At 40.3% G+C, this 51,399-nt stretch overlaps 2 protein-coding genes across 5 annotated transcripts; both read left to right on the top strand.

Moving 5' to 3' along the window:
• The first annotated feature begins 950 nt into the window (after positions 1-950).
• Positions 951-5,369, top strand: RIPPLY2 (ripply transcriptional repressor 2). Its single transcript, XM_009564835.2, has 3 exons — positions 951-1,731; positions 1,817-1,881; positions 4,683-5,369. Exons 1-3 carry the CDS (start codon positions 1,366-1,368, stop codon positions 4,846-4,848), a joined length of 597 nt encoding a protein of 198 aa, XP_009563130.2. The 5' UTR covers positions 951-1,365; the 3' UTR covers positions 4,849-5,369.
• An 885-nt stretch (positions 5,370-6,254) lies between these two features.
• Positions 6,255-47,579, top strand: LOC104062684 (cytochrome b5 reductase 4). Of its 4 annotated transcripts, none has more exons than XM_054062387.1 (16): positions 6,255-6,515; positions 9,090-9,243; positions 12,046-12,146; positions 14,634-14,718; positions 18,313-18,354; positions 23,566-23,620; positions 25,752-25,809; positions 25,927-26,020; positions 26,613-26,645; positions 27,208-27,330; positions 34,846-34,986; positions 36,158-36,310; positions 36,935-37,085; positions 40,901-40,987; positions 42,341-42,505; positions 43,417-47,577. In XM_054062387.1, the coding sequence occupies exons 2-16, from the start codon at positions 9,117-9,119 to the stop codon at positions 43,469-43,471; spliced, it is 1,470 nt and encodes a 489-aa protein (XP_053918362.1). In that variant the 5' UTR covers positions 6,255-6,515; positions 9,090-9,116; the 3' UTR covers positions 43,472-47,577. The 4 variants fall into 4 exon arrangements, with proteins under 4 accessions (XP_053918362.1, XP_053918358.1, XP_053918360.1 ...); XM_054062383.1 differs by lacking the exon at positions 6,255-6,515 and adding an exon at positions 6,769-7,068 and having other exon boundaries at positions 43,417-47,576; XM_054062385.1 differs by lacking the exons at positions 6,255-6,515; positions 40,901-40,987 and adding an exon at positions 6,769-7,068 and having other exon boundaries at positions 43,417-47,579.
• Positions 47,580-51,399: the final 3,820 nt, after the last annotated feature.

Consider the following 51,399-nt stretch of genomic DNA (forward strand, 5'->3'; position numbering starts at 1 on the left):
CAAGAAACCTTCTACCTGCAGCTGTCCTTGGGCAGTGCCATGTCAGACATACTCCTTATGGCTTTGCTCAAAAAGCCAAAAGTATTATTCCAAAGGGTACAGTGCCTCAGTCTTTGTGGTGCCTTCAGGCTTATTCAGCCTGGAGAAGAGAAGGCTCAGAGGAGATCTCATAGTGGCCTTCCAGTACCTGAAGGGGGCCTACAGGAAAGCTGGGAGAGGGGCTATTCATAAAGGCTTGTGGTGACAGGACATGGGGGAATGGGTATAAACTGCAGAGGGGCATAATTAGGCTTGATATAAGGAGGAATTTCTTCACCATGAGAGTGGTGAGGCACTGGTACAGGTTGACAAGGGAAGCTGTGGCTGCCCCATCCCTGGAGGTGTTCAAGGCCAGGTTGGATGGGGCCTTGGGAAGGCTGATCTAGTGGGATGTCCCTGCCCATGGCAGGAGGGTTGGAACTGGATGATCTTTAAGGTCGCTTCCAACCCAAACTATTCTATGATTCTATGATGTCTTTAGCAGGCCAATAAATAACCTGGTTGGAAGCCTTCCTTCAGCATCTAGGGCAGCTCCATCCCACCAGCCCTCCTAGCCTCTCCAGGGGTGATACTGTTTCATAGGTCTTTATATGTGGTCACTCTGCGGTTTTGCTCCCCCTCACATACATCAGTGACAGCAAAGTCAGAAAGAAAAGGAGGAGAAAAAAAAAAAAAAAGAAAGAAAACCAGAAATAAATATAAGCTCCTTTGGTACTGCGGAACGTGGAAACAGCACGAGTTTGGCGTATAACCTTGCACATGTAGCAACAGCGTGTGATGCTGGCAGCGGGATGAAGTATCAAGACCACATCGAAAAGAATCAAGGAAGGTACGTTTCCTCGGTAAAAATACCCTGTTAAAAAATAAAAAAGCCACTCTGCTAAGGAAGGAAGCGATGTTATCTCAGGGAGCGTGCTACGAGCATACTGGGGGGGTGATGCGCTAGCAATAAGGACCCCTCTAAGGAGCGTCATTTTCTCCACTACCCTTGGGGCAAAATTCCTTTGTCTGTGCCCGGCATCCTGCGTGGGAGCTCGGGAAGCGTAGTTTGGAGGGAGGAGGAGGGAGGCAAGGGCTTGCGGGGCATACACAAACACGTTTTTAACAACAAAAGAGAGCGTCCCGAGCACGTCCCCGGCCCCGCTCCGCTCCCACCGGGGCTCCCACCCCCCCGGCATCAGCCATGTGTCTGCTCGAGTGCGATTAACACCGACTCGCCAAATCCCCCTCCCCCATTTGGGGCCATTTGGGGCTCGCACGCGCCCGCGCCCCGTGTTGACACCGCGGCGCCTTCGCGCGGAGCCTTTTTGTTGGTGGCTCTGGCAAATGAGCCGGGGGAGGTGGACTATAAAACCCTCCGGGGCGGGCAGGACCCGGCGAGCGGCGAGGATGGAGGGAGGAGGGATGGGGTGCGGCTGCCTCCGCCCGCCCTCGGCGGCGCTGCCCCCGCAGGGATGCTCGACCCTCTCCGCCTCCTCCCGGTGCGGGGATGCTCTCACGGCGCTGCCCCCGCAGAGATGTTCGACCCTCTCCTCCTCCTCCCGGTGCGGGGATGCTCTCACGGCGCTGCCCCCGCAGGGATGCTCGACCCTCTCCGCCTCCTCCCGGTGCGGGGATGCTCTCACGGCTCTGCCCTTCTGGAGGCCCTGGGTGGGCGAGGAGGGCAGGCGGAGCGGCCCCAGCCGCAACGCGGTGAGTGGGGCGGGTGCGGGGGCTGCTCGGGGTGGGCGCTCCGGGAGCGGCGCCCGTGGGCTCATCTCTGCTCTCTCCTCCCCAGCCTCGCAGCCCCTGCGCGCTGGCGGGAGCCTCCCGAAAGCTGGAGCAGTACACGCACCCCGTCAGGTAAGTGGCTGTCCCGGGATGCTCCCGGGTCCCACGGCGGGGGATGGATGGATGGATGGATGGATGGATGGATGGATGGATGGATGCTCCCGGTTCCTGCGGTGAGGGGTGTTCCCATGCTCCCAGTTCCAGCGTGAGGGAGAGAGGGCTGTTCCCGTGGGATGGATGGATGGATGGATGGATGGATGGATGGATGGATGCTCTCAGTTCCCATGGGATGGATGCTCCTGGTTCTCACGGGATGGATGGATGGATGGATGGATGTTCCCACGGGATGGATGCTCCTGGTTCTCGTGGGATGGATGGATGGATGGATGGATGGATGGATGCTCCCAGTTCCCGCAGGATGGATGGATGGATGCTCCCAGTTCCCGCAGGATGGATGGATGGATGGGTGTTCCCATGGGATGGATGCTCCCGGTTCCTGCAGGAGAAATGGATGGATGCTTCCCTTTCCTGTGGGATGGATGGATGAATGGATGGATGGATGGATGCTCGGATGCTCCCAGTTCCCACGGGGTGGATGCTCCTGGTTCCTGCAGGAGGGATGGATGGATGCTCCTGGTTCCCGCGGGAGGGGGGGGAGGAGGGATTGAGGAAGGGAGGGAGGGATGTTCCTGAAGGATGGATGGATGGATGAATGTTCCCGCGGGATGGATGGATGTTCCTGTGGGATGGATGCTCCCAGTTCCCATGGGAGGGAGGGAGGGATGTTCCTGAAGGATGGATGGATGCTCCCAGTTCCCACGGGATGGATGGATGTTCCTGTGGGATGGATGCTCCCAGTTCCCATGGGAGGGAGGGAGGGGTGTTCCTGAAGGATGGATGGATGGATGGATGGATGGATGCTCCCCGTTCCCGCGGGATGGATGGATGGATGGATGGATGCTTCCAGTTCCCATGGGATGGATGCTTCCGGTGCCCACAGGAGGGAGGGAGGGATAGATGGATGGATGGATGCTCCCGGTTCCAGCGGGGGCAGGAGGGAATGATTCCAGTTCCCATAGGGGGGAAGATGCTCCTGGTTCCCATGGGGCACATCTCCGGGCAGCCATCCTGCTTCGCACGCGGCCCGTGGCACAGTCACCAGAAGGGCCCCCGCTTGGCAGTGCAGTGCCAGGCTGGCCAAGCACTGGGCTTCCCCACCCCATTTGATCCCGCCTGTATAATTTATGTGAATATTATAGGGCCTTCGGTGTGATTTAGTCGTCTAAGCACTTTTGAAACCACAGGTCCTTCGGCAAATGCTTGCCAGCACTTTGGATTTACCAGATCTTTAAGATGAACTGTTGATGTGCTTCTGCAGTGTGGGACTATAGACATGTTACACAGTGGTTGTGGGTTTCTTTATTTGTGGTGGCAGGGCTGGCTGAAGCACCTGGCTACTCATTCCTGTGCCCAAGATTAAACAAGAGGGCAGAGGTAGCTCCTAGGCTGTCTGCCCGTGCAAACCTCCGGTGTCTTTCTGGTGCAAGGAAGGCAATGCAGGTATGGGAAAGAGTGGCAGGAGATGAGGTTATGGACTGACTAAGCCAGCATTGGCTGAGAAAAATACTTGTGTAACTCCTGCTTTAATGATGAAGGCCACGACAGCATCTGTAGTGTCAGTTCTGAAGAGGAAATAAAATACATACAGTTGAATGTGTAGGAGAGTCTGTATTCAGAAGTACTAGTAGGTGTTGCAAGGTGTTTAAGGTGAATGCACAGATAGTTCTTCCAGATAAGATACAGCTTTATCTCAAATCCAGGCTCTGATTTTTCAAATAATGATGCACCAGACTTATCTAAACAATTGTACAGACTCTGACTTCACTGTGACTGCTCCTCTACTTCGGTGTAAGTGAATGCTGCAGGGAGCACAGGGAATACAGAGATGTTACAAAGCAAGTGTCAGTTGCTCTGTGCTGCAAAGGCAGTTGGGTCCTGTTAAACAGTAGCCTAGAAAGCACTTTTTGTAATTGCTAGAAAACCTCTAGTTCTGTTTCTTAATATATTTCTATCATAAGCAATCTGTAATCTGCATTTAATTATATTGCATGTGCTAGTCTCGTAGCTCTTGGGACTTCTATTGTCTATTTTTTCGAGCTACTTCCAAGCTGTAAGCAAAAGAGGATGCTAACTGAAAAGGAACTGTGGAGTATATTAATTCACTCTCCAACAGTCCCTGCAAAATCAAAATATAACCAGCAATTTTTGCTAATTTCTGGATACCACACAGACTACTTTACCCAGGGGGCATCTTCTGTAAGGAGTTTGTTGGATGGTTCTTCTTGAAAAGAAAGGAGTTTCAGGTGAACATCTGGGGCTGATTCCCTTAGGCCTTTAACATTCCTTTGATTTGAAGATTTGTCTGAGAGCATTGTAAAAATGACTGAGGTGGGGGACCTTCAGTAACAAAAATGACTGATTTAATCCAGATACATAAGGGATCCTGTTTCACATCCATTATATTCCATAGCAACAGTTCCATTGAAGGCAGTACTGTTTGAATCAGATCCCCAGGTTATACTGTTAATGAGGTACTGGAGTGGCAAGTTTCAGGTGCAGTGGATCTTGGGCTTTAGAGAAGTTTTACTACAAAACTAGCAATTTTAAGTGCATTTTTATCTCTACGGGTGAAAATACAGTATCCAGAGAGTATTTTTCTATTTAAATATAGAAAGCATTTAATTAAGCATGTGAGGATAAATTCTGTAGGATGCTTGTCTTAACAGAATTTCACTGCTGTTTCTTGTCTGACAGCCTCCCAGCAGACAATGCAATAAATAACAATAAGCAAACCTACTGTGTACTTGTTTCAGACTATTTTGGCCCAAATCAAGGTGCTACGATTACTTATATCAGGAAGCTGAAGCACTTCTGAAAAACTTTCCAGTTCAAGCTACAATTTCCTTTTATGAAGATTCAGATAGTGAAGATGATGAAGATGAACTGGAACAAGACTCAAGAACAGAATCAGATTGCTGATTGCAGGAAAGGCCAATGTGACTTCAAAGATTTAATTGAAACTTAATATAAAAATGTATTATAGTATTTTTAAAGATAATTTATTTGTATGTAAGTTATTCTTAATAAAATTGAAATGTTTTGTAATTTTATCTACCTGAGCCTTTTCCCTTTGTTCTGCTCCTGTTCTGTTTTGGGCAGGGAAGGTGTATTTTTTATCTAAGGTCCTATATTTTGTAGACCAAAACTCGGACATCACTCGTAGGAGCAGAGAATGGATGCCTTGCTTTGAAAGGCTCAATGGTTATGTGATTTCCTCAAAGTCTGAGGATACAAGGAATGTTTTTCCACTGTGATTTAGGAGGCTCCATGTGGAAACGTATTAAAGGACCATATTAGATTAAGTATTCTAATGTTGCGCCTGCTGTTACAACAGCGTTTCAGACATAGAAAAGAGAAGCTATTTTCCAGATGGACACGAGGGTCCAAATCCCACTCTAATTACGATGATTCAATTTAGTTTTTGCTCTTAAGGAAAGGGTTTGCCTTCAGTCACTCACACTGTCTCATGTATGTGAGCTGTATTGTTACACATAAATGCAGTACGAGACTATCAGTTTTGTTTGTAAAGAAACGAGAAAGGCCTGCTCTGAGTTGTTTCAACTATGAGTTTGTTTTCGCTCATCAAGTCTAGTACCCATCACCATGCAGGCCCCTAAAAGGATTATTCAGCCTAGAGAAGAGAAGGATCCAAGCAGACCTATAGCAGCCTTCCAGCACTTAAGGGGGGGCTACAGGAACGCTAGAACCATAGAATCATAGGATAGTTAGGGTTGGCAGGGACCTTAAAGATCATCTAGTTTCAACCCCCCTGCCATGGGCAGGGACATCCCACCAGATCAGGCTGGCCAAGGCCCCATCCAACCTGATCCCTCCAGGGATGGGGCAGCCACAGCTTCCCTGGGCAACCTGTGCCCGTGCCTCACCACCCTCATGGTGAAGAAATTCCTCCTTATGTCCAGTCTAAATCTGCCTCTCTCCAGTTTATACCCATTGCCCCTCATCCTATCACTACAAGCCTTTATCAATAGCCCTTCTCCAGCTCTCCTGTAGCTCCTTTCAGGTACTGCGATAGGACCGGGGGTCATTTTATGATGAAAGAGGGGAGACTTAGATTAGATTTTGGGAAGTCAATTGTGCGGGATGCCCAAAGAAGTTGTGGATGGCCTATCTTTGGAGGTGTTGAAGGCAAGGTTGGATGAGGCTTGAACCAGTCTGAAGTGGGAGGTGTCCCTGCCCATGGCAGGGGGGGTTGGAACTGAATGATCTTTAAGGTCCCTTCCAACCCAAACCATTCCATGACGCTGTAAGATCAAGAATTTCAATTGAGATGCCAGTGCCACTGCCAGGTGCAGCTCGTGTGCATCCCCCAGCCTCTCCGTGCCCGAGCGCTGGGCTGGCCGCTGCTGCCGGCTGCGTGGAACAGCGTGGGAACTGCATCCCTGGAATCCGCTCCCAGGGGGCCCTGGCGCAGCTCGGCAGGAAGGAGCGGCCCCTCCTCGCCCTTCTGCCTTCAGACCACGGGCAGCACCGACTGGTGCCGCTGGGACACCCTCCGGGCTCCGACACAGCACCGGGAGAACCGGGCGTGAAAGCATCCTCAGCGCAGCGGGAGAGCGGCTCCCACGGTGAGACAAAAAGGCGAACGTAGGACAAAAAGGCGAATACGAGACAAAAAGGCGAACGCGAGCGGCAGCCCTCCCTCCTCGCCACCCGCCGCGGCTGCCCTGGGGCTGAGGGAGCCGCCACCGTCCCGCGAGACCGTGCCGCGGGCCGCGGGGACGGGCGCTTCCCCCCCCCGATACCCCCCCGGGCCCCACGCGGCCGCTCCTGCGCCCTGACCCGGCTGGGGCCGCGCTCCGCCCGCTGCCGCGCCTGCGCCCTGCGCCGAGCCGCGCGGCCCGCCCTGCACCGGGGAAACCGGGGCCGGGGCGCCCTGCACCGGGGCGCTGAGCCTGCTTTGGGCCGAGGTGCCCTGCGCCCAAGGTGTGATCCCGCCCTGCACCGGAGCGCCTTGCACCGCGGTGCCCTGAACCCGAGCTCTGATCGCGCCCTACACCCGGAGCGCCGATCCCGCCCGCCGCGGGGTCCCGATCCCGCAGGATGCTGAACGTGCCGCCGCCGCAGCCCTTCCCCGCGCCCGGCTCCCAGCAGCGAGCGGCTGCCGGCGGCCGCAGCAAGGTAGGGGCGGCTCGGGGGCCGCCGAGGGGAGGTGGCAGCGCTGTGACAGCGCCTCGGGAACGCTCGGCACCGCTCCTTCGGGAAGGCGGAGGCGGCAGCTTCCTGCTGCTCCTGCCCGGCTGTCCCGGGTTCCTCCGGTGCGCACGGCTGGCGCTTCCCGTGCCGGGGGTTCCTCTCTGGAGCGGTTTGGGGAGCGCCTGGTGCCTGCAGAACTCGCTTGGGAGTCAGACTGAAGTGTCGTCGAGGTCTGTGGGTCTGTGTGCTCTGTGGTTTTGCTGCAGTTGTGCAACAGTGTGGTTCTTCAACCCTGTGCCCTGCTGTTGTGCTGTTAAAAAGGAAGTGCTGGAGACCCCGGGGATCTTGCTCTGTCTTTCAGGGCAGACCGTGGCGTGTATATCCCTGGTGAGATGGCCTCAAGTTCTCCAGGGGAGGTTTAGAATCATAGAATTATAGAATATCATCATTCTCATGAGGGTTAACAAGGCCAAGTGTAAGGTCCTGCACCTGGGTCGGGGCAATCCCTGTTTTCAGTACACAATGGGGGATGAATTGCTTGAGAGCAGCCCTGCAGAGAAGGACTTGGGGGTGCTGGTCAATGAGAAGTTCAACATGAGCCGGCAACGTGCGCTCGCAGCCCAGAAGGCCAACCGTGTCCTGGGCTGCATCAAAAGAAATGTGGCCAGCAGGGCAAGGGAAGGGATTGTAGCCCTCTATTCCTCTCTTGTGAGACCTCGTCTGGAATACTGTGTCCAGTTCTGGAATACTCGATGTGAGAGGGGTATGGAGCTGTTGGAACAGGTCCAGAGGAGGGCTACAAAGAAGATTGGAGGGCTGGAGCATCTTCTCTAGAAGGACAGGCTGAAAGAGTTGGGCCTGTTCAGCCTGGAGAAGGCTCAGAGGAGACATTATAATGACCTTCCAGTACCTGAAGGGGGCCTACAGGAAAGCTGGAGAGGGGCTATTCATAAAGGCTTGTGGGGATAGGACCAGGGGGAATGGGTATAGACTGGAGAGGAGCAGATTTAGACTGGACATTGGAAAGAATTTCTTTACCATGAGAGTGGTGAGACAGTGGCACAGGTTGCCCAGGGAAGTTGTGGCTGCCCCATCCCTGGAAGTGTTCAGAGCCAGGTTGGATGGGGCCCTGGGCAGCCTGATCTAGTGGGATGTCCCTGCCCATGTCAGGGCGGTTGGAACTAGCTGATCTTTAAGGTCCTTTTCAACCCAAACTATTCATAGAATCATAGAATAGTTTGGGTTGGAAGGGACCTTAAAGATCAGCTAGTTGCGACCCCTGTGTGATGGGCAGGAACATGTCCCACTAAATCAGGTTGCCCAAGCCTCCATCCAACCTGGCCTTTGGATTGGATGTTAGGAAAGATTTCTTTACTGAAAGAGTGGTGAAGCATTGCACAGGCTGTCCAGGGAAGGGGTGGAGTCACCATCCCAGGAGGTGTTCAAAAAGTAGGTAGATGTGGTGCTTTGGGACATGGTTTGCTAGATATGTTGGTATTGTCTTGATGGTTGGACTTCATTTTAGATATCTTTTCCAACTTTAACAGTTCTGTGATTCTGTTATAGAAAACTTCAGTCCCAGCTTTCTCTAGGTGAAACTTTCAGTTGCTCTAGGGCGTGCAGAAAGTCTTTATAAATGCTGTGAAAGTATCCTCTCTGGCTGTGATTTTCAAATCTTCTTTGTTGCTTCTAGGCTTCTAGGCTCTGTCTTAAGTGATGCTGATAAATTATTTTTTTGACCATCACAGGAGGGCTTGGTGTGTGCAGTTTGCTTTGGGAAGAGTTGTCTAAATGTTTATTGATGCTTGAGAATTCCCATGTCTGGATTACTAGATAGGATGCTTCCTTAAGCACCCTTACTGCTGAGTAGGGCTCCCAAATACCAGTGAAGAATATGGGTTGTGTTATTTTATGTTTTGTCCAAGTCCTCCTAGGGAGCTTAGAAAAGTATATTGAATGGCTCTTTCTTTGTTTTTAATGATGTTTGTGCATTTGTTATTTTTCAGGTACCTCTAAAACCAGGAAGGAGTCTTATGGATTGGATTCGACTAACTAAAAGTGGGAAGGACTTGACTGGTTTAAAAGGAAAGTTAATTGAAGTGACTGAAGATGAGCTTGCTAAGCACAACAAAAAGGAGGACTGCTGGATATGTATAAGAGGTTGGGTGCTGTGATATTTCTTATACATTTCTTGGCTAGCTTATCTCTTCTGTACTTGAAGAAACAAAACCCAGACAACAAAAACAAAAGCCACAGCCCCAAACAAGCTATGCCCCTTCTATGTTTAGGCCAGGTGTAATATTGACCTAATTGTACACAACTTTGTTTAAGTTAGAGATTTTGTGTCACTGAGATGTTCTTTGCTTTCAAGATTTTCTTAAGTCTTCCAAGCAGGCATATTTTGTGCATATGAAAATAATGAAACACAAGATTGTAGGTGGTACTTCCGATAACAAGGGCTCAGCTCAAATAAGGCATTGAAAATGTTGACATGTACATAGACCACTCAGTCTTGGAGAGTTTATCCTTAGCAGTTGACTGCGTTTAGTGATTGTCTTTAAGCACCCAAAGACATATAAATATTAAAAACGTTACTTAAACCTGTAGAACGGTCTTTGGGAAATAAGTGTACAAGCCCACATATTACTTCATAAAACTTTATAAGGCAAATAACAGTTACCACACAAAGCAATTGTAATCTCTGTCTAGCATAACAGATACCTGTGGTAACTAAGCTATACTATTGATGTTATTATTTTAATGAAAATTTTGCTCAAAATTTGGAAGTTGTAAATCAACAATGTGTGGAAGGTGGTTTTGAGCAATAGCAGTGGCTAAAAAATATATTTTCAGTGCTAAAAATGAAGTTCCTAGTTGTCTTACAGAAAGGATTAAAATATTTGCTCTCCAGTTTAATCATTTAGAGTCTAAAACACATTAATATTGCCTTAAATTTGTTGTGAGATGGCAGCACTTGTATGAAGAGAGATTAAGAAGATTAGAGTAACTAATGTGATGCTTCTCTACAAGAATGGTGCGTTTAGTGGTAACTGTGATCTGGTAAGGAACAGCATTGGTATTTGACATAATGTCATCTCTGGCTCCAGCAAAAAAAAAGTTATGAATTTCTCTATGAAGGCAGCTGGGTTTTTATTGAGTGTTAAAGGGATGAGAGTGAAAGGGGTAAAATGTCGTTCCATACTGGCTTTTGAACAAAATAATAGAATTATTAATGCTCTGTGGCTGCTCTTGCATCTGTTAGCAAACCTATAGTGGGAGGAGAGTTAAAGAAAGCTTATTTACTGTGGACGACTGTTCTTTTTTTTCTCTCTCTCAAAAGGGGACAGATTTATTACTGCAGACAGAGTCACTGCTTGAAAGTGCTTGTGTTTTGTTTTTAATTTCTTTTTCATTCTAGACTGCATCTCTAAGATTGTTTTTTACAAGAACTCCGTCATGCTCCTTCTGTCTCTTTAATTTTTTCCATGTCTGCCTTTTCTTTGTTTTGGAACTACTAATGAAAAAAACAGCATAATTGAGAATCCTGATAGGTCTGTAGAGCTGATACGTGGACAGGTAGTAAAACACCACCAGTGTGGAAAAGCTAAATGAGATCTCTGCATTGATGGCTAGACTATATCTCTGTAAGAAGACCAGAAATTGATGGGAGGAATGTGGAGGAGAAGATCAGGAGCTGACTTTGTTCAAGAATGCAGTATGATGATCATCAAAAAAAGCTGTTGTACAGGCCAAAAATTTACATAAGAAGTGGGGTGTCATGGGGGTTAAAAAAAAAAAGTGTGAAGAGTATATAAATGAGATTTCTTTTGCTTCTGCAAGTTTGTTGGGAAATTGGAGGTTAGGCTGATATTTACATTGTGTTGCATGCAGTAATCGGTGCTGCACACAAGATGGCATAGTGAATATGTCCATGAGGAGATCAGGGCAGTAAAATATGCAAAAATCCTTCCTTTTTTTGTCCGGGGTAGTTCTTCTTACTAACTGGGATTGTCCCAAGTATGTCTCCTTCCTGTCCAGTGCTGAATGCCTAACACTCCTTCTGAAGTAATTAATGTATGCTTCTTAATGCGTTAAAAGCTTCTTATGAAAGCGCTGGCACAGTTCCACTTCTGGTAGCTTCCTGTTTTGTTATTGTTATACATCTTTAAATATTCTGCTAGGTATGCCTGTAATAGTCCTGTTAGCAGCAATGTGTCTGTAGTTAAATCTGTTCGTACTGCATTCTACAGGCTCTAATTACTCTGGTTGCATAGCAACAATAATTAGACTTCATCATTTTGGACCTATAAAGAAGCATCATTTTATCTCCCTGGAAGTACTAAGAATAGTACTCATGTAGAAAGAATGCTGAGCCCTTTAACTGGGACAAATTTGACACCAGAGTTGTAAGCTGTTAATGAGCATAGGCTATGTTTAGGTTTTTTGTCTGGCTTACTAGAAAGAATGGAAGTTTTCTTGCTGATGGTAGCAGTTTTTCTGTGTACGTTCCAGTAGGCATTTTTTTCCATAGGTTATGGGTGGTAGGGAAACAACTATGACAGCATTTTAGGAGTAACTTAATTGGAAGGGAGAATGAAAACAATTCTGTGTGGGAACTGGCTTAATTTTCTGTCTCTGTGTAAATCAGCTTCTGGTTATTTTGTAATAAGTTAGGATACAACATGTTCAACTTAAGGGTTTATTTTGTTACGATCTTAACCCTGCAAGTTTCTTCAGACCTTCACCGGGGCAAGTGGTATGGCATTGTAGGATTGGCCCCTTGTCTTGTGCTCTATATAATTGTTTCTGGTTTTGGAAAGTCATACTGTTTGTTCCGACCATGTGTACTGTTTGCCATTACAGTGTTTAGTGTGCACTAACCTTTCCACTGGTTTCGGAGGTAGGGGTGGTTTTAGTGATTGTAAAAATGCTGCTCATGTTTCTTTATTTCATTTTCTGCAGGATTTGTGTATAATGTCACACCATACATGGAATATCATCCCGGTGGTGAGGATGAGCTAATGAAAGCAGCAGGAACTGATGGTACAGATCTCTTTGATCAGGTGAGAACAGCTGGCAGAGAATAACGCTTGCTCACTGAAAGGTATTTTGAAAAATGTCTGCTGGTTATTCTTAGGGCATTCCAGTTGAAAGGGTGATTTGAACATTTTCAGGTCCAAGGAATGGCAATGGGTTACTTCTCAGAATGGTATTTATGTGTGCTCAGAGATGCTTGTCATTTAAACTTTGTGCAAAAGGACAATAATGAAAATGTCACTTTTTGTTGTTGGAATGATGATTCAATTTGACCATTTTATTAAATTACCTTTTTTAATAGAAATAGCAATAAAGCTGGCAACAATTTGAGATACCACCTTCTTAAGAAATTACTACAAGTACTTGCTGTCATTTGAGAGGTGTTTTTTTCTTGGAACTTCCACTTTTTGAAAAATAGTTGTAATATTCTTTTGGCAGTTAACTTGACTGCTGCATTATCAGTGAACAAAGTACTGAGAAAAAATGCTGGTGCTGCTGTTAACTGATTGTGAACAAATCACAAGATGACAGTTGGTCACTTCTTTGTCTACCATTTCTTTAGATGGTTTGAAAAGACTTGGAAAATAAAGGGTCTGCAGAATGCGTGAGCTTTCTGTAAGGAATCGCTTGCAAACCCAGTGCTGTAAAAGATGATTTACAGAGTTGGTGTTTTTTAGAGTCTCCTTGGCTTGCAGCGTTTCTCTGAGACACTGGGAAAGAGCAGAAAGGAAATCTTTATCTCTTTACAGTTCATGCTTCACAAGATGTGATGATATTTTAGCTTTGTTGTTTATCATTGGTTAATCCTTTCACAAATGAAGTATTGAATTTGGGCATAATTCTCTGGTTTTGAGAAATTTGGAGTTTATCTTCTAAAAGTTCATCCAGCATCAAGTTGTGACCTGGAATACTGTAGCTGTATCACTATGAAGTATTGTATTATGTACTTGGAAAAGGGAGTCTTGACATCAGGAATATTTAGAGATGCCCCTGAAGTTGTTACTAAGTTCAGATACATACTTGCTACATTTTGTTTGTTTGTTTGTTTGTTTCCTCATGGGAGTGGAAAGCGGTGTTCAGATCCTTAAAATACATTCACATTTTTCTTTCTGACTGATGTTGGAATGAGTCCCGAGGAGGACTGCGAGGACGATAAGAGGGCTGGGGCACCTCCCATACAAGGACAGGCTGAGAGAGTTGGGGCTGTTCAGCCTGGAGAAGAGAAGGCTACGAGGAGACCTTATAATGACCTTCCAGTACCTGAAAGGGGCTACAGAAAGGCTGGGGAGGGACTGTTTGCAAAGCTTTGTGGTGACAGGAGTAGGGGCAGTGGGGACAGATTTAGACTAGATGTAAGCAGGAATTTCTTCACTATGGGAGTGGTAAGACACGGGCACAGGTTGCCCAGGGAAGTTGTGGCTGCCCCATCTCTGGAGGTGTTCAAGACTGGTCACCTTGGGCAGACTGGTCTGGTGGGACATGTTGGAAAGGGATGTCCCACATGTCTGGTGGGACAGGGGGGTTGGAAAGGGATGATCTTTAAGGTCCCTTCCAGCCCAAATTATTCTATGATTCTATTATGTCTTTCCTGTTCTGGAGGCATTTTTGTTGTTATTGTCTCTACTTTAGCATCCTGTGTCTGTCAGCTGCTGATCCCTTTAAGAGTCTGGCAGGTTGCTGGTGTTTCTCAAATTTCTGGAAAAAAATGTCATTCAAAATCCTTAATATCTTTCTGTTAACTGTATGTGAGGAAACTACAACTTGGGGATGAGATTCTTGATTTCATCTCCTTTGCTTGTCCAGTTTAAAGTTCTTTTTTTTTTTTTTAATTTCTACATATTATTCAAATTTGTCATGCAGCACTTCATTTCCTTTTATCCTCTTGTGATGTTACCCTGGATGCCCTGTCAGAATTGGCTTTTCTGCCACCCGTTTCCCCTGCAAGTTCTCCAGTTCTGGTCTGTAAAGCTACTGCTTTTTCTTCACTTTATTTGGCTTTCTGAAACAGGTAGTTTCCAAATAATTCAGTGATAATAAGACCGAAACAAACTGAAATACGCCAGCTTGGTAGGAAGTGTTTGTGTGTCTTAGCTACTGTTCATCTGTTGTTTCCTTCATTGTTTTTCCCCTCACTTGTATCTAAACAACACTAATTACATTTCTTGTAAAGGCAATGTCTTTATTCTGTTAATTGCATAGCACATGTCATAAAAATGCTCTTCTGAAATATTTTCTGTAGCTCAAGTCAATGATATTCAGATATTGCAAAACATATAAAGAATAAATTGAATGATTGTTATTATTTCATGGTCTTATTTTTTTATGCAATTATATGAGATCTGTAATAGCAGTGGAAAGAAGTTCTGAGCATTGGAATAATGAATGTTTATGTTTAAAAAATCTACTAAATGAATTACATTAGCTGCTGTACAAAAATGTACTTTTCTATTTCAGTGCATAGAATGATAAAGTAAGAATAAAAAATGTTGTGAAAACTGATTTTGTTAATTTAGGTTCATCGCTGGGTCAATTATGAATCGATGCTGAAGGAATGTCTTGTTGGGAGAATGGCTGTCAAGCCTATTGCTGCTCCAAAAGGTGAGGGTTTTACGAATGAAATAATTTCTATTATGCTTTATTCTGTACTTGTCTGAAAATAATGAGCAATCCAATATCATCATATTTATGAGCAGAGTCTCTGTTCTTGCATATAGATAAAGGCTGTTCTGTATAGTCAGTCTTTTTACAGCAGATACCTGTATATGAAACTATTTTACACATGAAAACTTCTGTAGTAATGTACTGCTACATTTCTTATTTTATTTTTAGTCATCAGAAAACAGGCATTTGTGTGTACTATGTGTATGTATATAGAAATAAACAATTTTTTTCCCCCAAGATCCCTCTGTCTTCTTTGATCCCAGGGGACAAACTGTCACAGGCAGTGCTCTCATCTTGAAATAAAACTCAGTATTCTCAGTCTGGTAATTTCAGCACCAACCAGTAGTTTGGCCAGTTGTGTATGTATTGAGATATTTCAATACACTTTATGGATAATTATCCTTCCAGAACACTTTGTTAAGCCCTTCAGTTTGAATTTATGTGGAGAAAATTTTGCTTACACGACAGATTCCTTTGAGCCAGGACAGCAAGAGGTGTAGTAATCTTCAGTATTTGTTTCGGTTTGTAGGCGACAGCAAAAATTTCCTTACCTAGGAAGCAGTCACTGTAACTGAATATTGACCCTTAGGAAAACCACAGCAAAAATATGAAAGAATTTGATGGTTCCGGTTATTTTTCTCAAATTCTGTGGCATCCTTTAGTTCACAAATTCAGTCATCACTTGTAGCTCTTCAGCTTCTTACAAGGTGAACTGAATACTGTCTTAGCACTTAGATCACATCGCCTAACAGTTACACTGAGTTTGGTCTATACATGAAGGGGAATAGTATTTTACGCCTCCACGTTGCTAGGTAGCCAATTCCAGTGCAGAGCTTTTAAGGTAAATGTTCCGAAGTATGAAGAAACCTTGACAGCATAACTGCTTCATGGAATTGAGGTCTTATGGAGAAGTTACTGCTACCTTGTCAGCTGAGTTAGACATTTGAACGTAAATTTGACTTTTGCCGATTTCATTAAAGTAACTTTTCTGCAACTGGAAGGAATTCTTGTGACAGCCAGTCAGTAAAAAATAAATGTGTCTTTGCCCCGCTGTCTATGACAATCCATTTTCTGCTGTTCACTTTTTCTGCTTTCTTCCATAATAGAACTCTTCTATCCATTCGGCTGTATTAAAATTTGCAGAATAAAGGTTGCCAGCTGTATAAAACCAGTTTTGTCGCCTGTGTATCTTTTAGCCCTTTTGGACTTGAAAAAAATGTAGTTTCATTAATTAGGAGTCAGACTGATTAGACTAAATTTGCTGAATTTCTTCACTGTAAAATTCTCAATGTTTACTTTGATTCCTGGTAGGTTATGTATCCTCCTCCTCTGAATTATCAAAAACGTGATTGACCAACTTCGCTGCCAGCCAGCAATAATTCTAGTCTTGCATCCTTCTAGAGGGCCATATTCAGCAAAGTTTGCATTTGAAAATAGGATAAAATATTAAGGTGCATGGTTTTGAATATAGGATTAAATGGGCCCATAAATGTAAAGACAGGACTTCAAATTATGGAATACATTGATTGTGTATTGTGGCAGAGAGTGTGTGTTTGGCAGTAGGACAAGCATCAATACATGCTGTTTGATGCAGTCTCCATACAGTGCAAGAAAGGGAGGTGTAGGTTTGTTGTGACATTGCTCTAAAATTTGTGGTTGGTTGGCTTTTTTGTTTCCTGTGTTCTAGTGGTTTTTTGGAAGATGGTACAATTATTTGCCCACTGAAGTGTTTAAAGAAGCTGAAGCTTGTCCTTGCATACTCTAGGGCTTTTTTAAGAAAGAAGAGTCTTTTGAAGAAGCTGGTGATAGTTAACGTTTTGTCAGCTTGTCTTTTGGGAATGCTGTTTGCTGATATGGTAGTGACTAAAAGGAAATTCTGATGTGTCCCTTCTGTGGCGATGCTGTGGACCTGTGCACTGAAATGTGTCACGTTTGTACTTGCTGAGAAGGCCAGTGCAGTAACTACAGCAGTACCCAAGCGTGTAAGAAATGATTTCAGTATTTCTCTCAGCAAACTTGTACAGCCCTAAACTGCTTGCATTCCCTTCAGGGTACTTGGCTGAAAACAGTAGCATTGACATTAGTATGTTGTCTGCTATCTTTTAACACCGCTAGTGTTTCTTATAGACATATTAGTTTATGTCCCAACGTTACTTCAGTGGTAACGTAACTTGTAAGTTAGAATGCGTGGTATATAATTCAGTGAGATTAGAAGGAGAGCTCTAGTGTTACTCAAGCAAGAGAGATAGGGCTGTGTCTTGGAAAGGTTTTAAACTGTCCTTAATATTGCATCCTCAATTTCAGTGCAGTGTGTTAAAATGTAGTGGAATGAGAGCAGACTTTTTAACACAAACAGTTGCCTTTAATCAGAGATGAGTTTATGTGAATGAGTTGTGTAGCAGAACACACACATAAATACAGCCTCAACCAAAAATTTTCGGTGAACTGTCCCGTTCATGTTGTGGAGTGTTTGTTTTTACCTTATAGTGGCAAGACATGAAAGCCTCTGGGGAAGGCATTCCATGGTCAGCTCTGAAGTCATTTTGCAGTGCTGTATGCTTGGTGCTTTGTTCCAGGAGCCATTCCTTCCCTTCTCTCATAATGGCATTTTTCCTCTAACACTGGCTGCTATGGGAGGGAACATTGGAAAGGATTCAGAGTAACAGGGGTGAAACTTTAATATTTTGGTTTTCATGAAAAGGAGCGAGAAGAACACATTGGTTCCTTCATCTTCCCCAAACCTGGCTCCCATAAAAGACAGTGTAGTTAAAATGGGCCTTCATATTGAGACATTGAGATATGTGTGTAGAGAAGGCAGAAGGAGGTTTGGGTATGTCCAAAGGACTAGTTTCCCCACAGGTTTACATGCAGAAGGATGCATGGCTCAGGAGGCAGAGTGATTTTCCCATCAAGTCGAACACCACATATATGAATTAACACTATGTGATACACTAGCTTGGTCTTTATCTTGCTTTTTTTTTTGCTGGTGTTTGTTTGTTTGCAGTAGTTGTAGTATACAGTAGATTTAATGACAAATTTGAATAATAACTTGAATAAAAACCATTTTACAGAAGGAGCTTATAGAAAGATTTTCATTTTCCTGTTTTTCTGGGTTTAGATTGCCAAGCACTGAGTTTGTCAGATTTAGTATCTACCATGTGTTGTCATGAGACAAGTGTCATGGAAGGTCTGACAGATTTAGCAAGCTTCTTGACTATGAAGTTTACAATTTTGCAAGATAATCTGTGATGCTTGTTTTGAAGTCCTAGAGTTCTTACATTTCTTGTCCTTTAGTGCTGTACAACTTTTGGCACTTTTAACATAGTGTTCTTTTAGTTATAAATACACTTTTGGAGTGGTAATCAGTGCATTAATTTGTGACTTCTTGATAACTGAAGTATCCTGGTCAATCTGTTAATGTTTTAGAAGGTTTATTTGGAGATCCTTGCTTTGGCTTAATTCTTTATATGTGCAAGTTCTGTGCTGTGACTTCTTACTGTCATGCTCGTTATTTTTTCTTAATGCTTGTAGAGATTTCTTCTACTCTATCTGAAGAAAAGAAACAGCTTAATGGTAAGTATTCACCTGGAGTGAGGTGGGGAGTAAATCTTAAAATGTATTTAAATGTAATCAAATGAGCAGTGTTATCCAGATTTCTGTCTGTCTTATATATATCAGTCTGATGTTGAGGCTTTAGTGATCTATGGAAATTACAGGCAGCAAAATCCAAATCAGCTACTGTGAATTCAGTGTTTAAAAGTACTATAAGACTGCAGTAGAGTAGTATAGATAAGGAAGGCGTGAGATGGACAAGTTTCCTGCTGGAGTCAGACAAGATAGGTCGCAAATTACTGTGAGCTATGAAATAAGCCACTACAAAACTGTGAGGCTTTTTGACCCTCTTTTTGATCCCCTGTCAGAAAAGCTAGGTTGCCATGGAGCTGGAGTAGCAGAGATAAGATGAGATCCTGGGGAACACTTTAAGTAAGTCTCTACTAAAAGCTGGAAGGTCATCTCTGAGAAGCGAATTGAAATGGAGATCGATTAGCTGATCACAGCAAGACTGAGCTATTTTGGATGTAACTGTGAGAATGACTGGGCTGACAGTTGGTGTAGCTCTACGAGAAGCAAGTGCAGTCCTGTGAATATATTAGGAGGTTGACAGTAGTCCTTGTAGAGATAGGGAAGCATTCAGACCTTCACTGAGCCCTTCCTTGAGTGTAGCTTTGGTTGCCAGTGATCATTTGATTTTGATACTTTTAGGGAAATTACTTACAGAGTGATCAGTCGTATTAGTATAAGGCTTCCTAAATGAGGTGGCTTATGAAGTCCCATCACATGAGGTATGATGGGGGTGTGTTGGTAGAGGAAATAAGATGAACACCTGTGAAGGGAAATAATACAATTTGAAATCAAGGCTGACTTACTGGCATGAAAGAGGACAGGTGCAAACTGGTCATGTGAAAGTCTAGGCTGAAACTTTGGAAAATAAGTCTGGAACATTCAAATTTTGGAGTGGCAGGAGGAGTAGAAACCTAGATGTGTCTTAAGATGAAGCCAGAAAAGTTCTCAGGGTGATGTCTCAGCAAGTCCAGGCACAATGGAGGGGAATAAGACTTGTTCATGCTTACTCTGGTGAATTTGAGTTCCCCTTTGTTTTCTTTTTTTCTCATATTGTGTCCCTTGCCCTCTCTTTGTGTTCTTTGAGTGTTGTATTTTACTTCTAAGAGGCAGTTTACCTTGAAGCTTTGCCACAAGCATTGAGCTACACAAAAAGTTAAACATCATATAGAAGTAAGCAAGACTGGCTTGCTTTGTTCCTGTTTTGCTCTATAATAGCCTTATAAGATATTAAGCAAAACTTTGACAGGATCTGCTGCCTGACTTTCCTTTTTTTTTCCTCCATCAGTGAACAAGTTGCTGAAATATGTTAATCTTCCTTTGAAGGACTGGGGGAATTAGAAAACAAACTCTGCTTCACTCTATCAGAGTGATACCACTAGCAGTTAGTAGTCATTACATACATGATAAATATCTTGTATTCAGGTAGAAGACTAGTTTTACCATTTATTTCAATGTTCTTCTCCTCTTGGTTATTTTGGTTCATGAATTCCTTACTTTTTTTGCTCATCTACCTGTCCTGAGCTTTCCTATACATCTTTCATATTCACAGTGGATCCAGGTAAAGAGAAAGTGATATTTCTTCTCTCTTCCGTCTTGCTTCGTCTTCTGTGCCTAGCAATGACTTTTCTTGTCCAGCTTGTGTGACTTGCCATAGAATCACTAGGTTGGAAAAGACCTCTTACATCATCGAGTCCAACCATTCCTATGAGAATAATTCCTATGTCATGAGACATAGTAAATTATTCTGATGGTAATTTCTAATAAAATTGCTAGAACACTGAGGCTTACTTATTGTATGCGGTTAACCTGCTTGGCAAGACTTTTTCCAAAACAGAAGAGGTCGGTTCCTGAAGTTGCCTTCCATGAGGTTTTTCATATACAGTTGTTGCATCTTGGTGCTTAACCTTAGCTCTTGTAAATTTAAGTTGCAGTGAGTTTAGAAATATACATTGCTGTCCAAAAGTGGGAAAGGGAAGCCTATGGCATGGGCTTTGATTTTTTGGAAGTTGTTTGCACTACTAAAGACATTTTTATCTTATCGATCTGAAATGTATAAATAATTGCATTTGGAGTGTACTCAGATCTGTCAAAAATGTATCGCTGATTTTTATGAACATCAATTGTACATAATGTTGGGGCAATTAAAGCTCCCAATTAAAGTTTTCAGAATATATTTCTAGTCATAGCAATTAGCATGGGTGTAGTCTACTGTGTTCTTCAACTTCTGATCGTGCTCAAGTTTCAAACAAAAGACGTAAAAATTTCAAAATGCTGCCATTACCAAAGTGTGCCCGAAAATTTCATATTTGTTTGAGAACAAATATGTATCAAAGACATATTTTAAAAATTACCTTTTCAAGCTTGCACTTTTGAGTTAACCTGAGTTTCTCTTCCACCCAATCTACTACTGGTTATTATTATTATTTTTCAATTATAATTGGAAAAGTTATGATGATTTTTGTGGTATTAATAGTAAAAAATAATTACTTGTGCAGTTCCACTCTGAAAACAAGCCGATGTTTGAGTATATATATACATCAGACCTTAAGGACAAGATGTGGTATTTTGGATTTTCTTTGGTGTTTTGTGTTTGTTTTTTTTTCCTCATACACATGACCATAATTTTCACTGCTACTTGTCTATTGCCTCTTGTCCTTCTGCTGTGCCCCTCGGAAGAGTCTGTCTTCTCTGTACTTCCTTCTCTCTTACCCCCTTCTCTCTAGATAGTTGAAGACTACGGTTGGATTTCCCACTTAGTGTTTTCTTCTGCAGGCTGAAGAAACACAGTTCCCTTAGCTTCCTCTTGTATATCCTGTGCTCCAGCTGCTGACCACCTTGGTGGCCTTTCCCTGGACTTGATCTGGTACATCATTGTCTGTCCTGCACTGTGGAGCCAAAACGGGTCACAGTGCTCCAGTTGTAGTCTCACAAATGCTGAACAGAGAGGAAGAATTACTTCCTCTGAACTGATTACTGTGTTCTCACCTAGAATGAAGTTGGTCTTCATCACCATGGTGATGCAGTATTTGCCCAAGTTTGGCTTGTCCACCTTGGAAGGTTTTCTGCAAATCTGCTTTCTATCCAGTCAGTCTTCGCATTTGTTTTGTTGCATAAGGTTATTTCTTCCCAAGTGCAAAATTTTGCATTTGCTTCTGAGCTTCATGGAGCTTTTTGTCATCACATTCCTTCAGTCTGTTAGGGACTCTTTGCATGGTAACCATGATCTGGTGTGGTTTCATTGCTTCCCATGATTTGTTACTGCTCACTTACTTCCTGACTGTGGGAGAGTGTGTGCCCTTCAGTTTGCTAATGATGATACCGAACAGTATCAATGTTTCCTATTCTTAGGGAATGACAGCTGTAACTAGTCCCCAGCTGGACTTTGTACTGTTCATCACACCTTTTGCAACTGACAGTACTACTAATTTTCTATCCAGATTATAATCCACACATCAAACGCAGCTCTTTCCAGTGTGGCTGCAAGGATAGTGTGAGATACTCTATCAATAACTTTGCAATCTTTTCTTCCATGGCATACTGTGAAGTCAGCTCTTGTGAAGTGCAGAGTTCTAATTCTGCAGGTCACTTCTCTCAGGACGTTAAATTCCTTCATTTCATGCCTGTCATCAGCCTTTGGCTACACCACTAGCTCTTCTTTATTTACGGCCACCATCACCAGTAGAACGCTTTCATTAATTAGTGCATTGATCACCCGAATTGTTCCCTTCTTATAGCAATGTGACTTAAGTGTAACTTCTTGTTTTCACCTAGCATCTTGGAGTATTTCAGAATAATTCATATGTAACTTGGTTTGCCAGGACGTTCTATTGTGGCTGTTCACATTTTTTTTTTTTTTGATCTGCAAAAGCAAAGAGGGATGTGTGTGATCATGAATTCCCCTTATCCATGGAGGCCATATAATAGATGTCCTCAAGAAAGTCTTAGCCTTTGAGAAGGCCTTTATTGTTAGGTCATTGGTTTTCTTCTGCAGTGATCTGACTGCTCTGCCATCTAACTTCCTTGGTGGCTGCAGATGGTGTGTACTTAGGGGTAATTAAAGATCAAAGGATAAGTAATTCCAGCAAGTTCTAATTGCTTTTGGTTAATTCCACCATCTGGATGATCAAATAATTTTGACAGATTGGATTAGACCAGAGTGGCTCTCTTTGTTTTTATCTGCTTCCTACACAGTGGAGTCACTCAATTACTATGTTTAAACTTGTAATTAAACTAGAACACTTACTGGCATACATTAATTAATTTATGTTTAGCTATTTCATTTACAGTTTGCCTTTGCATGGGCTTGAAACCAGCACTAACCACCTGTTGTCTTAGACCTCTGCCTAACTACTGCTAAACTCCTGCTGTTATAAATCCTATTCTATTTCAGTCTTTGCAGCTTCCTCCATGGTGATTCTATTTAACTTCCTTGTTTTAAAATTGAAGAAGGATTGCAGTTGCTTTTATCTGACATCTCTGCTCAAGTTTTTACCAAATGTATTCGGTTTCTGTTCAACCAGAGATTAGTACAGCTGACATTTTCAAAGACTGACCAAGTGTTGCCTTCCAGCAAAGGCTTTTTCAGACCGTTTCGTGTAATTTAATACCTAAAGTGAGTAGCTGACTTATGTGAAAATTCCTAGCAAAGTGCAAAGTGGAGACATTAAGGCTGGTATCTTTCAATAATTATTGATATAAAATTTTACTTGTGAATTAGATTAGACCAGATGCCCCAAATTCATTCATCTGAGTTATATGAACAAATAGTTCTGTTAAAGGAAATTCATTCATATAACCTTTTTTCCACGCTTCCTATGGCAAAGTGTGAAAGCACAAGCTAATAACAGATGAAACTGAGACCAGACTACATGTACCAGAAGGGCTGCTCGCACTGGTTCTGTGGTATATGGAACTCTTAATTTCTGAAGTGGAACTTCATGTTTTAGCAGCCTGGTCTCCAAGAGAAAGTGCTGAATAAAACCAGAATTTAAGAAATACCTAGGTACTTCTGGCTGCCTGTGGAAATAAAGCCAGTAAATATTGTGGAACTGTATTTAGGACATTCAATTTAAAAAAAAAACAACAACAAACCTCTCTGATTATGAATTTTATTAAACGAGCATCACGGCAAATATTCGAATGATTCTCTGCTCTTTGTAGGTATGCTTCCTGAGAAGAAAGTACTGGGTGCTTCTGCTAAAGATATAACTCCAAGGTAAACCTTTGTCTTCCATTGTCTGTTGAATATTCTATTTAATAATTCTGTGCAGTTCTTAGTAAAGGCAAGCATCTTCTTCCATGGTTAGTTCTTGATGTTTCAACTAAATGGTGATGCAAGGTTCTTGACTTGCTCAGTTGGTTCCTAATAGTTGCATTGCTTTGCGTCATATAGAAAGTAATGAAAATGTACAAACAAATAGGATTCCAGGTGATGGGCAATCTGTTCGCTCCACTGGTAATCTGGAAACAGATGTATCTGGGCATCAAACTGTTGCCAATTTTTCCCATGTTCTACAAAAGGTTGCCTTCCTTGTGTTCAGGTGGTTGTGCAAACTCTCCATGAAACCACCTGATGAACCACTAGATGCCAAATCCCTTTAAATGTGTTCTAACATAGTGTCTCTCCAACTTCTTCAGTACTGCAGAATGCTGGTCCAGTTTTCAGGACACAGAAAGTTCAACAATGCAATCAAGCAGTATCTTTGTGTAGCATTCTCTAAGAATGGAGTCTCTTCTGTTCCTGATGTATTCGAGCTCCCTCTTGCCATCTTTCTCACTCTGCTTTTGAATTTTAAGATCCATTTAAAAATGCAGATTGAGGTGTTCATCAAAGAGATCTTCCTGAATATTCTAGAGACTTCTTCAAGCTCTTCTGAACACTAATGGATGGTGATTCAGACTTTAACTAGAGTTTTTGCAGATGCCCAGTGTATAGTGGATATTTATGTTAACTCTGACTGTGATTTAGACGCTGGTAATATATTTGAGCACCTTGTACATGATTTGTCCAAAGGGTGGCTTATGTCTGCAGGCTTCTCAGCCTTGCTTGCTTGAGAAAACTGGAAAGTGATTCCAGCAGGGCTGATTAGTTTTTTGACTTTAGTTAATTTGTCCGTAAATGTGTGAGTTGGCATGCCTTACTTGAATACTTCATTTCTAGCTGGAATATATTAAAATCTGACACTTGTAGTCAAGTTACGACAATATGCAAAGCAAAGCAGACCCTGAAACCCCACTGTGATATGCCTGCTGTTGTCACTGAGGTATCATTTGACTCCACGATGCCTTGAGTCACCAAGGTTCATTTTCTTACTTTGAATCAAAATCTCCTGTGAATGTGTAATCTCTGGGCTGGTTACATGCAGTCATAGAAAATGCTGTGGCTTGTAAGCAGCTGGAATGTGGTTAATCTTCTGGAGTGCTCTGCAGACTTTGCTGGCTTTCTTCATGTGTGTGCTTGGCATGCTGTGGTGTGTGGCTTAAAGGTGGGCAGCCTAGAACATGTTGGTTGTCAGGAGCGTCTGCTGGAGGGGGCATCCTCCCTCTCTGCCACCTTTTCTGGTCCAAGAATCCAAACAGTAGACAGATATGGTTAGGACATTGGGGAAGGGACAAGATGCAAGGGGTTAACCTTGTTGTGGGGCCAGAGTTGGCTTTCACTTGCTAGGATTGCAACTTTCAAGATCTCAGGTGAGAATTACAGCAGCCATATGGTAGAGAGCCTGAGGGCATATGTCTGGGAGATGGATGGTCCTCATGAAAAGGGCTGGAGAGAGGAATAGCTTTTCTGGGGTTGAGTGGGTGAGTTGCTTCTTGGCAAGTGTAAGGCAATGCAAGCAGTTAGCATTTGAAGGTTTTCTGTTTCTTTCCTTACCCTGGATTTATTGCAAGGTTTGGACAGCTTGGGAATATAGGAATGTAAAGTCTTGATTTGGAGAGATTAAGGGAACTGTGATTTTTGATATGTGTGTGGAATCTATAACTCATGGAAGCCACCCTGGCTATTTAATACTTTTGTCTGTAGTCAAGGATTTTAATCGTGTTTTTAGGAACGTTCGTATGCTCTAGAGGATGCACATGCTTTTTAAGTAGAACTAATGCCATGTAGTTTTAGATACATCCTGACTATCAGGGTGCATAATTTAGACTGTTCTTATTTTAATGCCTTTTAATGGTCTTTTCAAAATGGACTTATCTCTTAAAAAATAGTAAATAATGTATTTGCGTAGTAAACTCATGAAAGAAACTCTTCTTGAAAACTGCTAATTAAATATATTTTGGTATACCTGAAGAAAGTGTATTTTATTTTTTTTCTTTACTGTATTTTTGTATTTTGTGTTTTACAGTTATGACTGGTTCCAAACAGAGAGTTTGATCACCATTGTTGTATATACTAAACAGAAGGTAAGCATATTTTTATGAAAGGGAGAATGACAAGATCAGTTATGATCCAGCTTGAGTTCTGGGAGAACTTTATTAAAATATTTGTGGTTTGTTTTTTTGTTTCCTTACCTATGAAAGGATATGAATGCAGAGTTGGTGATAGTTGACTGTCAAGACAAACGATTAAGGGGAGAGATCATTGTGGGTGACCACTCATACCTTGTAGAAATTGGTAGGTACTGTAATTTTGCATTTGAAAATACTTAATTTTTATTCTGCTTTATTAAACCACTCTCATAAGACCATATGCATTTTACATGTGTTAAGTTATACTTTATTCCTCTTTCATTAGAGGTGAATGCTTTAAAGTACCTTGATGTAAAGAAATTACATTGTTTATCAACTTACACCTTCATTTATTTAGTATGCACTTAATATTTTTACATATGGAATAAGGTATAGTAGGAAATTGATGTGGAAGTCTTGAAGTTTTTCTTCAGATGTTTTTGATTGTTGTTGAAATTCCCTCATTTAAAAAAAAGTGCAAGTGGAATGATTTAGATAAATGCAGATTGATAGCTGCACATAGGTCATCGTTAAAAGTAATGGGGAAAATGATGTCTCTCTTGATGTTATGTACTAGGCCTGCAGATATCACTGGGACTAATACAAAACATAAATGAAATTTCAAGCCCCCAAAAAGATGTATAGGGTTCTAGGCTCATTAGTTCACTCAGTATTTCTAGCCTTGAACTGTATATATGTATGAAAACTAGAATGTAATTTTGTTTTTGCTTAAAATAGTTTGTTTCTCTTTATTCCAGACTTGGATCATGCAGTTCAAGAAGACTTGACTGGTAAATTCTGCCTCTTGTAGCAGTTCTATATCTTTTCTAATATCAGAATGTGGAATTTCAATTTATTTTTCTGAGTCATCAGATAGTTTACTTTTGCTTGTTGCCAGGTTCTGACACAATATTTGAAGTTAGTTCTGTTGTGTATTTGTAAACTGTTCTTTGCTTAGACTGGGATTTTCTTGGATTTAATTGTTCATTTAAATGCCCTTGAAAAAAAATGAAGTAGTAAATAGTGGGTAGTTACTACTTTCCAGTAAATGAGGACTCTGAATTCGTGAGCATCCTTTTTGACCGTATGGGCTGTGAAGCATTTCACAATGTATTTAGTAAATAAGATACATTAATTATGCATGTTAAGTTAGTGCTTGTTGTTTTAAATGCATTGTAAAACGTTATAAAGAGCTGGAAGTAAATTTTATTTGGTGTTTTAATTTAATGGATTAATTCCCTATGTCTTGGGAAATGACTAATCGTTCTAAATTTCATTATAACGGAAGAGTTAAATATTTTTTATTTACGAAATATAACTAAAAGTAATGGTATGAAACCTTTTCTCTTTTAGTGAATATTGCTGAAAAAGTTGGGAAAGTAGAGATTATCTTAAAGAAAAAGGATAAAACTCATTGGAAAATGCTGGGACAGCCCTTAGAGGGTCACAATACTTTTATCAGACAAGTGGACAGAGGTAAGCAGTTTCATGACCATGTTACCAGTTGTTTTAAGACTTTTTGGAACACATTATGCATACTTAATTTTTATTTTATTTTCCTGTAGGAAAATTTTATTTTCCTGTAGTCATACTTCATTTATTTCAGGAACGTTCTCTGGTCTTGTTGAAAGCTGCTCAGAAATTCTCCTTGAAAGTGATCAGCTTAGAGGTGTATTTTGCTTGGTTTTGTTGGTTTGGTTTGTCCTGCAATAGAGTTGGAGGTCTTTCAGAAAGACTGGAAGAACCTAGTAGAGGGACATGAAATCCATTTGAGTGTTGTTGCATCTCTTGGCTACCCATGTACTTAATATCCTCCATGTGAAAACTTCAGTAGACCCTGAGGAGACAGTGCATGGCCATGTGTCAGTCATTATATGAGTAACTGTAGTGAAGGAACAAACACCTCCACTTTCCAAGTGTTTACTATACATGTAGCAATATTTTTCAACACTGTAGTGTTCCAGCACCTTGCGTCTTTGTAAATTGCTATGGTAAAATGAGGCACTTCAAGGTATGTGTAGGTGTCAGAGCTAGCTCCGAGTAAGCTGGTGTGTCTGTAGGAAGCAATAGTTGTTACCTATGAGTTCATTTTGTGGTAATGGAATAGTATGAACTAGATGCAGCCCCAAAGTGCATTAACGTGAAAAATGTGCTGCTTTTTTTTTTTTTTAAACAGCTAAATTAAAAATTTCTGCAGTTACATTAGCTAGAATAAGCACGCTTCCGATGTTATTGCACTTGTCCAGTTTCTCAAAAGCCCTCTTGGCTCTCTGTCTAATAATGCTCAAAAATTGACATTAGTCTGCCTTATTATGTGTGAAAGCAAAGCTGTAAATTTTTAAGAGCTAATTAAATTTTGCTTACATGTTGTACACCTTGTACTCGCTCTCAGTTGTGCTACTTAGGCTTTTAAAGTTGCGAGATTACTGTGGTACAAAGAAGAAGACTGACTACATAAAAGCACATCTCTTTAGCTACCTTTAGCTTACGTAGAATGTAATTTTCCTTACAAGAGTTTCAGGAGCTGTTGACTCATCCACTTTAATATTAGATTTTTCACTATAATCCTCTCTATTTAAGCGGATGCAGCCTAGACTAATATGTTGTCCATTACCTATTGCTCATTTGCCCCCTCCTTATTGCTTTTCATGGTTATGGAAAACAAAATGAGAAAGTAACCTGAAAGAACAAGAGGTGTAGAATAGAGTGGGTTTATAGATCCTTTGCAAATGAGGGAGGTTAGAATGACAGCATACAATTAGCAAATATCCAAATCTAGCATTGGTAACCAATGCTTCCTAGATATTGATTTTGCTTTTTTTTCTGAGAAGTCAGTCTCCAACATAGCATTTGTCATGCTTTCGAGAGGACAAGTGTTATAAATATTACATAATTTTATTATGTATCACTGACTGACTGAGTTCACATGGGTTTAAATTGAATCTCCAGAAAGCATAAGTCAAGGGGCTTGCTAAGCCTAAGTTTCTTCCATTCCCTGATTACAAAGGTGGAGAATCTAGCAAGTATATTAACATCTATAGCTTTTTAATCCCTACTCCAGGAGCTTATTCTGCAGTTTTCTTAATTTTAAATTCCCTAAATTTAAAACTGAGCATGTCAAAACATTTCTAGAGGAATATTCAGGCCAAAATGTCTTTCTAGTATTCCAGTCACGTGCTTTCAGCTCAGACATAAAATCTGCATGTTAGAGACTTCTGTTTGCTCAATTTAGTTTTAAGAACTCACTTTCCATATATGCTTAGAATTGTGCCCCATTACTGTAAGCTGCAGAGTTTTTTAAACTTTGTTTCCACTTCTATTGGACTGAAATAATGTTGTGTGAAGAAACTTCTGCCTTGTACAGTGTGAGCACAGAAATAGTGATTAATAACTCCAGACAATTTCCTTGTTAGTGGGTGTGCAGTTGTTTTTGTATTCAGTACTATTTTTTCTGAAGCAAAATATCTTTGCACTGGAAATAAAATAACTGAGGCTTCCAGCCTGGTAATTCTGACCTCATAAATGAATTCATGCATTTCATAGCTGATGTTAAATATATCATTGAAGAGGAGATTAGATTGTTCTTTGATAGACTGCAGAATTGTTTAGTGTGAAGTGCAGATACAGAGGTTCCTTAATGCTACTTACACTTCAGTTCATTTTGCATGTTAGTTTGACTATTTGCTTGTGCTCACACTGGGGGAGCTTTTAACACTGGCAAGCAATGTCAAGAACTACTAAAATACCTTTAAATTCTGAAGTAAGATAGTATATATGAGTATGCTGCTCACCAAAGTCTGATTTCCTATAGATGCTTAGGCACTTACACCCTACCACTATGTAGCTGTGATGACAAAGATCATCAAGGACTTGAAACAGGGCAGAGGAAGGATGTAGTCGCTGTGTCAGTAGCTGTGCTTACATGATATATCAATTGCAATGTGTGTGTGTGGTGGATGAAGTAACTTATCCCTGTTCCATTGAGAAGTAGAGTACCTCAAATTTTATCATGACTTAAAAGAGCAGGTGGAACAGCTGGCATAAGGTATATTTTGATTTGAGTGTGAGCATCAGAAGCAGTACCAGCATCAAAGCGGTTCCTTGTGAGGAACTGCTTTGCTTCCAAGACCTAAACTGACTCATTAAAGCTGTTTCTTACAGACTCATATGATCGTGGTGTGGTTCGGGTTGGAAAGGATCTTGAAGATCATCCAGTTCCAACCTCTCTGCCATGGGCAGGGGTACCTTCCACTGGATCAGGTTGCTCCTAGCCTCATCCAACTTGGCCTTGAACACCTCCGGGGGTGGGGCATCCATGACTTCTCTGGGTGACCTGTGCCAGTGCCTCACCACTCTCACAGGAAAAAAATTCTTCCTAATATCTAATCTAAATTTACGCTCTTTCAGCTTAAAACTGTTATCCCTCATCCTATCCCTGCACTCCTTGATAAAGAGCCCCTCCTATCTTTCCTGTAGTCCCCCTTTAGGCTGCTGTAAGGTCTCCCTGGACCCTTCTCGTCTCCAGGCTGAACAACCTCAACTTTCTCAGCCTCTCCTTGCATAGTAGGGATTCCAGCCCTCTAATCATCCTCTGGACTGGCTCAATGTTTCTGTGCTGCACTATATATAGGGTAGCAGAGATGTGTTGCTTTAAATATTCTGATTTCTTCACTTGTCTTTATTTATCTTCCACTGATTATTCTTGCCATTACCTTTTATTTCCTGTGAGTGTGTGAGTCTTGTTTGTAGACAGTGTAACTGATTGATGATTTCAACTTCTTGAAAGTACCTGAAAATCTGGGAACAGATTGAAAAGGAGGTGTGTTATCTTATTTTTTTAATTATTTCACTCAGTTTTTGTATATTCTTTTGATAAGTTACAGGTGCTTTCTAATAACAATAATCAATTTACTCATACTGTTTCCACACTTCCAGTTTTGTGACAAGGTTATTCTGAGGCCATGAACAGTAAGTGCTTATGGGAGCACTGATGTTTAGTTCCTCAGGTTTTTCTTAGTATTTTGTCGTGCACTGATAATTTCAACATTTCCATTGTATTCAAAACACAGGAAGGAGAGCTCAAAAACAGATAGAATTGGCACTGGAAAATTTTACTTGATTTTATGTTGTTGTTACTACTTGTTCATACAACCATGTTCATGAATGATAGTATTTAAAGGGAGGGGGGTAACAGCCATGCCCCCTAAGCCCCTATACTTTTAAGTTATTTAATCTTTATTTTTACAACAGCCAATTCTAAATTCTATAAAAAAGTGATGAAGCTCTTCTTTAGAAAAAACACCATAATGCAGAGATGATACTGGAAGCATATGATAAGTTTATGCTATGAAGAGACAATTAACTTAAGCCCTTACTATTTTCCTCTAAGGCTGGGAAAGTCATACTCCCAGATAAATTGCTTGTGGACTCTCAGATAGAGTTTGGATTAATATTTTGGCCAGTGTATCTGTTAATTGGGAGGAAAGAACAGAATTGTGGAATTTCTTCGAAGTTAAGGGGTATTTAAAAAAAAAAAATATGTAATTTCAGGGAACTACAGTAAAAGCATAAGAATATTCAATAATGCTTCTCTTCCATAAGAAGGATTAAGTGCTTAGTTTTCTGCAAGAATAATCATCTATACCTAACAGTGTTGCATAGAAAGCACAATTCAATATAATTAGATTGTCAGTGTAGGGAAGTTGATGGCATTATTCTTGGCTAGCTGTTATGAAACTGGTCGTTAGGAAGCATAAACAAAAGCTAATGGTTGTAGTGCCAGCATCCTGTGGAATTTAAATGCAGTAGACTAACTTAGTTGAAATGGACCTCTGGAAGTCATCTGGTCTAACCTCATGGTTAAAGCTGTCCAGTCTAGGTTTGAGTATCTCCAAGGACAGAGGCTTTGTCTGGGCTGTCTGCCCTAGAGTTTGGCCAGATCATCCTCATGGTGATGCCTAGCTGGAATTTCATGAGTTTCAGCTTGTGTCCTTTGTATCTTATCCTGTTTCATGAGTAGCTTCACTATTTATGCTAGTGACTTGAGTGTTTTTCAATAACGTGAGAAAAAGAGGGAAAAAGAAACATCATTTTACTGAAATTCCATCAATGCAGAAAATGTTAGAAGGGTGTCATACTCAAGTATTCTCATTTATGAACCTTTTGAATGGTGAGAGGTTCTATGTGGGACTGGTTGCACATTTTAGATTGAGAATGGTAAATGACATGGTGGTATTATTGTAGGGATGAGGTTTCGTGTCTGACTTTTTTTTTTTTTAATTCTTTGCTGGTCTAAGCTTCCAATATGTTACATCCAGTGAAAGTTCTCTTGAGTTACAGTGTGGTACTATCATCATGCTGATATTCAGGTTAGAGCTAAAATACTACAGTGTTGAAACAAAAGTTTAGCTGAAAAATGCTGGTTTAAAGGTAGAAAAAACTGGTCATCTTCAATTTACACCTCTGGTTTTGTATCTAGATTTCTTTTTTCAATATGCTTTCACTTCCCGTATAGAATGATAGAATCATTTAGATTGGAAAAGACCTTTAAGATCATTGGGTCCAACCGTTAACTCTACACTGCCATGTCCACCACTAACCCTTGTCCCTAAGTGCCATATCTACATGTCTTCTGAAAACCTCCAGGGACGGTGGCTCAGCCGCTTTGCTGGGCAGCCTGTGTTAATGCTTGCAACCCTTTTGGTGAAGTAATTTTTCCTAATATCCAATCTAAACCTTCTCTGGCACAACGTGAGGCCATTTCCACTCGTCTTATCCCTTGTAACTTGGGAGAAGAGACTTAACAACCACCTCACTACAGCCTCCTTTTGGGGAGAGGGTGATAAGGTCTCCCCTCAGCCTTCTCCAGACTAAACAACCCCATTTCCCTCATCCATTCATCATAAGACTTCTGCTCAGGACCCTTCACCAGCTTCGTTGTCCTTCTCTGGACACGCTCAAGCAGCTCAAAGCCCTTCTTGTTGTGAGGGGCCCAGAACTGAACACAGTATTCAAGGTGTGGTCTCACCAGTGTTGAGCACAGGGCAGATCACCTCCCTGGTCCTGATGGCCACGTTATTCCTGGTACAAGCCAAGGTGCTATTGGTCACCTTGGCCACCTGCGCACACTGCTGGCTCATGTTCAGATGGCTGTCAACCAGCACCCCGAGACCCTTCTCTGCTCGGCAGCTTTCCAGCCACTCTTCCCCATGCCTGTAGCGCTGCACGGGGTTGTTGTGGCCCAAGTGCGGGACCCAATACTTGGTGTTGTTGAACCCCATACAGTTAGTCATGACCCATCAATCCAGCCTGTCTAGAACCCTCTGCAGATCCTTCCTTCCCTCAAGCAAGATCAACACTCCTGCCCAAATGCAATTGTTATGAAGCAATTATTATTCCCATCAGTATTTTAGGAAAACTGGGACACTTGTTCCCAAGTAGCCAAATGCTAGCCTGTGGTGACAGTGGTAATAGCCCCATGTCAGTTAATAGATTATTACAGTAGAGAGTTGAGGGATACCGTCCCATATTTGGTATTTGTTGCTAAATTAACCTTTGTGAGCATGTTTCTTTCCAGAACAAAAGCTATAAGTGGTTGTTTTTGCATCCGTGACCTTTGTTATTTGAAGTACTTTTTCCTTGCCTCTTTAGTCCTACTTATGTTCTGCAGTCTCTGGTTGTAATCAGCAGGGCACAGCCCTCTATTGTGTTGTGCTTTCAAATCCTCTCTTAGATCGTGAAGTGATGTAATGAAGCAGATTTCATAGGTCAGGATGGCTGCTTAGTTAAAACGAGTGCAGGTCTGGCCAGCTTTACACTGATTGCTTCACCACAGAGACTGTTTCCAGTATAAGTGATTAGTTGTTGCCCTTGCCGTAGTAGAGGCAGAGTAAATGGCTTATCTTGCACTGAGCCTGTTGCAGGTATAGGGAAAACATTATTTTAAGCTTTCACAAGGTATTGGCAAAACTGTAATAGTTTATTTCCCCTTTGTCCCTAAACAAAGCTAAATATTTTAGGGTGTTCCTTCCTGTTTCCCTGCTATTTTTTTCTTAATCGCCATCAGCAATACCGATGTGCAAGTGTTTGGGATTTTTTATATCTTTCCTTGATTTTGTTATGCTTCTTAGAAAATTTTTGTGAAGAAGCAGACCTTGTATAGTGATTATTTTTATATACTTTCTTTTTTTCCTCCTTAACTTTTGCATAGCACTTAGTTGGTGCACAGGTTGAAAAGCACTGTATTTGAAACCCTTATCCTTGCCTCCAAAATAGCTGTATCAACAAAGTTTGTGCTTTACCTGTGGCCTTGTAGTTGATTTAATTAAGCATGTGAATGTATCACTAGAGTGCATCATTTCTAGTTAGCCAAAAGACACCAATTCACATCTAAGTAATGCTAAAGTGTGTGTTGCCCAAGTAGGCATAAATGTTTCGTTTTATGTTGTGTGTATTCATTTAAGTATTGATATTGTTGTACCTGAACAACTGTGCAAAGCCGTATCAGAAATACTCGTTGTGCTCATTGCCGTGAAATTGCAACAGTGCAGGATGGTCAGCCCAATAACTATCGTGGTTTAGATAGTCTGTGACTGAGGACTGTGGTGCTGTGCTTTGCTTAATTTTCATTTGTTTTACACATGCTAGTTTTAGTCTGAACATGTGTATTTGTGCTGTAGTCCTTTGGTGAATTTAGTATATAAAGCAATTTAGTACAGCGGGGTTTGCTTTCTTCTAGTATTTGGTGATTTTCTACTTCTTCCTAATCAATGCACAAATTCAGTCTGTTCTGTGCCTACTGTAAGGCTATAAGTGAGTGCTTAGCCCAAAATTAGAAAAACAATTGTAAGTAATGATACAAGAATCACCTGATTATATTCTTTTTATAAATGCATATGCTGAAATACATACCTCTCTCTGTCTCTTACTAAAATGTGTATAAGAACAGAAAGACTGATTAAGACTTAAGTAACAGTAAAAACATGGTTTTAGGACTGTTCTACAGAAAATGCAAGTTGGTTTCTAAGACAGAAGTTACCCATGACACCAAACTCTTCTGCTTACTGTTACCTAAGAGCACTCATCTCCAGATTCCCACTGGACAACATATTTACCTCAAACAAATCATTGCAGGTAAGAAAAATTGGGAATGCAGCCATGGATATATTAACGTATATCCATTTTCATTGTCTTGAGAGAATGCCAAGTACGCGATCACTAATTCCTTGGTTGTATTTAGAAAGTCTGTGTTTCTAGGATCACAATCAGTGCTTAATAATGAACTGACCAGATTAATATCACTGGAAAACTAACTGTTGAGATGGCTGACGTTTGCTGTTGCTGTCACTCTTCTTTAAAGTCTCCCTTTAAAACTTTCTCTCTACTGAAGTAGTGATGCTCATCCTTGAAGGGGAAGAAGCTCATTGTGTGCATTACGTGGGATTAGTCAGTTCCTTTTATTTTGCAGCTTTTCAGCATGTGGGTGGTAATGTTGGAAATTTGCGTATTTCTTCTAAGGGATTCATAGCAATTATGGTAACACTGCTTTACACTCCAGTTGCACTATATTACTGGTACCAGGAGGCTCTGAGAGGGATGCATCTTGGAAAGCATAGTTTAAGCACTATGCTTCAAAATTTTGTAGAAGAGGAATTGAAAAAAATAAAATGGGAGGTCAAAGAAATATCCATTTTACTTTTTTAAAGATACTTTTAAAAATTTGCATATTAATGTTTATCCTGGTCACTGTGCTTGCACTGCAGTATTCGTGGTAGAGAGATTTCTCAGGAGACTTTTAAAATAGCCTTTAATTGCAAATTGGTTTGTTCGCTTCATCCTCCCTACCAAATTCTTTGCTACTGTCAGGCTCCTGCAGTCTTTCTGCCTGTTATACGATGGCTTTTTGAAATGATAGTGGAAGAAAGATATAATCGTGCAGTATTAAAGATCTGCTATTTCAATTTAGAAAAAAATCAAGCTGTGGTACTTGAAAATCTAAACATTTGCATTTATATTTTCATGTTCCTCAGGGATGACTATAGATCTTTCCTTCCAGTGTTTTGAATTGCTAAGTAGTGTAGAAATAACGTACTGTGGGCTTGAAGATTTTAATTTGAAGTGGAAGTCTACTGTAATAAGAACTGGTGCAGTGGAAAGTAATGTACTTGCTTAAAAGCTTGTGATGGTGTTATTTTTATGGGATATGCAGATTATTTTTTTACTGTTTGTTTATTTTGGTATTTGTTGGCATTAAATATAGAGTACTTTTCATATTCTATCAGCTACCTTTTCGTCTTCTGTCTAGGGACAGAGATAGTAAAACCATACACACCTGTATTGCCTTTTTTGCCACTGGATTTCAAAGAACCATCTTGCCCTGATGGTGCACATATATATTTAATGATTAAAATTTATTCCTGCGGACTGTTCACGCAGGCACTTGACCATCTACAAATTGGTGAGTATATGTTGATGTATTTTGTGTTTGATTTTGCAATCATTGCTTTTATCTTTTCAGATTCATGATCTGGGATTGTGATATTCTGGTTTACCTACTTTTACATCAGGACTTGAACCTTATTCTCCATGCCCCAAATACAAAAGCTTATCTTCACTGTAACCACATGTTGTCCATTACATACAGCTCTCATGACCAATCTTCCGAATGTGTTCATATTTAACTGTTCAGATGTGTGAACTGTATCACACCTGATAGTTGATTACTTTGTGTTTGATTGTATGCATTCTTAGAACAACTTTTTGTACTTCTGAATAAAGAAAGCTAGATCTATTTTATGGACTTAAGATACACCTCCTTTTCTGTTTGTAGCACTTGACTTTGCAAGTGTTTGTGTACTTATATAGTGTAAAACCCATCACAGCAAGACATTTTAATTGAACATCTGTTCTTTTAGCAAGGGTGATCCTTGTGTGAAATGTATAGTACCCTTCTGAAAGGAACCCTAATGTTACAAAGGTGAAGGTAATATGAAAGGTCCTATTAAAAATTCAGAACGCTAATTGGCTTGTTTATATCAGGTTAACATTTATCATTCTGTTGTTTGGTTTTTTTTTAATAAAGGAGACTATATTTCTGTCAGCAATCCTGAAGGTAACTTGAAGAAGTCAAAAGTTCAAACTGCAGAAGAACTCTTCTTATTGGCAGCAGGCACAGGGTTCACGCCAATGGTTAAACTGCTGAATTTTGCTCTGACTGAAGTTAGTTGCCTCCGGTATGTACGATTCTTATGATTCAACCCCAAGCTAGAATAAATAATGCACAGGTGAAACATAATAGGAAAGCTTCAGTGTTAATAAAATTGTTTGAAAAAAAAGTAGTAAATGGTATAGAAGCTTTTTTCTTTGGTTTATGCCGAAGGCTGGCATGCTTTAGGGAAGACTCTGTCAGAGTCCTAGGGATCTTACACATATTTGGATATTGGCTACCATCAGAAAAATGGATTGATTTGCATTTTGGGTTTTAGTCCTGATACAAATGAGCTTAACAAGTAGAAAATCCAGTTTTTTTAAAAAACTAGCTTTGCATTTGAGGACCTTTTTTAGGATTGAAGTGTTTCTGTACAGATACTGTTTTTCAGACTGAGGAGGTTTACAGATGTTTAATTATGGCCTCTTTTTTGTCATAGTATCATAGAATGAACAATTTGACATAGAATCACAGAATAGTTAGGGTTGGAAGAGACTTTAAAGATCATCTAGTTCCAACTCGCCTGCCATCGGCAGGGACATCCTGCTAAATCAGGCTGCCCAATGCCCCATCCAACCTGGCCTTGAACACCTCCAGGCATGGAGCATCCACAACCTCCCTTGGCAACCTGTTCCAGTGTCTCACCACTCTCATTGTGAAGAAGTTCTGTTTCTGACTGCAGTGGGCAGCTTAGTTTCTTAGCTTTCCATTTGTTCTTTAACCCTCATTTCTCTTTTGGGATAATATTGAGAGAGGGTGTCTGTGTGCATATATGTATTTTTATATATTATTTATATAATGAGACTATATGCACATATAAACAACATAAATATAAATTGCATAAAATTATTTTACTGTGAAAGGTAACAATTGCTGTAAGCTTGGAGTGCATATGCTAGAACACGAATTGCAGAACACTGAGGAAGGATCAGGATAATGACTAACTTGTCTCTTGAGGGTGCATAAGCAACCTCTGTAGTGCTGGGTGAATGCTGCTGAACCTCAGGAGCTGCACTGCAAACACTGGAGAATTCACAACTTCCCTTGGCAGCATTTGCTGTGATGTGATGAGCTTCATCATTGTATTTCCATTCTTACTGTCTAGCTAAAGTCTTACCTATTATCTTTTAAGTCTGTTATTTTTTGCCTGCAGTAAAACTGGAAAACTATTTGTTCTTTTCCTGTCTATAATATCCTTGTGTGAATGAAGCCATAATGCTCTTCCTTCAGTCTTGTTTCTTCTTTTACAGGCCAAATTGTGTTTGGCTATAGTATTAATTCAAAAAGAAAATGGTACTCTTTGCTGTTTTGTTTCTCTTGTCTAAGATGAGATTTTTTGCTCCATTTTACTGGTGGCATATTATAAAAGCTGTCAGATGGGTAAAGAAGACTGAGGCACAAAGGCACTTAACACTAGGTAGAGGGCTAATCCTCTTCTCAAGTAAGTATAGGATGCTTGCAGTCTATTCCTAATTCTTCTTGGTAGTTGTATCTTGTTTTTTCTCTAGCTTTTTATTCCTAAACTACCACTCTATTCTCATATTCACTTTTAATATACTGTTCCGCTTTCATTATCACTTTTCTGGTTTTGAAAGTGGTTTTGTCACTTTTTCTACCTCCTCTTCTTCTGTATTAAAATCACCTAAGGATCTCTTTAACTTCTCTCCCTATACATTCTCCATAAGACTTTTTATACCAGTTTTTGAGTTTATTAAAACCTGCACTGCTTCTAATAGTTACCGATACATCTGATTCTCCGCATTTCCTTCCACAGAGTTGATGAAGTTTCTCCTTTGTTATCTAAACTTCTGTCACCAGTTTTTCTGTACTGGTGGGGATCATATTTTAATCTCCACCTCTTCCTTCTAGCTATTTTCTCCCTCATTTCTAGCAGAACTATTTCCAGTTGGTTCTGGGTTTGGGGGTTTTCTCTTCTTGTTATATGGCTGAGTACTGAGCAGTACTGCAGCAGATATATTTATCTCTGCTGTGGAGTATTGGTAAGAGTGTCTCAAAGCATTATTCTACAAATAACCAAGTTCTGCCTTTGTGCCCAATGAATAAAATTCTTGGCTTTCTTATGCACTTTCTGTTGACTTTTTTCACCACCTGAGTAACACTTGATGCTGTGGTGCACCATGCCAGCTCTGACAACACTACATTCTTGAAGTGTGCTTTGTTTTCCATGTTTCTGGGAAAGTGGTCCCTGGGAAGCATTTAAGGAACCTATATTTTTGGCACATCCTAGCTTCTGAATAGGTTCTCCAAAGCTTGTATGTTGTAACTTATTCTGGGTATAACTGGGTGTAACTTATTCTGAATATGGATCTGTTTTCTCTTGGTAATATTATTGATGAAGTTTTTTATACACCACTGTCATACCTCAGTTTTATATTTTGTCAGGAGAAAATGAACTTGCTTCTCATAAATAGAACTCTTATCTTTGACATTTGGTGTAAGACATCTGCCAATATCTGGAAGTGTGACTAAACTGCAAAAGGAGAAAAGGTTAGAAGCCTGACAAATGTATCTTCAGACTAGGAGAACACAGGCTTTTCAAGTGCCGCTTAAAAACAGTTGGAGATCATGAACTCTCCACAGGAGCCCTGGTATATCTAATGTGCATGCATGAAAGATTGCTTTCTGCAAGCTACGAAGGAGGAGGTGATAGGAATTAATAGTTTCAGCGCAGCATCAAGTAAATAGACTGCTGTGTGTAGCACTAGTCTCTCGAAGCAAGGCTGGAACTTTGTGCTGCGAAGGACCAGCAGGCTTCGCTCAGCCCCAGTGATGGCCCTGACAGGTACCCCTGTGGTTCTGCATGCATCTCTGTGCCAGGTATCCCAGCTCTCTGGCTTCCTGCAGGTAGAGCGCTGAACTTAGAGCATCTGGCACCACAGCAGCATGCTCTCTCTGCTCAGAGCTGTGCATGAGTAGAAAAAACAAGTGTAACTTAAAGCCCTGTGGGGTGCAGTTCAGGAACTGCTTGCATTTAAGAGCAGATAATCTGTCTTACAGCAGTTATCCCCAGAGTATCAGTCTGTCATCGCAGTAAAGGAGATGTTAGGTTTATGTGGCTTCATCAAATGATAAATTCTGTTTTGTAAAGTCAGTCTTTTTGTGTTTTATCTCCACTGTAGCTCAAAAATCTGAAGGTATAATAGTGCTGATCTTAATCACAGATTATTTATTTATTTTATGTCAACTTTCTGGCAAATATAATGTTTGTAAACAATAGCTTTCTAGGTAAATAATTTTATAAATCAACAAATAAAGCAGGAATAAGATAATAGTACAGAGCTGTAGTTTGCTCTGCAAGTTACGATTTTTTCTTACTTCTGTGTGTTTAGTTTCCATCTTTATAAAATTAATATTGACATAACCTTCTTGAAATTCCAGTTTCAGATCTACAAGGTGGTGTATGTAATATTTAAAAAGGTGTACAGAGTTTATATACCAGCTATTAATTGAAGTAGCAGTGCTCAAACACTACTGTGAAACTAGGTGAAACTAAGTAAAACTTGACAAGCTATATTACGTTCTCAGTCAGGTCTTACTACCTTCAAGAGACTCTACTTTTCTTTATTTTGCAACCTGATCTAGAGGTTGCAGACAGGGTTATGACATTCAGTAGAGAGGTCAGAAGTCCAGCAGACTTCCAGGTACAGCAAGAAAGGTGTTATATTGTGTTAGTTGCAAAAAGATTTCAGGATTGCAGAGTTGCAAAACAAACAACCACAAAGTGAGTAAAAAATTCTGTGTAATGCAGAAAGTTCTGATTCTTAAAGATGTGTTTCAAATACAGAAACAATCTGCAGTTAATTTTTATTCTTTTTTAAGGGCAGTGAAGCTGATATTTTTCAACAAAACTGAAGAAGACATACTGTGGAGGAACCGATTGGAGCAATTAGCTCTTAAAGATGAGAGGTATTTAAAAGTCTTGTGGAGAACAACTTGTACCACCCCAGTGTGGAGGAAAACAAGTATTGAGGCTTATACTAACTGTAGAGCTTTGGCACAAAGACAGGTCCTGATTCTGGAAGCTCCTAGCTAAGAATTTGATCAGGCCTAGGGAGTAGGAGGAGATGTGCTTATGTAAGGTCACAGATGCATAGCAGCAGGCTATGTCATTATGTCTTTCAGGTCCAAAAGGAAGTGAGGAATTTGATAGGACAGTGTTTAATAGATGTTTATTTGAGACAATATGTGAGATAAGGTGATTTTTAAGACTGTCTGGGAGGCTTTTTGAAGGTGAAGAAAATACAGGTGCAAAGAGAAGTGCAGAAGTGATAGACCAGGACAGTGAACCCTTGGAGAAACATTCAGACTTGTTAGAGAAGTCTTGAAAAGTCTCTTTGTTGTCACTTAGTGGAGCAAATGTTTATCTAGAAATTCAAAGTTTAAATTAGGCCTGTTATTTTCATTTTTACATAATGTCCCCCCTCAGGAACTATGTAATTTCATATTACAATGCATTAGTACACATGTAATGTCAGTGTAGTTTAGCAGGTCATAGTTCAGTCAGGAGACACAGAACTATTGTGTTGCATTTTAATTTTAATTTAATTTTCTTTCATCACTAGATAAATTGTCACTGCTTAGATTTTACATGGTACAAGTAGGTTTTGTTTATGCTCACTTAATTCTTAGTTGAAATTGTAAAAGCAAATCGATTTGACTTGTTCCTTCACAACATTGAAGTGAAAACATCAATATTATTTGGGGATGTCTGAAGCTTCATAGTCTAGGCATTGTACAAACCTACAGTAAAAACCCTTTCTCCCTTTCTCTAGGAGCCTCAGATACATGATTGATTGGGTTTTACTCAATAACTACTCTGCCGTGGGTTTTTGAGACTAGTTTTAGTATTTTATCTTTAATGAAATTGTACTGACATTTTCACAAGCTTGGCTGAGCATTCTCATTTCACTACTTCCATATTGAGCTGCAGCAGTATTTGTATAAGTGAATAATAGAACAATAAAATCTCTGCTTTAGTATCTTAATTGGTACTAGGTGTTTTTAATTTCTGTGGTGAAACATACATTTAGAATTTTTAAGATTGAAAGACTGGGTTTAATAATTGAATACACAATACTGGAGGTGATTTGATTGATTTGATTGGTAGGACAGCTAAATGTAAGATCTGATACTGGGCAGTGAGAACTGAGCAGAACAAGAAAGTAATCATAGGAAATGTCAGTGTCTCAGTCGGTAGTGTTTCATGTGGCAGATTTCTAATCAGAGGCAATATTTCTGAAATAGCCTTCTGCTTTCCAGGTTTGAGGTTCAATTCATTCTTTCACAACCAACAAAGGACTGGGCGGGTAGACAGGGGAAGATTTCTTCATCTCTTCTTTCTGAGTTTGTGAAAAGAAGCAGAAAAGACTCCAAAGTGCTTATCTGCATCTGTGGCCCAACACCTTTTACAGAACAAGGAGTACAGTGAGTATTTTAAATTAACTAGAGAATAAGGAATTTTTATAAATTTGGTCACTTAAACCAGCTCTAGTGGTTTTGACTTGGTAGGATTTCAAAAATGGCCTTACTGTTTCTGCTTTGCAAGAAAACTTTTAAAATAAAAAATAAATATTTCTTAAAACACCTGGCATCATACTTGAGGAGTATATTTAGAATGTAAATAAGTAAATATCAGTAATATTTGAATTTAATGAGCTCTAGTAAGTTGTCCAAAACTTTCTAAGGGCATCTCTTTAACAGTGAACTTTCTTTCTAAGGGCATCTCTTTAACAGTGAACTTTTTTCCCCCAAGATTTTAAATGCTGCTTTAATTTGATGTACATAGAAAAGTTGCTGTGATAGGAAATAAGCTTTCTGTGTTGGTGCTAGCTTGATAAATTGTTATAAATAGTAAAATTCAAAGCAGTTGTTTCTTTTTAATTAATTCATTTATTTATGTCTGTACATAATATTTTACTTTTTAATATATGCCATATATTCAAAGATGAAAGGCCCTCTAACTTTCTCTTGCCCAGCTTCAAAATATTGAACGAATACGGTCATCACTTGTGTTTCTGCAGCCCTACTGAAGTCAGGTGCCTGGATCTAATGGGGGGTGGAATTTGCCAGTAATTATACTGCCTCTTGAGAAATCTGAGATAATTCAAATGATATCTGTATTTATTTTTAGATATTTTTCCAGTAATCTAAAAGATCATGTAGTACATGTGAGCTCCTGGGCCTGAATCTTTTTCTAAATGTATTTGCAAAGATAAACTTATTGTGCACGTCTGAATGAAAACAAGATAATGGTGCTGCAGTTATGCTGCAGCTGTGTCTGTGGTGGAGTTTGGGTTCCAAATATTAATGTTATCAACTTGATTTCTGACTTTCAGATATCTGAAGGATCTTGGCTATTCCCTAGAAGAGATACACGCTTTTACTGCATAAACCCACCTATGGATATCTATGTTTGTTTGTATAAGTCAATCTTATTTATTTATCTTCATGAATTTAAATAAGTGTGAAGCAATTTTGTAAGACTTGAAATTTCACTCTTGGTACCAAACTGTTTCTGGGGAGAAATACATCTTTGAAAAAATTTTATACTGTGTTTTATCTTGGTTTTGTAAATACTTTTGCTAATACTTAAGTCATCCAGGGTATTAATTTATTGTAGAGACAAGCAAAAATGTGTAATACACATTATATAAGATATTTCATGTTGTTGATTTATGAGAATTCTTAAATTTGTGACAAGCACTGATTTATTTAGGTTTTGACTTGAAAAAGCTTATTGTTTCTTACTGTAAAAAGTCTTAAGAGCAATACTGTCTGAAATTAAATATTGCACTGTAACTCAGGTAACCGGTCATTGAAAAATATTCTTTTTCATCTGATATCTCTGTTTGATTTGCAAGTGATCCAGATACACTTTTGGCTTTGTAAACAAAGAATAAAAGTACCTTTGGTAAAATACAAAATTTACATGAAATAATAAAGAAATAATAATTTTACAATACTTCATACATTTTTGTAAATTGTTTGTATTTTCAGTTTATAATGTGGTACAGAAGGGTTTGCACAAGCTTAAAACACCAGCTGAGAATTTAGAACAGAAGCACTGAGTCTTGGTCTCCCACAAAACTTTCTGTGAGACCTCACTGTTATCAGGCATCCCTCATCATGAGACATTCTAGAGGTAAAATATGACAGATTGTGGCCTGCAGATATCAGGGTAAAGACCTTAGAATTACCTAAAAAGTTATTGACAGGTTGCGGTAGTATTAAATGAGGTTATTTGCATTGGTGAGATTTTTTTACTCCATTATTAAAAGGATGTTAACATGAAGCGGTAATCTAAAACTAGTTTACTAATAGTTTGGAGAAAGAAGCAGCAAAACAGATGCCCTCTGCTTCTAGATGTTGTCAATAGTATCTGTAGGCATTGTTTTGAATGACATCAACTACTCTTTGCATACTCCTGTTGTGTTGAATGGGTATTTCTTCCTCCTAAGAAGCCAGATTTGCAGTTGTGGTGTTCATGCTTCAGCATTCATGAAAAATATTGTAAAAATACCTTTTAAAAAGGTCAAGTTGCTATCAGAGAGTGACTGGCTATGCTAAACTAAGCTGTTGTCTCTTCAGAGGCCTCTTGTTTATTAGACCAGAAGTCAGAAAAGGATCCAGTTGTCAGTCATTCCCATAGGTCCTAAGTTATTTCAGAAGAGACAGTGGTAGTGTCATCGTTTTGTTATATAGAAAGATCTAAATGTTTTCAGTTACAATTTTGAAATGCATTATTTGTGGAGATTTATAGTAGAAAGCTCTGAACATTGTTCTCTTCTGCTAAGCAGAAACAATAAAACATTATAAAACATTCATTGAATTTTACCATTTTTTCTGTCACAAACCCAAGATTACTGTGGTGACTTAAAAAATTACATTTTGGTGTTAATGACTAAACCTTACATCTTCCATAGGACACTGAGGAATTCCTCATGTTTCCAATCACCTGAGATCTGACGTGGTGGTCTCTTGTGTAGAAGAATTTAATTAATTGCCTCCCTCTCAGGCTTTTTGGTTTTAACAGGTTACTTTGCCAATATCCTGCCCTTTGTGTTTTGATCATCCTTACCTACCTTTATCCAGAAGGACGAAAGGAAGTGTGTTGGATAAGTAGCTGTTGTGACACAGAGTATCAATGGCTTTGGCCTAGTTGGTTCTAGTACAGTAGGTGTAGAAGCTTCTGCAGTCAGTGTGCATCCTCTTTGGTTTCTGACAGTCTGTTTCCAGTCTAGAGTGCTAATGGTAATTGCTGCTGACAGTTGCAGCTTGGAGGAAGTTGTGCTCTTGGAGACTTTTGTGGTTCTGAAGTGAGGAAGACCCTAATGTGTGTCTCATCCTGTAAGGGGAGAGGAGTTTAAAATTCTTATAGAATAATTTAGGTTGGAAGGGACCTTAAAGATCATCCAGTTCCAACCCCCTGCCACGGGCAGAGACACTTCCCACCAGACCAGGCCTTCCTTTAATCAATCCTTTGTCTCAGACAATTCAAGTCCCTGTTCTCTTTGAGGGCTCCTACAATTGATTACATTCGTGTCCTAAAGTATGTGGATCTTAAATACCGTAAATATAAAGCAAGAAAAGCAACTAACCTGGTCAATGTGGTTGCAAGTTCAACAAGGCACTGAGTGCAGAGGTGTTCTGCTGTGAATGTGCTTCCAGGTCACATCTTCATGGAGTTGGAGGAAACATCCTGCATCTTGGTCTGCATCTGTCCACATGGAAGAGAGAATTCTGTTTCCAGGGCTTGTTGAAACTCTATTTTTCCTGGAAATATTAATAATCAAAAACTTCAGTAATACTGAGAAGCTGATGTTACTGATGAGAAGCAAAAGATGACCATGCTGTGCAAGAGAGACATCCTTGGAGGTCTCAGTATCCAAATGTTTTATCGTTGAAAACATTTGTAGTGGTATCTAGTTCTCAGCAAGTACCTAAGGTTATCTTGCAACTTCTGCTGGTTATAGAATCATAGAATCATGGAATAGTTTGGATTGGAAGTGACCTAAATGATCATCTAGTTCCAATCCCCCCTACCGTGGGCCGGGACACGTCCCACTAGACCAGGCTGCCCAAGGCCCCATTCAACCATATTCTATGGGGTTTTTTTTTACCAAGGAAGAGATGGATACTTTCTAGAAGTTAAAATAATACGTGCATCAACTATTTGTCATTGCTGTTTCCCTGGCTAGATTGTCAGCTTATTATGGTAAGCTTTGCAGAATTTGCACATCTCTGGGGATGGGAAATATTAATTTCCTTAAGAATATGGGGGGTTTGTCCTGTACTGGTACACCTTTCAGTTCATTATCATTAGTTCAGTGACTTGCCTTGTTGAAATTTAATGGATCTTCCTATAATCTTTCAGTTGGTTCAAATTACTTTTACAGTAAGTTTGTGCTAAGCAAAATTATACACCGCCCAGCTTCTATTGAAACTGGCCTGCAGGTTCAGAGTTGTTAGAAGGGAAGAGGAAAGAGGGAATAGGCTCTGAAGTGCTGTGCAGAGACTGACCAGAAAAGAGCTACATTTTCCTAGGAAATAGGACTAAAAGTAGAAAATGACATCGGAAGAACATTGTTGTATTATCTGGGTAATGTCAGATAAACGCTCTCTTGAACTCACACTCTGTACTGTCTCTGGATGATAGTTCACCAAAAAACAAACTCTTTAATTTTATGAAAGGAAATTTGAAACATTTATCAAAAGACATGGTCCTAATTACTGTGTTGTCAGGATCAAACAGGGACCGTGTGTGAAAAATCATTTATGGGGGAAAAAGGGACATGTGGAGTCTCCCAGCTCTTTGTTTGGAACATATTCTTGGGTAAACTGTTCATGTAATTTTTATGTTTACAGCTCTATGTACACATTTTGTGTAATTAAAACAGTAGCTTGAAGTAAATACTTGAGTATAGTATATTAGTAAGTCTGCCAAATGACTCTTCATAAAATATTTGTTTGTCCACACATGAGAAACATGAAAAACACAATAGTTAATACAGTGTTTGTATTTAATTCTGTTATTGAAGACCTTGAAGACTGAAATCCCAATTATACATTGTAATCCATTAGTAAGGATGCTTTATAGCTGCTGCTGCATGCTGCTGATAATGAGAGAGGATGATAAATTATAACAATTATTTTCCAGTTATATTTTTAAAAAACTCCGCTTCTTGGGGTTTGTTGCCTTTAGGAAATGTGAGGAGGACCATTGCTTATAGGAAAATCCAATTTGCGCACGTATCAGTTCTAGTTCTGAATACTTACATATTCAAAGACTGATTAAAACAAGCTCAGAGGAGCCAATGTGGTGTAGTTGATCATTTCTCTGCTGCTGCACAAGGAGATATTTGTGTGTTCATTAGGAGAGAACTGTTTGTAGAAAGCATACTTAATAAAACCACACAGTAAATAAAAGGAATTTGAAAGACGTGATTATTCAGTTGGGTCTTCATTAACAACAAGGAGAAAAACATTCTAGGGTTTTTTACACAGTGTTTATTATTTCAGTGCATCAGTTGTTCTGACTCTTCTGGAGGAGATTCATTACACAGTAAAGCGTAAAAATTCACTCTGTTGTCTCCTGTGCATTTTTTTTTTCCTGAGCAAAACTGATTTTGGGGAGAAGCCAGGGAAACCTTCCTGTAGGGGTATCTTTTATCACACTAGCTCTCAGCTGCTTTTCTAGAAAAATTCCTGCATTACAAAACTGTGCAACATCAGTGTATTTTAAAAGATAGTCATAAATTTTATTCACCAGTGACCTCAACATCAGTGGCTCATGCTACATGCAGCTGAAATAGTTTCTTCTCCTCCCTCACAAGTAGGTACATTGCCAATAACTTGGAAATACCTCTTTTGACTTTTACATCAATCTGCTGCCACCTGATTCTGCAATTTTAAGAACCGACCAGCCAGAATCAAACTGAACAAAAAGCCACTACGCAGATGTGTAGAAGTTACACCTATAAAATCGGCATTTGAATGGGAATTTTCAGAAACAAGCTTTTTTTTATGAACTTAGTTCCTCATAAAATGCTATTGTAGAAGACTGACACTTTTCCCCTCTCTCATTATTCTCTTGCAGGTAGGTCTGTAATGTGGCTCTTCGAGCTGCGTGGTTTGGAAAAAGAAGAATAGTCCCCAAATGTTTCTATTCCAACCATTGCTCTGACCTTGTCAAAGATGATATCCCTGTGGTGATCCCTGCTAGACCAATTCAGGAGGGCCACTTTAAGCATGGCATTCTACATTTCAAATACTTATTTGATCATCTTTTTGCAGTGATTGAAATCCAGATCATATGTGGTTGAGAACAGACATAACTTGACATCTATAGTGGAGTTAAGTGGAAGAACACTTGTTTCTGAGTTCCGAAGTAGACTTTCTGTTGAGATATGCAGAGTTGCTTGTATCTCCCAAGATGGGCTTTCAAAACTTCAGGCACTTTGAGGATTTTTAGGATGTAATCTAGGAAGAATTCTCATGCTTCTAAAAGCCTCTGATTTCCTTTGAAGTTTTGAATAGATCTGTTATTACTCATAACTTGCTTTGCATGAGTGGCTTAGCAAGAAATGGCCACTTGACATTATTTCAGCTTTCTAATCTAGATATGATACTATGTGTTATAAGTGGCTGAAGTGTAACTTTAGATTTTACTTATATGTTTCTAATACTTCAAAGACCTTTTGCAGTTTATAAGTTTTATAATAAATTCCTGAAGTAATGGACATCAAGCTGAACATGTAAAATCAAGTCTAATTTATATTAACAAATGAAAACGTTTTTTTGAAGGCAGTGATGCTCATGGTCTGCCTGTGCTCATTAGGAAACATCACAGTCTTATGCAGCTGTTAAAATGGAGCTATGAACAGCCTGGTTTTCTCTTGTAATTAATCTTTATTGTTGGTAATGTGATCAACATGGCACAGTCCTGCATTCCTCTATGAGCTCATGTTTATAAGGCATATTGCAAAGCAGGTTTCTGTCTTTTATAAAAGATGCCAGAGAAATAAAGTGCTTCAGCTGAATGCTTGCAGCACTACTCTTGAATAAGATTGTTTTGCTCACAGCCTCACACAACCTGGTCTTGACCATTTCCAGGGAGGGGGCATCCACGGCTTCTCTTGGCAAGTGGTTCCAATGCCTTACTACGCTCACAGTAAAAAATTTCTTCCTAATACGTAATCTAAATCTCCCCTCTTTCAGCTTAAAACAATTATCCCTTATCCTATCCCTGCATTCTCTGTTAAAGAACCCACTCCCAGGCTTTCCTATAAGCCCCTTTCAGTACTAGAAGGCTGCTATAACAAGGTCTCCTCAGAGCCTTCTCTTCTCCAGGCTGAATAAGCCAAACTCTCTCAGCCTGTCCTTGTATGGGAGCTGCTCCTGCCCTCTGATCATCTTTGTGGCCTTCTTTGGACCCACTCTAATGATCCGTGTCCTTCCTGTACTGAGGGCTCTGGAACTGAACACAGGACTCCAGGTGAGGTCTTGCAACAGCAGAGCAGAAGGGTAGAATCACCTCCCTTGACTAATAATCTTGCTTCATTTTAATCTTTTCTACAGGTATATAAATCTATTCATGACAGGGGCTATGTGATTTTCCTAGGCTAACAGCATGGATGTGGAGAAATCTGAATTAAAAAAATAAACACAACTCTCCTTACCTTAGTCTCACATTTCAATTTCTTGAGCAGATATTGTAAACATTAAATTTGTCAGTAACTGGGGGAAAAAAGTCAATCCATGTTTTTATAGAGGTGTCTTAGTGTGTGTGATCGGTGATTTAACACTCTAGTCATAGTCCAAATTTACATAGCCCTGAGTCAGGGTAAATATTCCCCAGCTGTCTCTCCCTGTGTGTATGAAATACAGATTTGCTTCTCAGTTAACTACTTGCCTTTCATTCTTTGATTTTCCTTTTATTGGCCACATTTCATGTTTCACCAAGCTGAAGTTTCAGTGCAGGCTGGATGCATTGTTCCTATGGAAACAGATGACTGTCTTCAAACAATCTGGGCATGCTGAGTTGCTGTGGCAACACAGGTAAGAAATTCTGGTAAGTGCATAGAAGTCTCAAGCCTGTGCCAGCTGCTAAGGTCGAGCGTCTGGCGTCTGCCAGGACCTGGTAATGGATGCTCCAGAAGGCAATGAAGAGTTCCCTGGGATGCAGATGATGCTATTAATCCTTAATATGGCAGAATATTCCTCCCAGCTTGCATACCCTCTGCATTTAACAATGAGGAGTGTCCTCACCTGGTGTGTTTTGTAGCTTCCCAATGGATTTATTGATTGTATTATTGTAAGCCTGAAGAGACTTGTAAGAATGTCTGGGTTTTGTCATCAACTTCCAAATGTTTCTAACTGAAACGTAGGTGCCTGGCAACCCTGCCTGCATTTGTATTTGCAGGTAGAAAACTGAGTCCCATTGGGAGTATTTTCTCCTTTTTGAAATAAAGAACCAATTTAAAATGCACTGAGGTGAGGAAGAGCTAGTCACTGTGAATTTAAAAGCAAGTAAAACAAGAAGTTTGAGTCACTTGCGGGAAGATACACATGTATGTCTATATCTACCTGGCAGAAAACAGGGTCAGGGAAGAGGCTGGAGATGATGTAGCAGAGGAATAACTCCATGCTGCTCAGATTGACTAGACTATTACTCATGCAAGAGAAGTTTGGCCAATGTATTTCAGGTCAAGTATGTCAGGGAAAGCACAGTATGATATGATGAACTTCCTCCCCACTAAGTCTGAAGAAATGCCTGGCTTATTCACAAGAAAGATGCAAAAAAATTGCTAAATGATTGACCAGCTCTGGATGGGGAGAAGGGGGTTGTCCCACTTCCCCCTCTGGCCTTGTTGATCTCTGCTTTGAACTGTGTCCCTCTCAATTAAACAGAAGTCATTGCAGGAGAACACAAAGCAAAATTTCAAGCATCAGCTCCAAAAAAGGGGAGACAAACCATTTTAGAAAGAAGTCATCTGCTTCAGTTAAAGTTGTGAAAACTACACCCTGAATGGAGGAGAAGCCAGGATGGTGCTGTTCTGATGCCTGCTCAGAGATGGCAATAAGGGAGATGCGAGTGACAGCTCTAAACATCAGCTGTTTGGGGGATGGAAGGAAAAAAATGATGATCAGGAAGGTTATAATTTAGGGTGTTCTGTGCACTATAAAATGAAAGCAAGCCTTTACTGTGTTGAATGGTCCATACAGTTGTTAATGCTCTAAATGATGAAAGGCCTCCACAGGTGCTCTTAGACCACTGGGAAGAGAGAGAAAGGGAGGTACATGAAATGTAATAGTGCATT

Source organism: Cuculus canorus, chromosome 3, assembly GCF_017976375.1.
Source record: "Cuculus canorus isolate bCucCan1 chromosome 3, bCucCan1.pri, whole genome shotgun sequence".
Taxonomy (NCBI): domain Eukaryota; kingdom Metazoa; phylum Chordata; class Aves; order Cuculiformes; family Cuculidae; genus Cuculus; species Cuculus canorus.

Excerpts from the sequence above, each read along its gene's own strand:
- RIPPLY2 (XM_009564835.2), top strand. The coding sequence starts at position 1,366 with ATGAGCCGGGGGAGGTGGACTATAAAACCCTCCGGGGCGGGCAGGACC. Across the intron at positions 1,732-1,816 it reads GCGGCCCCAGCCGCAACGCG|CCTCGCAGCCCCTGCGCGCT; the intron begins GTGAGTGGGGCG and ends TCTCCTCCCCAG. Across the intron at positions 1,882-4,682 it reads CAGTACACGCACCCCGTCAG|ACTATTTTGGCCCAAATCAA; the intron begins GTAAGTGGCTGT and ends TACTTGTTTCAG.
- LOC104062684 (XM_054062383.1), top strand. The coding sequence starts at position 6,991 with ATGCTGAACGTGCCGCCGCCGCAGCCCTTCCCCGCGCCCGGCTCCCAG. Across the intron at positions 26,021-26,612 it reads CTCATACCTTGTAGAAATTG|ACTTGGATCATGCAGTTCAA; the intron begins GTAGGTACTGTA and ends TCTTTATTCCAG. Across the intron at positions 37,086-40,900 it reads ACTGAAGTTAGTTGCCTCCG|GGCAGTGAAGCTGATATTTT; the intron begins GTATGTACGATT and ends TTCTTTTTTAAG.